The sequence below is a fragment of the Drosophila mojavensis genome, unplaced genomic scaffold (genome assembly GCF_018153725.1).
Source record: "Drosophila mojavensis isolate 15081-1352.22 unplaced genomic scaffold, ASM1815372v1 contig_277, whole genome shotgun sequence".
NCBI classification, from domain to species: Eukaryota; Metazoa; Arthropoda; class Insecta; order Diptera; family Drosophilidae; genus Drosophila; species Drosophila mojavensis.
In genome coordinates, this window is record NW_025318822.1 from 2,893,326 (window position 1) to 2,959,635 (window position 66,310).

At 40.9% G+C, this 66,310-nt stretch overlaps 3 protein-coding genes and 2 long non-coding RNA genes across 6 annotated transcripts; 3 read left to right on the forward strand and 2 right to left on the reverse strand.

Annotated features, from left to right (window-relative positions):
• Positions 1–13,697: 13,697 nt before the first annotated feature.
• Positions 13,698–16,796, forward strand: LOC116804908. The gene is made up of 3 exons (XR_004364939.2): positions 13,698–13,740; positions 15,985–16,512; positions 16,664–16,796. It is a non-coding gene; the product is annotated as an uncharacterized LOC116804908 (long non-coding RNA).
• A 6,212-nt stretch (positions 16,797–23,008) lies between these two features.
• LOC122757060 lies at positions 23,009–25,776 on the forward strand. Of its 2 annotated transcripts, none has more exons than XR_006356960.1 (2): positions 23,009–23,054; positions 24,152–25,776. It is a non-coding gene; the product is annotated as an uncharacterized LOC122757060 (long non-coding RNA). The 2 variants fall into 2 exon arrangements; XR_006356959.1 differs by lacking the exon at positions 23,009–23,054 and adding an exon at positions 23,852–24,077.
• A 7,122-nt stretch (positions 25,777–32,898) lies between these two features.
• LOC6574183 lies at positions 32,899–34,065 on the reverse strand. The gene is made up of 2 exons (XM_002000205.4): positions 33,955–34,065; positions 32,899–33,893 (listed from the first exon to the last, which is right to left on the reverse strand). The coding sequence occupies exons 1-2, from the start codon at positions 33,963–33,965 to the stop codon at positions 33,122–33,124; spliced, it is 783 nt and encodes a 260-aa protein (XP_002000241.2). The 5' UTR covers positions 33,966–34,065; the 3' UTR covers positions 32,899–33,121.
• A 13,559-nt stretch (positions 34,066–47,624) lies between these two features.
• Positions 47,625–49,369, reverse strand: LOC6574184 (UDP-glucosyltransferase 2). The gene is made up of 2 exons (XM_002000206.4): positions 49,072–49,369; positions 47,625–49,000 (listed from the first exon to the last, which is right to left on the reverse strand). Exons 1-2 carry the CDS (start codon positions 49,316–49,318, stop codon positions 47,688–47,690), a joined length of 1,560 nt encoding a protein of 519 aa, XP_002000242.2. The 5' UTR covers positions 49,319–49,369; the 3' UTR covers positions 47,625–47,687.
• Positions 49,370–57,263: 7,894 nt separating this feature from the next.
• Positions 57,264–59,902, forward strand: LOC6574185 (probable aconitate hydratase, mitochondrial). The gene has a single exon (XM_002000207.4). The coding sequence runs from the start codon at positions 57,423–57,425 to the stop codon at positions 59,784–59,786; it is 2,364 nt and encodes a 787-aa protein (XP_002000243.1). The 5' UTR covers positions 57,264–57,422; the 3' UTR covers positions 59,787–59,902.
• Positions 59,903–66,310: the final 6,408 nt, after the last annotated feature.

The following is a 66,310-nucleotide window of genomic DNA, read 5'->3' on the forward strand; positions in this document are numbered from 1 at the left end:
ATGATATTCTTGTTTTTGTTGTAGCTGAAATTGCATTGAAATTCATAACACATCTGATGCATGAAGCGCCTGCGAGCAGACTATGCAAATTTCACGCATTTTATTGCAGCCACAGGGTGCCACGGGCAAGCACAGGACGCACAGCTACCAAGCAATCCAAGCACATAATGCAATGGATTTATTAATTAAGACTCTACGTTCAGGCGAGTAACTACATTTTTGGCTAGTATAAAGCATGACATATTTTATATTCTCATTTGCTGTCATTTCAGTTTATGCAATCATCACTTAAATATCATACAAAATTAAAAATTTATACAAATCAAAGTTAGAAGTTGCATTCAATTTACATTGAAATGAATTGAAATAATTTCAGCAAAGCTATTCAAACAATTGTGATTCGAGTGAGCCTTAGACACCCACTCCTGGCACTCTTCCTCTTTTACACTTCGTGGATTGATATAAAAGACAACTTAAGTTATTTCATATTATATGCATATCAGCATTTCATATTATTGCACTATACATGTGAATTATATTGGCAACAGCTTAAAGCCCACCTTTAAGCGTGCTACTCTGCGTATGCGTAATATATCTGCTAGCCACTTTAACTGCTCACAGGCAAAGATCAAAGTTTTGCTTCTTGGCTTTCGTCTTGCATCGCTCCATCTGTGTCAGTTTGCTTTTTATTTGCAACAGACTCCTGCAAGTTGCTTCCGAGGTCTGCCCTTACTCCTGCTGCTGCTGCTCCTACGGCTAATCCTGCTGCTCCTGCTGCTGCTTCTGCTGCTCCTGCTCCTGCTGCTGCTGCTGCTTCAGCTGTTGTCTGTTGCCTACGCTGCTTAGCTACGCTGGCTGGCTGCATACAATTTTGATGCATTACTTTCAACTTAACGCGTTGATTGTGAAATTCATAATGTGCTGCACACATACAGACACGGACACAAACACATATACAGGCGCATGCCGCACGCTGCCATTGCAAAATGTTGCTTATGAATTATTATGAGCCACGCACGCATTTTGCAACATTAAATGGCACTAAATTTGTTGTTGTCTGTTGCTTCTATTTGCAAATTGCCACCGCCAAAAGTTTCAAAGCCCCAGAAAGGCGGGAGGGCGCCCATTGTGAGCTGAGCAGCCAAATATTTTGGCCCACTGGCCATATGTTCCGCTTGCCGTTCATGAGTGATTTGCTGGCTGGTTTTGGTTATGGCTGCCGGTTTCATGGCTCCCTCTATCTCCCACTCTCTCCCTCTCTCTTTTCCACTGACAGCCACGTCGCTCCAATTTCGCATTGCCAAACTTATTACCAAGTGCATAATTCATTGTTTCGCCCACATTATTTTCCCTGTCATAAGTTGAATAGCAGCTCCCGCGGCTGCCAGCTCCCCCCACCCGCTGCTGATGCGGCTTCTGCTGCCTCCTGCTTCAGTGCTGCTGCAAATGCAGTTCAAACTGGCTGCAAGGCATATGAAATTAGCTCTGCTTGCCGACTTTTGACGCAACTTTGCGATTTGTCGCAACAACTTGTCAACAGGAAGGCAGCTCAACTGCACCAATGCAGCATATTTAATTGAATTTGTCGCTGTAAGCGCCGAGCAAAATAAAATAACTGAGCTGAATGTGAGTCAAATGGCAAACACCAAAGCAAAAACTGTATTAGAGCGTAAAGCAGCCAGCCGTTTATCGATTATTGCGGAGGACACTTACATAAAATATGTATGTATAAATTATCAGCCAATGGCTGAGCTGAGGGAAGACAAGCTCTGACTACAAACTAATTATGCGTTTGGCATATGCTGCTAGTTATAGCCAACTCTGTCTCCCATTCTCTCTCCCTCACTCAATTTCTTTCTCTCTATTCTCTTCCTCTCTCCCATACTCTCCCTCAGCGAATTCAAACTCGATTTGCACTCAAAATGAAATGTGTTTGCTTTTCACTTGCTGGCAAAAACTATTTACAAAACGACAGCCATGGCATCTTCGGAGCCAGAGGCATTGTTAGTTATTTACATTTAGTAGGTAGCCGCCATTTGGACAGGTAGTGAATGGCAGAGCTTCATGCTGCGCTTGCCCGGCAGCGACTATGCAATCCACTCAATTATCTACAATGTGCAGCATTTTTTGCACTTTTCAGTGCTTCGGGTTAGTTTCGTAGCAGTACGTACAGTGCTTATCATAATTATAGCCCACTTTTAATCCACTTAAACGAATCGGCTGAAAATTTTTCCCAAATGGAATATTTCCTCAAAATCTTCAAAAATGAGTAGTTCAATATTTCAATTATGAATGGCAAAAAACTTTTTCACTTAAAATTCACGATTTAATAACGATTTCTTAAAAAGAAGTAAAAAACAAGGAAAAACAGCACCATTTTCTGTATCAAAATTATAGCCCATATTCATATTTTTGTAAAAAAAATCCGAATTCGTTGCGGATTAATGGAAAAACTAATGTTAATACTTAGTCCGGCCTCCATTTGTCTTAGTTAACTCAAAAATTCTCTTCCTCATTGAAACCACTAAATTTAATAAAAGGTCCTTTTCGAAACTTTGTTATTTAGTCATTGTCGTTTAGAATTTGCGTTTTAAGATATCCAACTGTCTCCAACTGGCGATTTTTGGCATACACACGTCTTGCAAGATTACCCCAGACATTTTTATCGGGTTGAGATCCCCAAAACATGCTGGCCAGTCAAGGACATCAACATGACATTCCTCCAAACACTCTTTTGTACGTCTGCTCACATGGATTCTGGCATTATCCTGTTGGAAAACCATTGGTTTCTCACGTAATTCCCTTGAATATGGAATGAGAATACTATCCAGAGCCTGAATATACTCTGCACTGTTCATTCGGTTCGTTACAAACTTCAATTCCCAGGTACCAAATGAAAAAAATGGACCCCAAATCATGACGGAGCCACCTCCAAAGTTTGTCCTTGAAAAAAACATAGGATTCTTCCTCAAATCATGCTAATAAGTATCAAACCCATCAGGACCATCCAGGTTAAACTTCTTCCCATCAGAAAATACGACCTGTTATGGTAAAAATTTATAAATATACTGTAAGCCAAAAGACGATGATTCAAACGCGCGTATGTCAGATCGGTCGCAGTATGTCCATCGGCAAAACCAAGTCGAGCAACCTTGTGGCGACTTAGCAACATGGATGCTTTGGTCAGTTTAGACCTATTTATGATTCCTGAGCTCTTAAGTACTCGCCAAACAGTCATCGCTGACATAGATTCGGCCACATGTGCGGCCAAAGCTATACAAGCGGTTGGGTTGTTGGCTTTCTTAATAAGTTTGCGTTTATCGTGCGCAATTAGTAACGGTTTTCACCCAGTACGTCTTCTTGATCCTTATTCTTCGGGGTTATCCAAAAAAATTTTAATTACACTTTGACTTTTTTTCAAAATTCGTAAAATACTCGAAATAGACTCATCTGACTCGAAAAGTGAGAAAATACGGCCCTTTTCATAATAAGATAATTGTTTTCCAAGCGGCATCTCTTAAAAACTATCTAAATTTACTTAATTACAATGTCTGTAAAGCCAAAAGTCTGTTCCGCACTTAATAAATTCAAATTTGCGACAGTGGGCTATAATTATGATACACAAAAATGCAAGCAAAAATGCTAGCACAGAGCAAAAGTTAACGGTTCTTTCTTAGTTTTCCATAAATTGAACTAAAATTTTGTTAAAATCTACTGAACATGCTCCAGTCTATAATGTGCTGTAAAATTTATTTTTAAAAAACCTTAAAAATTTTGTTACAACGGGCTCAAAGTTTAAGTTGCAGGGTGGGCTATAATTATGATAAGCACTGTAGTAATAACAGAGCCAACTTCAGCTGCTCCGGCATCAATCAGACACAGAGAGAGAGAGAGAGAGAGAGAGAGAGAGAGAGATACAGATACAAATAACTTGCAGCTGATTGTTTCGAGTGAATTTCGAAGCCCTTCCACTTGCACCTGTCTGTCTGTGAATTTCAATTGCAAAATAAACGAAAAATAAGTTTGGCCCAAAATGAAACTTTTGCCTCGACGATCGCTCTCATTGTTCAATCTTCAATTAAATCGATTAATTTGAAAGCAACAAAGTTCCTTATAAATAGCCATCGCTTCGGTTTGTTCATTAGCTGCATCAATCCACCAGCAGGAAAATTGCAAACAACGTTCGTTGTTTTAAACATTGCATTTCCTTCGGCTGCGCGATTTGTCGTTTGTCTACTCAATTGACACTAAGTGAAAGAGTGAGAGAGAGAAAGACAGAAAGAGACGGAGAGTTTAATGAAGGCTAAGTATATACAAGTCAAGGAAAACAAAAAAGCTTCCTTAGACCTCAAACCGTGCCATGGAAATGCAGAGAGCCCTTAAAGCGATTTAAATTAAGTACTTTTGTCATGGAGACAATATATATTTAATGTGGGCCGATGCATAGAGAAAACTTTTACAAATATTTAGCAGAAGTACAGCCACGCCTCTGCTTATTTTTATTTATGTATTTTTAAATAAAAATTTATTTAATATTTTGGTTCAGTGAAGAATTTGAAATATGTTGCTAAGACTTCATTTCTTTGATTGCCTTTTATGCGTGTATATTGCTTGTTTTAATTTGTAGATTTTATTCGATTTTATAAACCATGGCAATTACTCCACTTGTTTAGCTATTGCAGTTATTTGCCTTTCGCACCTTAAGGAATGCAAAACTGTTGTGAGTGCCAATAAGACATGCCATAAATACTTGATATATTGACATTTTTTGTGCACAATCACACACACACACACACATGCGTTGTTATTGCATATTTCACTATTGTTATTGAGGCATGCAAATAAATTAAGTCCAGTTCATAATGCAATTCATTGCAACGAAGCATTTGCTGTTGCCGTCTGTGCACGTCTGTGCAGCTGAGTTGCAACTGAGATTTTGACAATGTGCACAGTAGAAAGAGAAAGACAGAGAGAGAGAGAGAGAGAGAGAGAGAGAGGGCGAGAGAGACAGACCTTAATTAAATGCCTGTATACGCCTTTACCGATAGAATTAAGCGCATTAAAAGTCCACACCACCTGGGCGCCTGTAAATGCTCGCAGCTCTTTTTGAGGCTCTTGATCGCAATGATTCAATGTGGCACTTAAGGATAGCGTTACGAAAATGCAAACAAAATAGGCGAACTCCCAAGTTAATGCACGACTCTTCCAAGATTTATGACGATTGTTATGGCTAATATAAATCAACCAGAAAAGCTATTTGACTTGGCAACAGGAGAGATCAGCTCTGCAGAGATGCGATTGATAAAGACGCCAAAGCTAAAAAGCTGCAAGTGGGGAGGAACTTTGTTTACCCCCCTCGTTTTGCAGTTGGATGTGAGCAAACAATTTAATTAAAATCTCGAATTCGATTGCCCTGAAAAAAGTGGGCGTATAATTAAAATGATTATAAGATAAAAGCAAAGCCAGCCCAAAGCACACGCCCACACACAAACACAGCCACACATACGGCCACGCACACATTTCAATTTAGTTGAATGTCAAATACATTTTAGCAACAAATTTGACCCTTAGCTAGGAAAAAAGAGGAAAATCTAAACGAAAGAAAAATGAAAAGATGAAAATTGTTAGCGTATGAGAAACCTATTGCAAGAGGGAACAAAAAATCAAGCAAGAAGCATCAGAAAATCAAATATATCGCAAAATATAGTTCCACAACAAGCAAGGAAGAAGAAGAACTAGCTCATGTTGTTGTTGTTGACTTTCTGTTTCATTTTTTGAGTTAATTAATATTTGATAAGTTCTGAATGACTGACAAAGCAATTAGCATGCCGAACAAAATGTGGATGGACTGACAGTAGAAGCAAATTGTGAATTCCAAATGCAGATATTCAGATATTGACAATGCTTGGCTGTTGCTCTAATGGCAATTAACAAATTCAGTAAATATTTATATAAATTTTTACAATAGATTTCAACATTTCACTTTGAATTGTTAGAAAAATGCTGGGAAATCAAGAAAGATCCGAAAACCAAAGAGTTTAGCAGTTAAAAGGCCTTCGGCGCAAGTGCAAAAATATAAAGTGGAAGCTATTAAATCACCTCGGTCGAAATAACAACATCCAGAAAATACTAAAGAGTCTGAGCAAATACGCATATTTATTTATGTGCGAGTGTGTGCGTGTGTGTGGATATGCAAACGTGTATATGTATGCATGTGTGTGTACTTATGCTTATACTCACGTATTTGTTTATGCTTTTGGGCGCCTTGCGCTGGACAAACAAGCTGGCTGGGTAAGGGACGTGGCGGGCATGTAGTAAGCTGCATAAAAGTCAACAAGAAATCTGCAAAGCATATATGGAAAGCATAACCGAACGCACATTACGAATAAAAGGAGCGTAACAAAAAATCAGTTGCTACACATGTGGCCAGACGCAAAGGGCATGCGAGAGCGAAGGGCAGGGCGTTGGTCGGTGGGAGGCCGAGCTGCGGGGCAGTGGAAGTAAAAGTAAAAACGAAAATCTTCCCACACACCAAAAACTTGGTTGACCCAAAAACTAGAAGAACAAATAGCAGGAGCAGCAGGAGAAAAGGCAGCGGTCAGCTTGCCAAAAGGAGAGAAGGACTTTGAACTGCTGGAGGCGGAGAAGGTGGCGGGAGTTGGGGACGTTCATATTTTATGCGCAGAGAGCGGCACATGTTTAAATTAACATAAAGCGAAATTGAGCCGCTGCCGGGGCGTGCCTTACGTTGACATCAGGCAGCATAAAATTCACACTCACACACACACACACACAGACGCACAGATGGACTCAAAAATTCAGCACAAAAGTTGAATTTGATATGAGGCGATGGCGAAGGGCGAAGGGAGGGCAGTTGGTCGATTGGACGATTGGGCGATTTGGCCAAGCCAAAAAGGATTTTTACGCGGCCTTTTTACATATTTTTTGGGTCAGGCACATAACTGTGCATCGCATAATAATGATGCGAGCCCAGTTGGAAAGTGGGCGTAACCCACAAGGCAGACAGCCGTCGCGACCGCAGCACAGGCGGTCGAATAAAATAAAATACATCTTCGAAAAGGGGGGTGAGGAAAATGAGAGAAAATCCAAATCAAGGCGTAAGTTCAAATCAAGCTGAATTACACCGAAGCAAAGGCGAGTCAAAGGAAATCCGGATGCTAGCGCATAGAACGCATAAATTCTAGAGTTGACCCCGAGTTGACTTTATAAGCAGTCATCATTGGTGTTCTACGTGATATTTTTGCCACAGGTTCTCTAATCTCAAAAGTTTCTCGCAGTCAGAAATCAATATTCATTCAAACAGATATACGTTAAATCAAAGCTGAATGCTTAAAATATAGACATATATATATTCTGCAGATCGGGCAAGTTCTTGTCCACTCTGCGAGCAAGAGAATATTAAATACATCTGCAAATTATTCTTTGATGCCTCGAGCGCTTTCATCAATGCGGCTTTAATGGTTTATTGATTTGAAAATATTTCATACTGTAACTACCCGTGCTTAATCCGAGCATTAAGTATATGTCTTTGGGAATTTATCTTTTGATTAGGCGCGCTTGAGCGGAGCCCAAATTGTGTGGCCGGCAATTTCCTCCTGCTGCTGGGCCAAAAAGGACAGCGCATCAAATTTATGTGTCGCCCTTTTCGGCTTCAATAATGAGCACGAAATTTCTGTCGATAATTCGGTTTTTCAGCATTTTCTGCTGTGTCCCCCTTTTTTTTACTTCTCTCTCTCCTCTGTGGTTGCGCATCGCCGAGCAGCTGAGCAGATGAGCCTCACTCATCTGTAATTCACTTTAACTGTCTATTTGTGTATATAAATATATATATATGCGATTTATCAGCAGACGCTCCAAGAGAAAGAAATGAAATGCCAGCTCATTGGATTACCGACCGATGTGACTTTGATTTGCTCTAAGCACTGAGCGGAACGAAAAAAAGAGAGGAAGCCGAAGAGAAATGCCATAAATGTTAATTGCAATGGCACGCAGTCCGCCAACCCAGCTTAGGCTGGCCGCCCACGGGCCGACAGCTGCACAGAATGAGTTTGACAATTATGTGTGCTCTCTCACACACACACGCACTCGTATACACGCACATGACAATAACTGCCCCGAAGCCAGGGCTAAACAATTTTTGGGCATCAAATTCATTAAAGCCCGCTTCAAAGTGCCAACGTGCAGAATGTTGTTTGGCATGGAGCAGAAGCAGCTCCTCAATGGAAGCTCCACTCACCGACTCCTCTGACTCCCGGCTGCTAACTGCTGACTGCTGTGCCTGCATGCAAAACGATGTTTTAATATGAAATTAGTTAAGTCCTTTGGTTTTTCGGCAACGGTGCGTGTCGAGTCTCGATTCTCGACTTTCGACTTTCGACTTTCGACGCTCCACTCACTCCACTGTGTCGGCTTTGCAGAACTAAAACAAATACAAATTGCTTGCCATGTACTTATTTGGTCAACAAATGACAGGACATTTACACACACACACAGACACACATACACACACACCCATTTGTATACACATCCATGTGGCGCAGAGACGGAGCCACAGGACAGTCGCAGGAACAAACTGAGAAAACATATAGCCGACATTAACACAACATTGCGACTGTTGACTTACGCAACAAGAAACAGTTACGACTGCCAGCAAAATACCGTTATTCACACCACACCCGCACTCATCCACTCATCTGGCCAACGACAGAGCAGTTCAATATGAGCCGCACAGTCGGTGAGTCTCCACTCCTCAGCTCCTCAGCTCTTCAGCTGCTTAGCGTTTCTTTCCTCTTTTTCTCTGTTTAGCACAATTGAGAGAAAGTGCAAATAGGGCGTGTTTCATTGACTTTTTACTGAGCTCTGCTTTACGATAACTAAAATGCATCGATATTCGAAGAGGCAATAGTTACTAACTAACTAACTAATTGAACTGCTAGTCGAGAGCTTGAAAATGGAAATAAACGATAGGCATGACCAGCCTCATGGAGTACACACTGTTTTTATCCGAGCCTATCCATGTGAATTTCATTTTAATTCGTTCTTATCCTCTTTTATGTTCTTTTTTTATTTTTTTATTTTTTGATTTTTTTTTTTTTTTTTATAAGAAAATAATAAATTTAGTTTTAATCTATTTTGCAATTAAATATTTATTTTTACTTTAGTATATTTCACACATTTATTAAAAAAATATATACATATATATTTTCTTTATATTTATCTTAATATTATTATTATCAATTTTTTATTATATAATTTTATTTTATCTATTGATTTTTTTTAGTTTTATATTGTTTTAATTTTAATTATATTAATTTTAATATAATTATAATTAATATTTTGTAATTCACTGTTTTTATCCGATCCAATCCATTTAAAAAATAAATAAATGAATAAATAATAATTTTTATCCATTTTGCAATTAAATATAATTTTCTACTTAAGTATAAATCACAAATTTGTAAAAAAAAAATATATATATATATACTTAAAATATATATATATATATATTTTATTATTTTTAATGTTTTATTATTATTAATTTCATTTTATTTGATTTATGGATTTTTGTAAGTTTTACGTTGTGTTTTTATACCCTGAACCCATTTTCAATGGGAAATCAGGGTATAATGGTTTTGTTAAATGTATGTAACAAGCGGAAGGAGACGTGGCAGACCCCATTAAGTATATATACTCTTGATCAGGACGACGAGCTGAGTCGTCGTTAGCTCTGTCCGTCTGTCCGTAAGCTTGAACGCGTCGATCTCAAAAGATATAAGAGGTCCGTGTATAGCACGCGCATATCGAGTTTTGTATTAAATGTCGATAACTTGCCCCGTTATTTTGTTATCGATTAAAACATTATCGACAACCAGTAATAAATTTATATTTCCTACATCTTTAAAGCTAGAGTCTCCAAATTTCGGGTTTTGTCAAAATTTACCCCCCATCCCTAATTCATCCCTCACCCTCACATTTGTAAAAGGCCTATTTCAAATACTAGAAACTTATGCTTTGGCAAATACATGCATATCTACATATGTTTTATTCATAATCTGAATGTTTCATGAAGATAGTCCATCCAAAAAAAAAGGTTTTAGGCAATTAAGTTCCCATAGTAAGCCAACACTGCAGCTAACGCGTGTTTATGCGTGCGTACGTATATCTGTGTGTGTGCGTGTATGTGTGCATATGCGAATAATTATTGAAATATCAGTTGCTCGAAGGGTTCAGGGGATCTCGTAGTCGGGCAATCTCGACTAGAGCTTTCTTACTTGTTTTAAATATTATTAGTTTATTTAAATTCTGTCAATAATCTATATATATAAAAGAGAGTTGTGTAAAAGTGTCTTAGCACTTATAACTCGAGATCTGCTGGACCAATTTTCATGGTTTTTGATTTGTTGGATTTGTCTCCGGAACGAGTAGGTCAGTAGATCTTTAACCCTCTAACGCTCATAAGTGTCTTGAGACACTTATTTTATTTTTAAATTTAAAAAAAAAAAGGGAGCTTTTTTGTCTTTCAAATATTGCTTGATCGTTAATAAAACATTCAAATTTACTGAGAAAAAAGCTTTAAAAGCTCTCCAGTGCTTTAAACGGTACTTTTTATTTTCATAAACACAAAACATATGTTTTTTCGCGCGTGTAAATTGATCTGCTGCATGTGCTGTTGTGCAACAATTATTTTACAAAATCTGTGAAAGCAATCCATTTAAAATAATTTTTTATTGGAAGGTATGTTTATTTACAATTAAAACTAGTTTACAAAAATTAAAAAAAATAAAAAATGTGCGTTGTAGCTTAAAAACAGTGATAAGTGTCTTGAGACACTTTTTGGGGCTGCAAGCAACTTTTTTTACCAGCAGCTATTTCACAACTGCTTGCAATTTTGTGTGTACACTTATTCATTATATGGATTGTTTTACTAGAAACTGACATATTAACCATATAAAGATGGCAAACCGGGTACGATTCAAATTATCCGATTTAACTGATGAACAGTTGTTGGAATTGTTTGAGAATGTCCCTTCCGATGCAGAGTTATCCGAGTCAAGTGACGACGAGGAAGATGACTTAAATGTGGCAGAAACTCTAATAGCTGCTGTGGAGGATATTAGCACAATATCATTTGCTTGTAATGATGAAGAGAATGTGCCTGATAATGGTCAGTCTGAGCCTATTAGGAAATCCCCGAAAAGACAACGATCGCCACTACCAACTATTAAAGGTATAACATGCGTGGCTTTGCCATCTTCTGGTGGCTTTACTGGTGCTGGTAAGACAACAACATTGCGATATATTATTTTATATTATGTGATTAGTTAATTAATGTCTTTTAGGTATTGAATCAATAGCAAAGGAGCCGAGCAAAATTTTGTGGCGACAGCAATTTATGCAATTGCATGTAAACAATGTTGCTTTTCAAGGCGACTCTTCATTGCCGGCTGAAATAATGAATCTCAAAACTCCTTCAGAGATATTTCGCTATTTTTTTGATGCCAAAATCATGGATATGATAGTGGAAGAAACCATGCGCGCAGCTTTAGTGGAGAACATATCAACAAGATTCCAAATGAACATTGAAGATGTTCATCATTATATAGGAATTTTGATATATATGTCAATATATCGCTACCCGAGTATGAGAAGCTACTGGGGAAGAAATGCCTTTTTACCCATTGCATCCAGTATGAACCGCACAAAATTTGAGACAATTAAACAGCACCTGTCATTACGTGATGAAAGCCAGCGGATCAAAAGGGACAACCAGGCTACGATCCATTATTTCGCACTAGAAGACTTGTCGATTATCTTAATACAAGATTTGACTCAGTGCCAAAGCAACCACGCCTCTGTGTTGACGAACAAATGTGTAGCACAAAGATGAAACATCACTTACGACAATATATGCCCAATAAGCCATATAAATGGGGTATTAAGCTGTTCGTTTTGTGTGATTCATATGGCTATGCATACCGATTCGAAATTTATAGTGGAGCAGGCGATAACATTGTCTTACCTGGTCACCCAGATCTTGGTGCTTCGGCCAACATAGTAGTACGTTTGACCAAAACAGTACAAAGCTTTAAGCACCACATCGTCTACTTTGATAATTTTTATACCTCTTTGCCTCTAATGGTATATTTGCGAGCAAAGGGTATTTATAGCCTTGGCACAGTACGTGCGAATCGAATCCCCAATTGCAAGCTACCTGACGATACAATCATTAACAAAAAGCCGAGAGGGTTTTCGACTGAGTTCGTAGGCACGTCATACGGGGTAGAAGTCAGTAATGTACTTTGGAAGGATAACAAGGCCGTTCGCTTATTGTCAACTTACGTAGGTGTTAAACCGTTTGCTACGGAAAGTTTAAGTGAAAGAACACTTAAGATTGACCGTTATGACAGGAAGAAAAAGCAACATATTGAAATTGACTGTCCGCAAATAATTCGGGAATATAACTCACATATGGGCGGCGTTGATCTTATGGATGGACTTATGGGCCGTTATCACATCAAAGCTAAAACCAAAGATGCTGCTACTCGAATTTTTTTATCATTGTATTGATATGGCAGCAACAAATGCTTATATTCTTTATAGGCGAATTCAAAAACAAAACGCAATCAGTGACAAATTGATGGAACTTCCCGATTTTCGCGAGTTAATCGCTGAAGGATTGGTGGCTTTTAGAAATAAAGCCCACGCAGGTCGTCCAGTCAGTACCGTATCTGTACAAGACCAGATGCAGTCACCATCTTTGCGAACAGATCGGTCACCTTTTTCACAATCCCCACGGGCCCGACCATCACAGCTTGAGCTTAAACTTGGAAAAAAAACTTTACACCCAATAGCGGAATTACGTTTTGACCAAGTCAACCACTTCCCAAATTGGTTGGATCGGGACAATAAGAGACGGTGCAAGCTCTGTAAATCATCACAAACGCAATGCATTTGTGAAAAATGTTATTTACATCTATGCTGCACATCAACAAAAAATTGTTTTAAAACATATCATATGAATAATAAAAATTAACATTTCTATTAAATACGTTTTTTTTTACTCTTAGATGCCCAAGAGTGTCTTGAGATACTTATTACCTTTTTTGCACCTGACGGCTAAACAAAAACTTCTATATTTTTTCTGAGTTCATTTTTGAGTTTAGAAGCCTAAATTTACTTAAAAAAAAATTGTTCCAATTATTTTCCTCCAATAGTTAAGAAAACAGCATTAGAGGGTTAAAATACTGAAAAAATTTGACGAATACTTGAAAAACGCGTTTTTTTCCCTAAAGATTCAAATTTCCATTTATACTCAGTAACCTTGACAACAGTGACAGTTTCGGTCCTGTATAGAAGTAAATAAACAAATGTAGTCAGTCAGTCTCGAGCAGACCTGACTATTCAACAAAAAAAAAAAAAAAAAAAAAAAAAAAAAAAAAATATTAAAAAAAAAAAAAAAATCAACAGAAAAAAAAATTTTTTTTTTTCCAAATCAAAAAGAAAAATATTTCAAATCAAAAATCTGCACAAATTCAAAAAAATCAAAAGATTAAAACCTGACTGTTCAAAAAATAAATAAAAAATTCAAAATTCGAAATTTAAAAAAAAAAGTTTATTATTAAAAAGTGTATTTTTGGCTTTTTATATTTTTTGACTTTTAAACTTTATAAATAATAATTGTGCGCGTGCGTACAAAAGCTAAATATCTCGAAAGTTCAGGTATTTGTTTGTCTCAAACGTAAATTTGTGTAAATTATTTATATTTATATTTCTCGATTGTTTTATATGGTTTTGTGCGAGGGCAATATTACTATTAATAAAAATGCCGCGTCCTAGAAGATCTAATCTTTCCCGGCGGACCCATAATGCAATTAGGCAACGGAATATCGCGAGTCAATTATCTGACGAAGAGCGAGAAATCGCCCGAGAAAGGCTCCGCGTTAGTACCCAGCAAAGAAGGGCCTTAATTCGTGCTTCTCAGAGAGGCAGCCCGTGAAATGGCAATAAGAAATGGTTCAAGGATTGATTTGAATCGAGAAGCGTTTCGATATGATTGCACCATTGACTATAGCTTGAATCGTTTAGTTTGCATTGGTCCAATGGACGTTGTTTGGCAGCATTGTGGCGCATTGAAGTTTGCTGGTGAAACGCCCGGTTTGTGCTGCCTTAGTGGTAAAGTGACATTGCCATTAGTGGTCTCGCCACCAGAGCCATTGCGTTCCCTACTTTTCTAGCGAGCACTCAAAAATACAATGCCTGTTTCCAATTCGGGGCAGAGACAAATCCAACAAATCAAAAACCATGAAAATTGGTGCAGCAGATCTCGAATTATAAGTTTTGTAACAAACTCTACTTTGTTTTATATATATAGAGACTGTTAGGCGGTACGAAGTTCGCCGGGACAACTAGTACTTAAATAAACCCCGCCCGATCAAGTATTTAGATAAAATAAGTATGCATAGTAGACAGAACTTAATTTAATTGCTGATATCTGACGGCAAGAACAGTTTTAACACTTAGCCTTAAATTTCTTACACGCCTAGCCTGTCTCCCATTAAATTCTCATGAATAATGAGTGTCGCACAGGATTGCAGGTCAAAATATTCAAAGAGGTCAACGACAGGAGTTGAATGGTTATTTTTCCATCAAACATTTGAATATATTATAAGCACATATACTATACTACATATCTATGTACATATTTCTTTTTCTGTAAAACCTAAAGGACTAAATTGCAATATTGCAAACATGCATTAGAAAAACATAATATAATTATTTTACATTGCCAATGTTTAACCATAGAGTTTCAGGCTAACACAAACAATGACACCGACATACACACCCACACACACACAGCCACAAGCACATGCACGCATAGAGCAAATGTCAAATGGCAGCGTGACTGAAGTTTTTCAACTGTCAATTAAAAGCGAAACTAATTAAACTTTGCAAAAGAGCAAAGACGTGTAATTAATCGGCACATGAGAGACCGAGAGAGAGACAGACAGGGCGATAGAAAGAGAGTGAGAGAGAGAGAAAGAGAGGAAGAGTAAAAGTAGTAGAAGAAAATGTTTATAATACGTAACGCTCGCGTATAAAGTTTAATTACAAATTTTATATAAACAGAAAGTGTTTTCATTCTAGGACGATGATGATGACAATTCTTTCAAAGATTTTTTTTGGTAAAAAAAAAGAAGAAATTTAAGGAATTTAAAGCGAAAGCATTCAATCAAAGAGTATCGCTTGTAACATGAATACATGAATGCCAAATGTGCCCGTCTATGCTTCTACTTTTGGAAGGGGACAAGCGCATTGTCATCGCAACAGTGTTACTAAATGACAAAAGCTCTAAAAACAATATGGCGTCACTTCCGGCTCGCATTAGCGCCATGGCATAAGCCATTGTTACGGCCTGGCCCAAGCCAATGCTTCAATGCAATCTCATGCTGCTTTGCTCTTTTAGGTGGGTTAGGGGAAAGGGGAGGGGCAGGCTTAACGTATCATTGTCATTGTCAGCGTGAATCATTGTCATTGTTGTTGCTTTTGTTTAGCGTTTGCCACTGGTCAGCTGGTAGGTATCATCATCATTAACAGGCGGCGGGCGCACAATAATTTGATCGATGTACTTACACCTTGCAGTCCGGCATCCATTTTAAATTTGGGCTGCCTGTTAGCCGTTGGTTGCTCCTGGCTGTTGGCTGGTTGCTGCTATCTGGGGTACCCACAAATTAGATTAATGACCTGGGTGTTACCCGAGAATCGAACCGGGCCCACACAAAAGCCCGAGCCCTCATTATGCGCCGCACGAGTTCGATTTGATGCTCATTTAGTTGTTTGTCTGCCACGGATTCTTTCGTCCCCATTCCATTTTACTTTTGCCTTACTTCTTTCTCTAGGTTTTTTCTAATTTTTTTTTTTTTTTTTTTTTTTTTTTTGCTTTCTTTTGGTCACTTTTCTCTCCAGGCTCACCGCAATAATTGGAAAAGTTTTCATTTGAACGCCCATCAACGACACCAACAAGAACAATGGGGCGTGTGACTACTACAACAACAACGTCGTCGTCGTCGTTCGTCGTCGTCGTCGGCGAAAAGTCATCAAAAGGCTACTAAAGGTTGACGCAGCTCGTCCTGGCCATTCTGTCCGAGGACAAGTTTTTGCGGCCATTGCACGCTCATGGATTTGGCACGCAGCGGACCACGTAAATGAAACGAAACGAAAACACTTTGCAGCTCCCACAGAGACAGCCAGCGAGCAAGTGCGAGGAGCAGGAGTGGGCGGCCCGGGCGAGTCTGAGCAGCTGGCTCAATTGCATTTGCCATGCACTACCTCCAAGATGGGTATTATGCGTATTATGACAGCAGCAGCAGCCGCCCAGTGAGCTCGCTCCGTCATCAGATGCTTGCAAACTGAAGGAGCTTAAGATCGAACACGATGCGAAGTGCAGCCAGGCACTCGCTCCATTTAAACGAAGACTTATGGCCAGCTGCTGAGGTAAATAACATATCATGGCTTAAGTCTGGCCCCATCAAGTAATATGGCTTCCTTCTTGATATTTATCTTGAGCGTCAGAATACTTGATTAAAGTTTCACAATTCTTGACTTTTGTGTGGATCTTTAACTTTCTATACTTTTAACATTATAGCTCAAGGAACGAGTTACTAGATTGAGCTATACTACATATTAATGGGAAAATGCTAAAGCGTTAGATGCCAGTGATTTACTTTGAATTTTGACTCTACGTCGAATTGAACTTTTCAATAAATTAATTAATAAAATGTTAAAGGAAAAATAAATATTTTTAATATAATAATAGAAAAATATAAATATATAAAAATACAATCATTTGAATCTTATAATGCATTTTACAATTCCAACTCATTTTCTGAAAATCCTGAAACTATTTCTGGCAATTTACAACAATGTAAAACTCATAAAATTCAGAGTATAGCTAGGTCTGTACTGCTGGGTCCGTACTGCTGAGGCCGGCCGTTTGGCTGCCATGATTTAAGTTTTCATTATCGGGCCGGAGTCGGGACAGCAGAATCGTCGTTTACCCCCGCTGCTCTGGCCCGTCGCTGCTCGTTGCCGTCCGCATGTGTGCCGTTAAATGTGAAAAGTTCCATTTCAATTGGATTACATCGTTTATCCAAGCAAACAGGCAGAGGCACGAATACACGTACACACGCGCACACGCACACGCACACTCATACTCACCCAGTCCCTCTACCCAGCGCACACATATAGACACAGGTAATGAAACAGCCGTGGAAACGCTGCGATCACTGACGACGCCGTCAACCGCGATGTAAATGCATTTTCGACGCGCTTCAAATGCGACGCCAACGACCAAGCGACGCTTGACCAAGAAAACCAATGAAAATGTTTTTCGGAGCTCCACATCGGACAGGTGGCAGGCGGCTCTGCCATTTGTAGCCCAGTGGGGGCGGTGCATGTAGTGGGCAGCCCGCTATGTTGGGCACATTTGTTAGAGCCAATGCTAATGAAAAGTTGCCCCGTTGCCAGCTGCTGCCGGGCTGTGACTGCTTGTTGTCAAAGAAAAAAGAAAAAACTAAAAGGGAGCAGAACAAAAGTTAGGCCTCTCAAATTGTGTCTCTGGCGGCACATGCAGTGTGCCATGTGCTGACCCGCACCGCAGCTGGTCCATAGCTAATTTGTGCAGCAGTCGTGCCCCAATGGCTGCATGCCATTCAGTAGCTGCTGATTAGCAAGCTGACTAGCTGGGCCTGGGGTGTGAGTGCCCATAGCAACGAGCTTTTGTGCGTGTGAGCGCTGAGCGCAAATCGTAACGAGGTGCTCGCATTTGACAAGCCCAAATTCTATGGGGTTTTCACCTGAAACAACATACCGGAAATTTAACTGAAAATGGTATAGATGGAATATGATAGACCATTCCGCATTTGAGTAAGATTTAATAGAAGCATCGATTGCTTGCATCCACCAACGAATATAACAATGGGCTAGAGCTAAGCTAGAGAGATTCTCTGAGCTTTTCATATCCATATTGTGCAACATTAAATAAATTCTGGAAAGTGGTTTTGTAAATGAAGTGAGAAAATCACTTGTACGATTGCTCAAGTAAACTCTACCTGGCATTGTGCACTATTATTGTGCATTATATCACTTCCAAGTAATACGCTTTTATTTCCTCTGGCTCGACTGGGCTGCTTAGCATGTGGCCATCTTTTGAGCTGTTGAGCTGTTGTTTACCTTTAAGCACCTACAATGGCCGAACCGGAGCTGGAGAACAAATGTCGAATGCTGCCCTTTGGCTCGCCGGCACAGGCAGCCTTACACCATATTCATGGTGAACATTTTGTGGCTCTAACGCAGCTCAACTCCTGAACTCCAGGGAGCTGAAGCGCATTTGCTTATGCACTGCCACTGCCTCTGCAACTGCAACTGCAACTGCAGGAGGAGGAGCAGCAGCAGCAGCAACGGCATCGACAACGGCAATAGCAACTACTGCAGCAGCACTATGCAATTTAGTTGAATTACCAAGTGAAACAATGGCGTCTGTTAATTGGTTTCCTTTGTCCTCAGAACGGCAACGGATCCTTAGCTGCTGATGTTACTGTTACTGTTACTATTGTAGTTACAGCAGCAGCTGGCAATTGCTGGTCAGGGGCCTCGAGCAATGGCTGTGGCTGCTGCTGCTGCTGCTGCTGCTGTTTGCCAATTGCTGGAAGAATTTGAAATTGTCTTTGCCTGGGCAAAATTTATTAAACAAACAAAGCCAAAGCCAAGACTTAAGCTCAGCCAAGATTGTGTGACCCCGAGCCTTCGAGCCAGTGAAATGCAGCTCCTGCTCCAGCTCCAGCTCCAGTTAAGGCAACATCAATTTGCATACGGCACTAACTAAGCGAAGGACAGGCGACAGGGCAGCTGACAGCTAAACGCTTGCCCACTGCTAATGAACGACGCACCACACCAGTCAGGAACAGAGCAGACCACACCAAGCCCAGCAGCAGCAGCAGCAGCACAGCAAGTTGCTTATCTTTATGACGTCGCATAACTAAATGGCCAATCAGTGCATCTCCAGCTGGTAAATAAATTGCTTGCCTTTTCACCGTGCCCCACTTGTTCCATGCAGGTGAAACCACAGCAAATATATTTTAGCTGCACGTTTGGTTGTCGCTGTGCAACGCTGATCCATCAAACTTATCAATCAATGCCGAAAGTGACTTTATTGTTTTGTTCCTTTCGGGGTAATCAAATGAGATTGTCATGTGCTATACATTTGCTTATTTGAAGCCAATTTAATATTTTTGGCTGAAATTTGAAAATCAGAATTTGTTGTTGTTTGTTACTTGTTTATGTTGCATAACTGAATGGCCAATCAATGCAATGCCAGCTTCGTACCACTCAACGTCTTCCTGTACATTTGCAATTAACTTCAAACTCTTTTGTTTCCTTTCTTTCTTTTTTCATTTAATTCAATTCAATTTGCAATCCTATTCTGATTGCTGTTAAAGTTGTGACAATTTCTTCTTTGTTTTTCTCTATATATATATTTTTTTTAAACTACATTTGTCATACATTATTCTTCCTCTCTTCTCTCTTATAATGGTACACCTCTCATCATTCATCTCTGTTTTAAGTTGTTTTTATACCCTGAACCCATTGAAAATGGGAAATCAGGGTATAATGGTTTTGTGAAAAAGTATGTAACGGGCAGAAGGAGGCGTGGCAGACCCCACAAAGTATATATATTCTTGATCAGCGCGACGAGCTGAGTCGATATAGCCCTATCCGTCTGTCCGTCCGTATGAGTGCGTCGATCTCAGAAGTTATAAGAGCTAGAGAGCTGAAATTTGGCATGCATACTCGTGAGTACCATACGCAGTACGAGTTTGCTTTATTTTTCCGATAAATCGTCCGATAACTTTTTTATCGAGAATAATCGAAAAATTGATTTTGTTTTTTCAGCCTAATTTCAACATTTTTAGACCTGGAGTCTTCAAATTTGGGTTGTATATAAAGTTAATGGATATAAAGATTTTGTAATTTACAGATTTTAGATACCACGCCCCCTTACCCCCCAATTTGTAAAAAAACGCATTTCAAGTACTAGAGACTTGTGCTTTGGAATGTACACACGTATTCAGCATATAAGTTTTATTAAGATCGTATGCCTACAAAAGAAATTATTCAACAAATAAATTCTTATAATATGCCCACACTGCAGCGCAGCCCAAGCGCAGTCGCTGCGTTCTGCGCAGTTAGCAGAGCGCAGGCTTATGCGTGCGTGTGGATGCATGTGTATGTATGTGTGCATAAAAGAAGTGCAGAATGATTAGAATATCAGCTTAGAGGGTTCAGGGTATCTCCTAGTCGAGCAGTCTCGACTAGAGCCTTCTTACTTGTTTATTTATTTTTTTTTTTATTTATCTTCGCTTTAATTCTTCATATATTTTATTCCTTGCTCTTCGTCACTTGAAGCGGGCTTTGCATTTTTGTTAGCTTATTTCTCCGTGATAGTTCAGTTCCACACAAATAAACTTTATTTTGTTGACTTTACTTACTGCGATGCCCGCTCCCACTTTTCCGCTTTCCCACTTTCCTTCTCGATTCATAGTCGGCTTACGGCGCCCACTCGCCAAATGTCATTTTCTTAGACCTTGGCTTAGGCATGGGCAGATCCAGGCGAGTTCATCTGGGACATATCAATAATGCAATTGATTTTAAACTGTTGTTAAGCGCAGAGGACGACAAGTGGCAACAGACTCGAATAAGTTGCAATTGTGAAAAGTTTTTGGGCTGTTGAAAATATTTGCATATTTCCGCATTACTCGTGGCCTACTCTGCAGCCGGCTTTGCCGCTTTGCCGGCCAAAAAGGAAAAACGGAAACTTTTGGGTTCTGTGCGAAAGCCATTTGTTCCTCGCTGACTGCCAGCCACGGCTATAAGTCAATAACCGAGTGTTGAGTTGCAAAGCGGCACAAGTTTTGCATCGCATTCACTTGGTTTCTTCTCTTCTCTTCTCCACTCTTTCACTTTTTTTTTGTCTGCTTTTTATGTTATTTTTTTCGCATCGTTTATTTTCGTATGGCGGTTGACGAGAGAGGAGAAGGTAGTTTTTGAAAAATGAACTCCGCCGTCAAGGCTGCGCGCGATGGCATAATTTGTCTGGCGAAACTTTATTGCAGCGCATAAATCGGGTTTGCGGCTTAAGTGATGGATATTGGTCTTGGAATTGGAATTGGAGGCCCCGGTCCGATCCGATCCCTGAATAGCAGCGATGACAGGCCGCCAACCCGCCAACAGCCTCCTCCGATTCACGCAGAGCAATGCAGGCAGAGCAGTAAATCAATTATGATTAAAACTCATTACTGTTGCAATGCACGCGCCCAATACTCGTACTAAATACAAACTTATTGCCAGCCCGGCCACAAACATGTGCGGAAATTGCTTTAGTCTTGGCCCCCGTTTCCTCCCCATCGTCAGCTCCCTAACTATGCCGCTGTGTCTCTCTCTCTGTGTGTGTGTGTATTTATTGGGTGTGCGTGCGGTTACGCCCACGTAATGACAATGATTTGCTTTGCCATCGATTGTAAACGCTTACAGTTCAGTTTGTAATGATGCTCCCTGCTGCCTGTTTGCAATTCCAGTGCGTATCCACACACTAAGACATAACGACACAGACACACACGCACATGCACACATACAATCACAATACTTGAAACGCTTAGCAACGGGATGACGGACAGGGGGAGTAGATGAGAGGATTTATAATTGAGAGAATAATTAGATGAGTGTTGCGTCTTCTCTCTCTCTCTAGGTATAAATGTTTATGTATGTATGTGTGTATTTTAAGCTTTATTTGTATGCGCTTGCAGAACGTAATTGGGTTGTACTTAATGAAGAACTAAAGTCTTTAGAGTGCCATATAAATTGTCTGAATGCTGCAGAGCAGCTGCTGCAGCTGTGCTTAAAATTATTTTGCAAGTCTATGAAAAGTTTGTGAAGGCTTAAAGAGCACTTGAAGAGAATTGCCTTAATATAATGGGAATTTGTTACTATCATATCATATCATATTTATTGGCATCGACTTTCCATATAATATGCCATGCTCATGTCTTGGTTAATCGATTTCAACAAGAATTTTTTCATCCAAATGTCACTTTGAATTCTTGAGTTGCTGTCGATTTATTGAACTCGTGGTATTTTAAATGGGGCCCACTTTCAAAGCTCATTTTATTAATTAGGCAACTTTTTCTGCATGACAAACTGTAATAGAGCTATTAAATTAGAAGAAACTCCAATGAAAAAGTTTATTGAGCAGCCTCGTATTTTTTTTGCTCATCTTTTTTTGCTCTCCTTTTTTCTTTCTTTTGCGCTATTTGGCTTGCGTTTTATTTCTTTTTCAATATTTGTTTTGTGTGGCAAAAGACAAACTTCGGGCACAAAAAAAAAAAAAAAACGCGATTCCGACTCTGACTGAGACGGAGACGGAGACGGAGACGGAGACTGAGACCCTGGGCATAAGCCAGATCCCGACCTGGTGGCTGTCGACAAGCGACTGGGTAAATGAATGTGTGCCACATACGCAGTTATATAGCAGTAGATACACATGGGTGTGTGTGTGTGTGTGTATGCCTTGCGCTGTATATAAATGCCTACTTATAACGACATTTAATTTCAAGGCACGCGAGTTACCAACCCAACAACACACAAAAAAAAATTAAAAAATTACTTTGTACACACATAAGCACACACAAAAACACTCAAACACACACAAACACATATTCAATAATTCTTTGTACACACATAAGCACACACAAAAACACTCAAACACACACACAATTATAAAATACCTACACATAAGCATTGTACTCTTTGTAAGAAGATACGAAACAAAGAAACCAAAAAACTTAGAAATAAAGACTCACTTCTGTTTTGGCATTTGAATGAAGAGGACGTTTTATTAATATCTTGACACCTACATATATACACCATCTAGCTCCCGATTGGCGCAGCCGGTTAAGGAATGGATCTACTTATAATCATGCTAAGTATCATTATTTTTGTGAACTTCACTAAAGTGGAGTAACTGTGTATAAGATGCATTGCTAAATGGAACGGAATCAATCGCTGATAATCGTTACCACAGCAAAAAAAAAAAAAAAAAAAAAAAATATATATATATATATATATATATATATATATATATATATATATATATATATTGAGTCTATGTATAAACATGTACACATGTACCTAATTTTAAATAACAAATGTGTTGCGATTGGGCAGAATCAATCGTTGATAATTGCTGTTATCGCAACATTATTCATTAAAAATATATACATATATAAATATATATGCATATGAACATCTTGTGGTGTGATATATGGAATCAAACGCTGATCATCGTACTTCATACACAACAAACATTGTTGTGGTGGGGTGGAATCAATCACTGATAATCACTACTGCCACAGCATGATTAAACAACATAGTAATGTATTTGTGAATTTGTACATGCAGACATACGTAACTAGAAAATCGTCTATTATTTCACAATAATGAAATTTTAAGACACGCTATGAAAAATAAATAAAAGCAGCAACGCCACAATTTGCGTTTGCCGCCGACCTAACGGAATCTTGAATTTCGGTCGTCACTCTCAACATTAAAGAGGCTCTGATGTCCGGCGCCACTAGACACGCGACAGAATTACAACGCTCAAAACTCAGAAATTTCGGCCGACAATAAAAACAACATACAATATATGGCGCTAATCTGTCTTTCGACCGCCACCGTCGCTTATTTCGGCGAAACGAAATATGCCTGGCGTCACATTCATTCGCACAACTACGCTACAAAATATGTAGTTTGTAGTGAAAGACACTATTCAATGAGCAACTCGCAAAACTACAAGATCAGTTGCGACACAGAGCTCAAACAGAAAAGACATACATACAGCTTACAAATAATCTCATAGTGCAGTGATAAATAGTCGTAATCGCTCATGTGAACAGAAAAGTCTATAAAATCAAACGTTGATAATTATATGACTTAACTGATCGGCTTTGGTAAAACACATACGCAAATTTTCATAGTATATATCATTTTCATTCTTACGTTGTTTTTCCCTACGGTGAATTAGATCCGATGAATTCTGGCGCAACAACTTTTATACCAACGCAGCATTCGTAAAACTGGTGTCAATACCACAAGCAATAGCATTTTATTAAGGAATGTCAAAGCGATATACACTTCGGCCAAGAACATCTACCAGGCAAATCATAAAAATAAGCGAAAACACAGTTTATCCTCCCAACGAAAACTCAATGGACTCCGGCAACGCCTCGGTATCACTTCCGTCTACTATATCGACTTCAAACGGTACACCTTCAACAATTAGCATGGATAACACTCCAACAACTGTAACCCCAACCGACATCCTCGCTTTCATCAAGGAAGTACCTACCTTTGACGGAACCCCTAATCAACTGCAAGACTTCATCGTTAATGTGGAAGAAGTGATCACATCTATGCAAGGAATCGACCAGACACCGTACAGCTCCCTTCTACTAAGAGCTATCAGGAATAAAGTCATAGGAAGAGCTAATGACGCGTTAAAACTGTGCGACACTGGACTCATCTGGAATGACATTAAGGCTAATCTGATTCAACATTATGGTAACAAAAAGGTGAAGCTATGCTTATTCACGATTTGCAAAACATTTCTGATAACTTATCTTTAGGTCAACTTTTTTATGGTATTTTGAAAATAAGATCTCAATTAACAGACAAATTACGAAACGCAAATCAATACTCGACCGACAAAGCTAAACTCTATGACGAAATTTGCTTGAATACATTTTTAATCCACTTGCGAGAACCTCTTAAAACTTCAGTAAAATCAAAAAATCCGCAAGATATTAACGAAGCCTACGAATATTGCCGTATAGAAAAGACCTTCTATTCTCAAAAACCAAATAACACTCAGAAAATTAGAGCACAAATAACACCATATTCACGCCCCCAAAATATAAAAAATCATCCTAACAATAACCCACAGTATAACAATAGAAGCAATTCATATAGAAATTCTGCAGCCATCACTCAGCCTAACTATCACAATAATAATAGAAATTCAACTCTAAATCCTTTCAACTCAACAATCACCCCCAACAATCAATTACATAATATTAATGAACAACAATCATCAACTGAACTTTGCAATATCAACGACGCAGAAAATTTTTCAAACTGCCTCCAAGACTCAACAGGGTACTTAACAAAAAGAACACATGGCTCAACACTACCATTCATATGGATTAATTCCATCACAAACCAACCCATCAAATTTTTAATAGATACAGGTTCCACAAATTCATTTATAAGCCCAACTTTGGTTTCCAATGTCGATCGCAAAACTCTCAATAATCCTGTAACTATCCAGACTGTCTTAAATCAACATGTCATTAGAGAAAAACCATTATTCAATCGCTTACAGAGTTTAAAGAAGAAATGATTTTGGAGTTTCTTCTTTTCGACTTTCATCCACATTTTAAAGGCCTGTTTGGAATGGATATTCTAAGAAAATTAAAAGCCAATATTAATCTAGCCTGTTTTTGTCTTGAAACTCCAAAATCATGTTTAAAAATTTGTATACAAGACAATCCAGTAACCGAAGTACATGTTATACCCGCTCTATCAAAAGTCTTAATAAATCTTCCAGTCCAGTTGAAGCAAGGTGATTTTTACAGTCAAGAAACAATTTATGGTAATTCGCGCACCTCCGACGAACTGAGGCCCATGCTGTTGTGTCTGCAATATTGAATATTGTTCATCCACATACCCACACCCCACACACACACACAATCACAGCCACATGCGAGCACAGACATATACACACATGCGTATCCACGTGCCGTGGCACATTTGCACCTACACATTGTTAGTCTGGTTATTTAGTGTCAGGCTGTGAGGCCGCATTGTTTGCTCTGCGCCCGCCGACACAGACAGTCAATTAGTTTGCAGCACATGCAGCAAAGTCAGTGCCACGATGCGAAAAGTCCTGTCTTTTCGCCATAATCCTGGCTGGCATTCAGACGGCGGCGTCAGCGCACCAGCCGCCGCTTATAAATCACGCACGCACCACATAATTATCCAGTCAACAAACGCTAAATAGCCGTCGAATGGATGGCATTGGACACTCGCATTGGCCAGTGGCCAAGTGCTTAGTGGTCCAGGACGTGTGTGAAGTGTGACCACGCCCACTTGTGCAGGTGTTAACTCGGCCAAGACTTGTAAAGCCTGTCGACAGTTTCATCTCCACCTGCGCCAAAAAGAGGCAAAGTTAAGGGACTCGAATAACTGGTTTTCTATCATTATGAACATATTTTTATATAAATGCACATTTATTTAAATTGTGGCTGGGCATACCCTGTCGAAGCACCTCTAGTTGGATTTATTAGAGCGTAAAATCACATAAACGCAAATGAAGTAAGTTTCATGCTTGCCAAATGCTTAAAAGCCTGCAAAAAGCAGCCGAACAAGGACTGTGCAAAGTGCAGCAGCAACAACAAAAACAACAATAACAGAAATAAAACAACTGAAAACAAAACAATGCAACTGTAAACTCAACAGAAAAAACTATATTTGTATAAAAAAAAACCGACTGAATGATACTCTGTTTGCTTTTTGTTTTTGTTTTTGTTTCATAAATATATACATATATACAGTGAAATTCTGATAACTCGAAATGGCAAGTAGATCTTTTTTGTTTCGATTTACACAGAAACTCAAAATATCGAGAGTTATTAAGAACGAATTTCTTTCAAGGGAATATAATCATTTTTCGATTTAACGAAATACAAACTATCAGGACTTGATTGTATAAGCTATAATATTAAAAATATATAATAGTATTATAAGTAACTTAAAAAAAAAAAAAACTAAATAAACAAATAAAAAATAAATAAAATAAAAAAATTTATAAATAAAAAAAAAAAAATTATTGATATATAAAAACTTTAATAAATACATTAATTAATACAATAAATTCAATTATATTATTATTATTTTAGATAAATGATAAGCTATGTTCATTGAAAATGAACTTTGTCTATTGAAAGAAAGTACTTTAATTATTGTTGCAATAAAACTCTTAAAGAATTTTACCAAACATTTCTTCCATATAAATAACAAAAACTTCATATTCTGTAATATTTATAAATCACGTAATCAATTCATTTAAATTAAATTTATATGATAACAAGATTTTAAATAAATTTTAATTCAATAATAATTCGGCATACCCCGTTCATTCTGCTTTTTACAGAGTATTTAAATTCAACAAAAAATACAAAATACACTGAGCGCAAGGTGAAGGCGGCAGAGTTTTTGCCATTGCCAAAGCAAATATGCAAATTGTTGATTACAAACTTTTGTTGCAGTTGCTGCTGCTGCTGCTCCTGCTACTGCTGCTGCTCCTGCTACTGCTGCTGCTCCTGCTACTGCTGCTGCTGTTCTTCATATAAATATTTAAGTATCTGCGCATTGTAGCTGTAGCTAGTTTTTGTAACAAAATGGCAGTTGCGAGCCAAAGCGATTCGCCCAAATGGGTGGCTGTCTAAATTAGACTTTGAGTATTTTGCATATTTAATTGAAATTGCATTTCTTAAATAACTCACTGTCATTTGCACACACACACACACACACACATAGAGAAGGAGATAGATGAGAGCCCGCCTTGCCGTTGGCATTTGCTTTTTATTTGTGCGTTTAACTACAGTTCTCTAGTTTGTATGCGTGTTTATTTATTTAGTTTTATAAGAGTTTATTCAAGTGCATGTCTTACCCAAAGCATTGTATATTTATTTAGACCGACAACAGCAACAAAAACGACAACAAAAAAAGGCCCCAAACTCATTTGCAATTTGTTTAATCAACACTCAACGCAGAGGCACACACACACACACGCACACATGCACAACACATCACACATACGCACTGAAATTACACATACGTCCTGTGCGCTTGGGGCTACTGCGCCTCTGAGTGGCGCAAACTTTGCGCTCTCTCACTCGTACAGTCAAAGTCAAATAAACATGCTAATTAAAAGGCAGGCGGCCTCAACAAAAAACCAAAACGAAAACAAAAAACGGCAAAGCCCAAAAATTTGACCCAATTTATAGACACAGCACAATGGGCGTGGCGCAAATCAGCAAGTATACAAATTCCTTTGTGATTCTTGCGAAATTCATTCATCAGCTCAACATTTGACAGTCCTTAGGCAAACAATGCAACTGATTTATTGATCGTGGGCATTGAGTTATCGAACGTGTGGTTGATGGACAGCAGAATAGAGGGCACAGGGTTCCAGGTGGGAGGATTAAAGGAGACAATTTTCGATTGCTCATACACCTCTTTGTCTGTTGACCGAAAAGATTGCATATGCGAGTGCTGTGATTATAATTCTGATTTATCCTTAGATATATACATATATCATTAGACATTATCTAAGGCCATATTCATTTGAGATGGAATATCTAGCTTTATTACAGTAAAATCCAGCTAGATACTTAAGGACATACAAAAATATGCAGACCTTTTCATTTAAATGGACCCTTATATAAATTAAATATACCCCTTATATAAATAATCCCTTTCAATACTAAATAATATTTTATAAACATTTACAAACTTTTAAATTCTGCAAAATAACAATTATATAAATTATCTTTTTCAACAGTAAATAATGATTTTTAAAAATTTGCAATCTTTTAAATTTTGCTAAAAAAAAAAAAAAAAAAAAAACAATTAGTTTTCTAAAGGTCTTAAACGAAATGCACTAAATGCACTCTAGCAATACTTTTTGCCACGATTCGCAAACGAATGCATGGCGTTCGTTTTCGTTTTCAGTTTCAATTTCAGTTTCAGTGATGGCAATCTAAATGTGGCTAATGAATGTCATTAGTTCGACGGGAAATGCAACGTTACACCTGGGACTCGCAAGTCGATTGAAATCGGATTAATAAATGGGCGAGGCGCTGAAAAATTCAATTAGGCAACGGTGGCCGTCGCGTCGGGGCTGCCAGCTTAACTACCTGCAATTTTTCTGGCTTGAATGCAATTACTTATTTTGGCCCATCTGGGCCCGGCTAGCTGCTAGCTGCTGACAAAACGAACGAACACTCGGCCCATTGCAGTTGCGGCTACAGGCTACAGCTGCAGCTCATTTTTAAGGCACACATGTCGTGGTCTCAGCAATTGGCATTGCCGTAAGAGAGCTATTGATTTATGTCTGCAGCAGCTCAATTGACATGTGTGCAGGGCTTCAGTACCAGCTACGGCCAAAGTGGCCCAATACAGTCCTTCAACGAGCTTGGCCAAGTGCAAAACGAGTGCACTGTGGTCCGCTTTAAGAGAAGTGCATCGTTTGTAAGTTCTTGAAATGAGTTCGCAATTTGTAAATTCAATACCAGAGACAGTCTGAAGAAGAGGAAATCTTTAGCACTGAAGTGCAAGAGAAGCATCAATGAAAGCCTCACTCAAATGTGAGTCAAAAATAATTTATTATTAAATAAGAATTTGTAGTAAGCTGAAGCATGAGCAAGGACTTGAGGACCATCTCAATCGGAACATGAACTTCAATTACAGGCTGAAGGGAATCAGAGCAAGAGAGTTGAGGAATATTTATTTGTGAGAAGTAAGTTTCTCATTGATAGAGCTAGATATAGAGTGCAGTGCAGCTAGATCAATGTAGCAGAAACATATTGAAAGAAAATGAAGCGCAGCTTGAGCTATAATCTGTGCCTAGCTCGAATAACTTTTCACATTAGGTAACGTATATATATATATATATATATATATATATGTATATATATCAGCTCGAATTTCAAGGCAAGTTTAAGCACAGAGGATCGCTTATTACTCGAGTCACAGACCGCAAGTAAAAAACTTTTCAAATCATACGCAATTGCTGCTATCAATTCGAAATCAGTTGGCTAATGAATCTGCTGCTTGCGGGCCTCGAAGGTGGGTGGCCTTATGGGACTGCCGCAATCAACGGAGTTCAGTATTAAGAAATTATCAGGCCAAAAAGTTGCACGCCAGGCAGCCAGGTAATTAGAGGCCATGCAAAACTAGGGCTGGGGGCAAAAATATGAAATGAAATTGCTCACACAGGCAGACTGTGTGCAAATATACATATATAGGGCTGGCCACGCCTGCAGCCATTTTTCCACTTGACTGGGGCTGTGCGTGCAACAATTGTGGCTGCAACTTGGCCATGCTGCCAGCCGCCACACGCAATGCAGCCGCAGGCAAAGCCACAGGCACAGCCACAGCCACAGCGAGAACCAGCGCCAGAGCCAGAGCCAGAGCAACGGCAAAGGCAAAGGCAAAGGCAAAGGCAAAGGCAGCAGCAAGGGAATGAGTTCAAGGCTTTAGTGTGGCATTTTTTGTTTTTGCTGTTCGCCTTTAATTATGAAACACTCAACGCCAGTCAAGTGTGCGGCAATTGTTGTGCCAATGCTGTGGATGTTGCTGCCGTTGCTACTGTTGCCACTGCCACAGCCAATCAGGGGCGAGTGGCAAAAGTTTTTGGCCAAAGTCAAGACATTGCTTTATTGCCCAGGCATTTGAGTTAATGCGCCACGTGGCCGACCTGAAAGGTAAGCCATGGAGCCAGAGCACAAATTCTATGCCAGACAGGCCCATTATGCAGCAAATGCGTGTTAATAGCCAAGTTAAAACTTTTCTAGCTAATTATCGACAGTTGCCAGAAGACGAGTTTTGGTTTTGGCTTAGCTCTCGCTTTGTATGTCTGCAGTGCTCGGGTTGCCATTCGTGTTGCCCACTCGAAAAGTTAAGCGCCGATTTTCGAGTTCAGTAAAATTAAAGGTAAGCCTGCACTCACACACACACATACACAGACCCTATATATATGTGTGTGTATGCTTAAAGTTTAAGGTAATTAAGCCAAGGGGCTGAAACGTACGCTGCAAATATGTTTACGTATATTTTACTCTGCATTACGTGGCGTATGCCTTATTTTATTTATATGTGTTCTTAGCTGGTAAGAGATAAATTTAATAAGTATTTAATAGTACTTAGCTAGTAAGAGGCTATCTGTCTTGGCTATGGGAGCAAGAATAGAATTTTTACTAATTAAACTAGAGTTTTAAGTCATCTAAAAATTGATTATTATTAATATCATATTCCATTCTCACAAATGCCTAATTAACTAATGATAAAAAAAAATCAGAAACAGTATAATGATTGTTATTTATGTGGGCTTTATAGGATAATATCTTTTAATTGATTTTAAATGTGCCCACAGCGAAATCTATTAACCATTCCAGCGCATTAGAGCTAATCGATTTATACTTCTTTTTTTTTTTCGTTTTAATTTAATTCCAGTCAGCCACACTCTGATTACCTTCTTTGAGGTGGTGGGGTGGCTCAGCTATGTCTCTGCGAATGCCTCTCATGTTAGTTCTTCGAGCGGGGCAGCTTCGTATCGTCGGCTGCCTCTATGAGACCACTAAATTTTTATGCAAAACGCCAAAGTGCTGAGCAAATAGCCGGGCAGCCATTTTAATTGAAAAATATTTTACCCGCACTAAGAAGTTTGCTGCGTGTTTGACAGCCTGACGCGAATTTCGCAGCTACACTGTGAGAAATTCGGTGTGCAGCTAGGGCGCAGCGAACTCTAATTAATTAGAGGCACGGCAGGCGTCTTTTGTCGCTGTGTAAACTTCAATTAATATGCGGATGAAATCCGCTTAGACAAAAAGCGGACGCAACTGGGAAAATCGGAGCCAGAGCAGGAAGGAAGGCTGCCAATCAAGCGTGAAGTAGAAGGCAGACGAGCCACTCCCTAAACACTTCTCTCCCACAGGCCATGCCCCTTGGTGATTTGCGACATTTTCTTATTTTCGCTGATGCTGACGTTGCTGCTGCTGCTGCTGTTGCTATTGATGCTGATGCTGATGTAAAGCCGACACTCGATTGAATGAGCTAACATTCAAGTACACTAATTAAGATCAAACGTTTCGCAGCCAAATGAGATTTTATCGACTAACGGCATTGTTGTGCCTCATAGAAATACACACGTATACATACATATACAAATATATATGTATTTATATACAAATTCATATTTCAATCGCATAATGAAGTGTCAGCAAAACTGACACCGCTCACTCACTCTCTCTCTCTCTCTCTCTCTCTCTCTCTCCCTCACTTATAAAAGATTAACGTCAAAACTTAAGAGGCGACTGTTCAATCAAAACCCTCGACTCTCAACTGTGTACATGGAGTACCTCCCCGCCCAGTCAGCCTCGCCTCCTCCCCACTCCCATGCCCCATGCCAATTCCATTTGCAGGCTTCATTGTTGCCAGTTTTCGGATGGGGCCATCAAAAGGTAAGCAGTGTCTTAAAGTGGCCGCTGGTTGCCCTGACAGCTCTGTAATTAATGAAATGTAGACACTTCTTCGCTTCGTCCTGCGCAGCTCCACATAAACTAATTAAAGGTTCTTAATAAACTTAATGGCTTTCGCTACATAGCCGACCGCCTCCTCGACACCTCGCCTTCTCTTCCAGCACTCCAATGCTCAATGAACCGTAGATTATGCACTACAATTGCCATACAACATTCTGGTGTCTCACACAATCAAACGCATTTTTGGGATTGTTTCATTAAATTAGATGATTTTTTCATTTGAAAGTTGCCTTTGATGACGCGCTCGATAGCACATAACGCGTTTTCATTTCAGTAACTTGACGCTTGTTCACCTGTACCGTAATTAGATTGTTCTACTCTCAGGTTTTAGTTTTATGTAGTATTAATTAACGGGACTTCCATGGAATCAAGAATCAAAGATATATATATATAGATTCAATATTTAAAAAATACATGTATTTGCAATTTAATTACAACCAGTATCTCAGTCAAATCATTCGAAAGGACGGAGCACCATCGATTTGCCCGAGAAGAGACGAGATCATACAATTTGATAAGGCTTCTAAACTAACTATTCAACCGGTGAATTTTGTGGGACCCATGGATGGGTTTTGGTATTTGTTCTTGACCTTGAGGCTCATGTCTTCACGACTCTAATCCTCGCACCAACAACCTTTCTGATCCGGCCTAACAGGCTCGGGAGCCTCCTCGCATTCATCGTGTGTATCGGGCACATTACAGGGATCCTCCTCTACCACTGGGCACTTGGGCTCGGGCTTGTCGTGGAGGACCGGCTCGGGCTCCGTGTGCTGTGGCTTAACAGTGATGAGCGCCAGGCCTGCGGCCAGCAGCAGAGACATCGCTATGGCCACATAGCCGGTGGTATATATCTCCGGCTTGGTGAGGAACATGTTCAGATACCAGATCAAGTGGCGTGTGCCAGCCATCACGTGGTAGCTAAAGGGCACCATTAGGATGAACTTGAGAGCCGTGAACGTCACCCCGCCGAGGTTGAGCGCCTCAACTTTCTCGGCCATGGCATTGATGTCCAGCTTGCACAATAGGGCCGTCAGGCCAATTATCCAAACTGCGAGGCCCAGGGTGGCTCCGCTCGCCCGCAGAAATATGGACATCACCGAGGTTAATTGCTTTCTGTAGATGGTCAAATGTGGCGAGAGCGCCCGGCCCAGCTTCATGTTCTTCTCGTCGTAGTTCAACTTATTCTGAACAGCCGGCACGATTCGCATACCCAGCTTACCCGTCGGCGCAGACGGCGGCTTCTTGCTGTCGCCTCCTTTCGCCTTCGAGTAGTGCGCGATTTGCAATATTGACAGCCTGCCCATGCCGAAGCTCTGCGAGTATCCCAATAAACAAGTATTAGCTATGTGGGCGCATCGACTTATTGGTGTGAACGACTTAAAATATCTGAAAGACTCATCTGATCAACTGGCCCTCGACTTGCATCCGTATTCGTATGGCTACTTACTTGGAGTACATTCTGAAAAACTTAAGAAATATGTGTGTAAAATCTTAATTTATGTTATTTTCAAGAAAACTACATGTGTTATGTAACGAAGTATTTAACTATAACTCAAATTTCCATTCGCCAGCACGCTGCGATCCCCAAAATTGTATAGGCTCGGCAAACAACTGTCTATTAATAGTGTTTCTTGGCTTGTAGGTAAAGGAAAAATGTGAAGAGAGAGACAAACTAGTCGGGAATAGGTGACTTTATAATGTCCTGCGCCATGTAGACATATTCTTTGCATATATGCAAATACACATACCATGGAACTATGAGATTCACTAATCATCATTATGAGATTCATTAATACGAAAGCAAATCAAAGGAAATATATCAACTTATATATTATACATTATACATATATATGTATATATATATATATATATATATATATTTACACATATATTTCTATGCATATTTTATTTAATAAGAATTTTTTACATTTTATTTTTAGTTTCTGCGTTAAGCATTGATCATATTGGAATGATAGAACATATTAATGAAGCATATATCTATATATCTATATGTAATTTAACACGTCGATTTTGCAGTCCGCAAGAACAATAAGTCTCTCACATAGGTAAAGTTCTTTCTTTCAAATTTCTTTCCTACTGATCTAGTGCCACTTAAATATAATCCAAGTTCATTCCATCATGTAATGCTATTTTTATATAAACTGATTTAGATTTGTTTGCCCCACTCACAGCTTCAATTTCAGTAATGACTTTCCTGCTGATGCTGGCAGAGCTGGCATGGTCTTTCCATGCAGTGAGACTAGATAATTAAACCAGTTTTTCGGGAGTTGCGAAATTCTCTTAATTGCTATAAGTTACCAATTTCTGGGGAATATCCAAGCCAAACTTTTGCCACATGCCAAGCGCATTATCAAATATTTATGGCGCAAATTTTGTTAAGCGTTTCAAATATGCATGAGGGACAAAAAAAAAAAAAAAAAAAAAATAAAATAAAAATAAATATCAAAAAACAAAAAACCAAAATGAAGCCAACTCTAACAAACTGAAAAATTTGGTGAAAACACAATGTTGACTTTTCGCAACGCACAGATGTCAGCTTAAGTTTAGTTTTGCCACATATTTGTGTGCACTAAAAGCCTGCAGCCATATGCTAAAATATGTGTGCGTTTGGCTCACGTGTCGCGTTTTTATTTTCTCGGCGGCATACCCTGTAATTCTGTAATATTTGCAGGGTATACCAGAATATGTGTAACAAAGCGATGGTGAATCCCTTACCGATTATATATTTCGGACATGCTTGAGTAAATACTTGGGATATATTTGCAATTTCTCTTGATCAATTTCTCTTTGATCCATTTCAGAGCAATAAATCCTAACCTGGTTCTATATTTGTAATCACAAATTCATTGCAGCTGAAATTAGTTCGTCTGTCTACAGGGTATGACCTTGCTGGCCCTTTCATTTCGAGAATTCCGGTTTATTTATTTGATGTTGTGGTTATTCTTTTCCAGTTGAAACGTTTATGACACATTCATTCAAGCGCCAGAAGGCTATATCAGGGAAAATAACAACTTAAAGAATGTGCAGGGATGCCAGCACTACTTGCCGCACACACACACGTGCACAAAGTAAAGTATATGTGTGTGTATGTGCACGTATTTGTGTATGACGATGTGTTGCTGCTAACTGACAAAAAGGTTGAGCTCAAATTTAAACATACATAAATATATGAAAAGTTAATTTGAAAAAATCTCTTTTGACAGCGCTCGGAGGGCGGGGCAAGGGTTGTGCCAAAAGGCGCGGATGTGTGTGTTGCTGTTGCTGTTTCAGTTACTCCACTTGCTGGTGGTTCGGGTGTGGTTGTTGCTGTTGTTGTTGCCAAGTCGCAGTCAGTCACTTGCACGATGCTGTCGAGCTGCAGCTACAGCACAGCCGTCCACAGTAAACGATGAAAAATGTGAAAAAATTGCTCACACACACACACACACACCCCGAGATGCTCTGGGACTGGGTGTGTAAGCAGCGAATAGGGGGCTACTGCTACCTGCTGTTTATATAGCCAGGCTACGTGTATAAATAACGGTAACATTTTAAATCAGTCGAGTGACTGCAGGAAACGCCAAAACTGGTGCCAACGCAGCGAGGCTCCTGACAACCCCTATTCCCAGTTACCGCCAACCATATACCATCTACCATCTACCATCTACCATCTAGCAGCCACTAGCTACCCGTCACACGTTACCATTTTCCATTTCCCGGCGTTCAGTTGCCCAGCTCCCCAATTCCCATGCACTCCCAGTGTCTGCCTGCCTTGTTATTCGCCCTGACATTGATGTCCCTGTGCGTGTATCTGTGTGTGTGTGCTTGTGCCGTGGCCACAAAATATTCATTCCTCATACATTTCTGTGTAAAACGTTGCCTTGTCTCTTGCTTCGCATATACCAAAAGATGCGAGTTTTTTCTTTTTGGTTTATTTTTTTATATTTGTTGGCTTTCTTCATGTTTTGTACAGCATTTTTGAAATTTTAACCCATTTTGAGGCCCAACCACCGATTGTGGCAATTAAATCTTGCCTTACCATCGACTGCTTGATCAAATTTTAATTACAATCAACTGCCCGATGCAATCAGCTGCAGTCGAGCAAGTTGGCGACTCCAAGGAAAGATGAAACATATAGGAAAATATTCGATGGAGTGGATGGACTCCAACTGATTCCTTCATATTAAGTCTGGTCTAGTCGAATTTTTCTTAGAAACAGAAAATTTTTTTTAATAAATAAATACATGCATATCTTTTATTATATAAGCATTAAATATTATTCATTGTTTATACTTAAATTATATAAAATTATAAACCAAATAGTAAGCCATTGCAGCTGCACATGCTTTGCATCAATGAGGACTTTGTCGCCAGATTTCGAGCTTGAATTTAAAGCACCAGCTAGTTGATTGGCTTAAATTGTGCTGCAAGGTGGAAAATTAGTTTCAGTTTTTGCTTCTTCCAAGCGCTGCCAACTGAGACTGGACCTGGAGCCTTTGCATATACTTCATATGCCATAAAATGTTCAACTCATGTCGTTGTCCTTGTTGTTTGTGTTGTTGTTATTGTTGTTGTTGTTGTTGTGCTAGCCACATTTGAAATGCGATTGCTCCATAATGGAATTACCTGACTGCGACGAATACAGCAGAGCAGAGCAAAGCAGAGCAAAGCAGAGCAGAGCAGAGCAGAGCAGAGCAGAGCAGGAGGACAGCAGTGGCCAGTCCGGCAAAGGACAGAGCAGGAGTCGACTCCAGCCACACTTGGCCTTTGCATATGTCATAAATTTATGCGACGATTGGGTGAGCTTATTTGATTTGATAGCCAGCATTACGGCGGTCTCATTATTAGATTTCCACTTATGATTTCTTTTCGCCTCAGAGCAGCTAATTTAAATATGCATCACTAAAAGCACATCACGATGTCTCTCCCACTCGCCAGCAGCATTTTGTGTGGCTGAAATTTGATTTGTAGCTGCGTCTTTGCATTCAGTTGCCCAAATAAATACGCACTGTGCCACAGACCATCGAAATCACATAGCAAATCGGAGAGACAGAGACAGAGTAAAAGACATCGCTTTCATTTAAATTTAATAAAATTCATTTCGGTTGAGTTTCTCTCGTTTTCCTTTTTTTTTTTTTTTATTTTATTTAAATACCATTTGACTGAAGCCTGTCAACCTCATCCACAGAGAGCCATGCAGTGCGTTTGCTTTTTCTAAAATGTGTAGTACATATGTATGTGTGTATATATTTTATTTTTTGTAATTTGTCAGCATAATTGAAACCACTTTTGACTTTTTTGGCTGCACACTTTACGCTCAATTAAGAACCGAAACGGCAGACACATCAAAGACGAACAATCAGTCAATCAATCAATATAAAAGCAGTTTGCAAATCTTTCGCACTTAAAGGAAAGTAAATAAATAAAGAATGGTCGTATATACATATATATTTAGTATATATAATTTTAATATATTTACATACACCAAAAATGACTTTCAATCTAATATTTTAATATTAATATTTATAGAGATCTAATTTGAAATGTAAGCGGAAAGTTCATGTTCATATTGAATGTACAACAATGAATGTACAAGAATGCTTTGTGATATAAATGTGTGATAGGGAGACTGAGGAAGACAGATAGAGAGAGAGAGAGAGAGAGAGAGAGAGAGAGAGAGAGAGAGAGAGAGAGAGAGAGACAGAGAGAGAGACATCTTATATCAGCATACAACAGTGTGAGCCTTATATGCACACACCACAGTTTCATAAAGTGTGCGAGCTTTCTTATATGACCGCCCAATTGCCCCGCCCCATCAATTACATTGCGAGTCATAGTCAAGCGATTGCTTCTTCCATTCATGGAACTCAATATGCGTGTCTGTGTTTAATTAAGATTGAGTTGATGAGTGTGTGTAAGAAGGCAAAAGGCACTGTGAGTGCGACTGGCTCTGAGTGTATGTGTGTGGGTGTGTGCGAGTTTATTGAAATCTGCGCGCTGTCACTCACACACATGTATGGACAAAGATAGAGAGAGATTGAGAGAGAGAGAGAGAGAGAGAGAGAGAGAGAGAGAGAGAGAGAGAGGGAGAGAGAGAGAGAGAGAGAGTGGAAAAGAGACTAGTATAAATAAATGTATGAGCGCATGCATTTAATTTAATTTTCATTTCAATTGATTCGATAACTTTACGTTTCATTTCACGTCTCGATGCGATTTCAATTACAATTCTCGCACAAACACGTCCAAGGACAAACACTCACCTAGCTGCCATTGAGGTTGACGACAGTGGGCCAAGTTGATTCACGCGGATTTTTTTGCGCATTTATTTTGCGCAACGCGAAAACACGGAAAAGCAGACGGATGCGAGCCGACTCAGGTGATGAACGAACTGATTAAATGGTTGCCAGCCCGTTGGCGGAAGATGTTGGCCACCAAATGAGGCCACTAGCATGGGTAATAAGTTTTAAGTGCTGAGTGTATATGCGATAGTACTCAAATAAAAGCCAAGTTAGTCTCTAATTGATTTTTGGCTTGAATAAATACGATGTGAGTAAAGTTAATGCCTGAATGTCTATATCCATATTTATCATATTGTCCTTGTTCAAATATCCTTACATCATTCACATGTTCATTAATTTAATATTGCCCTTGCTGAAAGCGCTTGCCTTTTATCTAGGCTAGTTTCCCTCAGCATCACCTCCAGACTCACCTGCTTAGTTCGCTCACGCCAGCGCCAGGCCTAAGAGTTTAGCCACAACTTTTTGTGGCAAATGCGCAGCCCTAAAAATGTCAGTCGCAACGAATTCGATGTCCTCTGACATGCGCTTTGCCTGACAGCAAATGCATTTCGCATTGCATACTTTTGGGCTCTCACTCTGGCTGGGCAGCAGAGCTACGCACTTTTGTGCTAAAGCTGCTTACTGCGTGATTCGACAAGACTTTGTTAGCACCTAGGCTGTAGCTGTATTTCTATTTTTCTTATCCCCATTTGGCTTCTTCCGTTCACAGGGCGCCGTTGCCTACTCCGACCCCTGCCAACTTTTTTTTCTTGTAACAAATGCAACGGAAACCCGATTTCCTTTGTTGGATATGAGTAGGAAAATGCTTGTTAGCGCCTAACGACTATTTGCCACAGACTCATGTGGCTCTAGCTGCCTGTGCGTGTGCACGTGTGTGTGTGTGTGTGTGTGTGTGTTTGCAAAATGCCATTTGCATGACAATATGTGCACAACCTTGAACTTGTGCACCGCAGCTGGCCTAGCGGCCGAGGGTTAGGTGCGGCGTATAATTCCAGCCCGTTGTCACGTTAAGCTAACATGGCTAATTTCGGCTGCAGCTGCAGCTGGCACAAATGAGAGCAGGGCCAACCGTTTACACATTACACATTCTGCAGCTGCTGTCAAATGACAATTACATGGAAAAGTGGACAAAACTTTTAATTGCGCATACGACAGGTTGCGCACATCAAAACAACTTGCAACAAATTAAAAGCGAAAACCGTTGAAAAGGGCAGCCCAACCACAAGCATGCCGCCTTGGCAATTACTGTGCCCCAACAACACATTGCCAGCTGCTCAAGAAAATTAAACAAAAGCCCTTGTGCAATTGACAAGCTCTGTAATACGCTGTTCATTATAAAGGGAAGGGGAAGGGGAAGGTGAAGGCGAAGGTGATGCCCGTGGCCAGCGTCTCGTCTATGCTGTCAGTTGTAAAATTGAATTTAAGCTCCGTTCTGTTTGGCTTCTGAAAGATTTATAACGTGGCTCACATGGCATTGGCCCCATATCGATAAGCACAATGCCTGTTGGCCTTCCATTTCGGTGCTGCGGGTGTCACTGACAGTCATCGATACATACAAACTCTCACTCTCACGCACACACACACACATACCTAACGAGCTACATAGAGCATTGTGTCTATACACACACAAACACAGGCTGGCGACAAACTTTTTAATCAAATTTTTTTAACGCAATTTCTTTTTCATGGTTTTTGCTAGCTAGCTTACTGCATACTGAGACACGCTGCCGTTGCATATGCATGCTCAATTGTGTTTGTATTGGCAAAGGACATGCTTTGTGATTTATACACACATCACCCACACACACACACACACACACACACCTGCAAGCGTAGAGTGGGAGCGCCTGTAAGCAAACAAGAGCATTTTTGATTTATGAGCGCTTTGGGTGCCGCCACCGCCGACAACAACAAAAACAACAACAACAGCGACAACAACTTTGAGGCAAATAAAAATAAAAGAAATACCAACGAATCGAATCGACAGCAAAATATATTGAGCTCCCAAGTTTTAAGCAAGTTCAAACGTGAAAATTATAAGCAAAAGAACAAAATAAGTATTGATGACAGATCACAGCAAGTTAAAGCACCACAAAGTAATCTGGCGATTAAATAAAATAAAAATCAATATGAAAATGAATATTACATTACATAAAAGTTAAGGACTCATACTGGATACTTTGAAGTACTTTAATGTGAAATCGGAAAGATATATGAGTAAGAGATGAGGGTTTATGTCATCACTCGTAAGTATCCGTTACTCTTTTCAGTCACGGTTCGAGAGGGACGATTTTGTGACTGACCTTCAAAGAGATCGATCGTGCATTACCCTTTCCATTTTTCGCTATTTCAGCTTTTCCGTTCTCGTTACTCCAAAACTTTTTGTTGAGCTCAATGAAGAAAACGTAATTTTGTATGTATTGGTATGTATGTGAGGATTGTGATCACTGAACTGATCAATAGCCTACGTGTGTGAGTGTTTGCATGTGTATGTGAAAGTGAAGAATGCAAAGACTTTTACAGTTATCCATTGCTTACGGAGCATCACTGTGGGAGCGTTAATCTCTTTCAAGAACGTCACGCAAATAGCTGAAGCTGATCAAACAAATATTTCTAAAAATGTGTATGCTTTTTTCGTTTATCTCGGAAGCAGATGGTTATTAAATAAGAGCAAAGGCAGAAGAAGGCGTGACAAACTATACAAAAATAAATCTATAAAAAAATAATAACAATATTCATGTACACATATTCTAGATCTGGATGGCGGCCTGAGTCAATCTGTCCCTGATCGTCTGTCGTCTGTATTCAGTAAACGATTAATTTGATTTCAAGTGATTAAAGTCTATTCCGATTCGAAGTAATGCATTAATGCTTTTTCGAACTTCAATTATTAATTTGCGTGTCTTAGGCATATTCATGTATATTTTACTCATACATTTATATATTACTCACTTTCCTTATATAGCGAATAGCCTATAGATAATTTTACTTTAATTCTCATTTCAGTGCTAGAAAAAAAAGAAGGAAAAAAAAATATGTTATCTGTTGGCAACTTCAACTTCATATCTAATAAATATGGTATGTGCATGTGCGTAATATGAAATATTCGCTCATGAAAAGTATTTAAATTGACAAAGAAATATTTCACCTTCGATGCGATATGAAAAGAATTTGGAGTTTTAGTCTCAGCTGGCTGTCCAGTGGTGCTGGTGCTGGCTTTCCTCGACCTTTTCGTGGTCAATTTTATTACTTGTACTTATAAATACCGAGCGCATGAATTTTAATTAAACAAGCCCGCAATTGATGGCCCAGCTTACGGGTGCAACAGGGAACGGGGATTGGTGAATGGGGAATGCGGAGTGCGGATTGGGAGGTGGAGAATGGAGAATGGAAAACGAAGAATGGAGAATGGAGGATGGGTCTGGCTTTGGCTCTGGCATGCCATTGGACATATGAAATTTTGATTGATGGCTCCCCAGCCAGCCAGCGAGTGCACTATGGCTTTATCTGACTATCGATTGTCGCTGTCATAAAAACGCTAAAAAAGAGGGACTCCAGAGCCGGGCTTATGCAAATCAAGACATGCCGCACACATCTCTTTGTTTCCCCTGCCCTACCCCAGCCGCCTGAGCTTGTCAAAACTTGTTGTGCGCGGGTCTATATATTGTTTGCTGTTGTTTTTGCTATATTTTCATTCGCTGCTGAGGAAAGTCGTTGTAGGAAACAACAACACAACACAACACACACAAAAAATTGCCACAACATTTTGCCTTCCGTTGTTTGGCAGCCCAGCACTTGCGGCAGTTGCCACACTTGCCACTCTTGCACACTTGCAACAGCCGAGTTGATTTTTGCATATTTCTGATAGCGCCAGCATTAGTCTCCAGTGAGCTGGCACATAAAAGCGCAGTTATAGACTGATTGTTGGCGCACACACACACACACATACTCTATCTCCGTCTCTCTCTCTCTCTCTCTCACACACACTCTGGCGCACAAATTTGCCCAATTTCTGCATGTGTGCAACCGAAAGTGTTAGCATTTCAAACTTTTGCTCAATAAGATTTATATGACTGACAGTTTGGGGGATTCTAAACAACAAGCAACAAGGTTTGATTTCTGATTCTCTTTTATTATTTTTTATTCGCATTCGGTCTTTTGTTTGGCGCGGGCTCTATCGCTCTCCTGTTTTTCTCTATTTTGTGGGCTTATTCAAAGCCCGCAATCGCAGTTGGTTGCAAATGTGGTAAATGTTCAGTGCGAGTCTATTTCGCAGAAACTTTTTGGGATTCGATTTTGAGATAGTTTGACTTAAAAAATAAAGACTAAAATGAAGTAAAAAGTAAGAGCGATGCAGTCTCTGACTTCACTTTGTGTTTATACTCTGAATCCACTGCGGTTAGACATGCGTTGGTATCCCATATCCTTATCCAAAACGAACGGACAGCAAGACGGACATTGAACAATGCCGATATACATACGTTGTTTTGCTTTGGAAACAAAGTAAAAAAATGCATTTGCTCAAGCTCTCCTCCCACTATATCATAATCAATTTCATCACTGTTTTGCCCCATTTTGTTTGTACGAGGGTTTCAGGTATTTATTGCTGATAATAATTGTTTGGATGATCGCATTTGCTATGCAAATGGCGCTTCTCTCTACAAGCACTTAAAAATTCGCCAGCAATGGAGCCTATGGGACGATGCCCGTATTGTGTTTCGAGGTGGCTATTGAAATTACTCGAGCGGTAGCTCTGTGTGGCAAGTGCGGAACGGAGCGTATATTGTTGTACCTGTGTATTGGCATAGATGCAGCTGCGCCTGTAGGTATAGTTCCAAAATAATTGCCTGCGCTTTAAGTGCGCCATTAGTACTAAATTACAGACAACCAGCCAGCCAGCAAGCGAGCAGCTGCAGAGGCAGAGCTGGCAGCGCGGTCTAATTACGCGCTTGGAGCTCACCTGCCACCCACTAGCTACTTCACACTTGCCGCCCAGTGGGCGTGCCCGGCGGCAGCTGGGGGAAAGCAAAGTGCGCTAATGGCAATTAGAAGTTTACCAAGTGCAGTCAAAAACTGTAACGGCTGGCTGCCTGGCATAGCTATGCTGCAGTATTGAACATTTTCCTAATTGCCGTATAATTATTGCAGTTAAAAAATTTAGCACAATTGTTGGCTGAGAGCTGGCGGCAGACAGTGGCAACGGCAGCTGTAGCTGAAATGCAATCCATGACCGTGCGAGACGTCATTGTGGACTATTTGCAGAAGTGAGACACTGCCACACACAGACAGCTGGACAGACAGCGCTGTGGAATAGATGTGGAGCACGTTGCGTATACGCAACGTATGAGCAATGCCACAAATATTTGCATTGAAGAAGCATTAGGCCAAATGGCTGCAGCCAGAGCAATGGCCTACGCTCAGCTCCATGAAAGCATTATGCACTCTCACCGACTCCAGCTAATGTCAATATTATGCCAAAATCTTATAATTAAGATAAGCAGTTCGGTTGAGTGGTTTTAATGAAAATCAAACATTTGCCAAGCGCAACACAAACCAAACTCCGACAGCAACACAAACTCAATTGCCCGGCCAGTCCATTGATATTCCATTTTGTCCATGTGCTCAGCCAGGGGTCCCACCTTAGAGGCCCCCCCTTTGAGGCCCAATGTCTGGGACAGAAGCACAATGAGCTATTATAATATTTAATTAATGCCAGGCCCAATGATGCTGATCCTGATCAGAGCTCCATGGGCAATGTATTGAGCAGTCGCCTGAAAGCAGCTGCCATTCAGTCGCTTACAATGAGGCGGATATTGTAGCGATATCGATTCAGGTATCGACATTTCCCAGATTCTGTTCGATTGACTGAGCAGGTGTGTGCGCATATACATAGAGGAGGGCCGTAAAGGCCATAGTTTAATATAGCTCAAATGTCAGTTTATATTCATAAGGGCCTTTCTATGGCAATTCGATGCGTATTATCCACCTAGACTGTCCAGATCCGATTTTCGCAAATAATATCAAATATTAATTGCCGTTAAGCATTTAGTCGAGTTTTCTCAGTAATGTCAACAGTTTAATGTCAGCAATTGAGGTCGTTTTCGCAACATTATGCGTAAAATGAACGTGCCGCAGGAGTCGCTTAACTTATGGCTGCGCTGCAACAATTGAGTAACTGCATCCAGCAGTCGTGGCCCTCCGCCCCGGCGAAACTGTGTCACGGCGGAAAGTACGCGACGCGGTTGACTCTCGGCTTCTTATAATTAAGCCTTAATTGAACGTTGCCAGCGTCCTTGCCGTCCTCGCAGCTCCTCGCAGCTCCTCGCGGCTCCTTGCAGCTCACGTAAGCAAGTTAATGATGCAATCGTTTACAAGCCTTTGACACGACATACTGCGGCCATGTGCGAATGCTAAGCGCAAAACTCAATTTGCAATTGGCTCAAGTTTTGGGCTGATTTTTCCAGACTTGCCAGGCGGCTCATAACCCGGCACAAGTTCATTAAAACATTTGCCGGATAGGCCGGATTGCCATACAGCATCTATGCAAGCCAACGCCCACAAATTGTATCACAAACGAAATACGTATATTTTATAACAACAGTCGAAAAGTTGGGCCTGCAATTTAGTGTGCATATTAACCCGATGCTCCATGCCCGCTGCCTTCCTCCTGCTGCCCCTTGCCCATTGGGCGCCTCCTGCTGCCGGCTGACCGTTGGAAAAGTTACCTTTTCGCCAACTATTTAGCATAACGACATGCGCTCATTACGGGTGCCAGCTCGCATAGAAGGTGGCTCCACGGCCCACGGCCCATAACCCATGGCCCATGGCCATGACAGGCGGCAACTTTATTTGTGCCGTGTATTTTTCCCGTACGCTGCTGGAAGCCTGCCCAGAAACGGGACCCGAGTGGCGACCGGGCTAGCAGTCGCCAGGCACGTAAAATATGCGCAGCAGTACACGCTCGGTATATGCCAGAGATCACTTGACTATAAACGAGATTAAAAATTCAATTACGTTGGAGTTGGAAGCTGAACCTGAAGCTGCATCGAGCAGCAAAAAAAAAGAGGGAATCAAAAAAAAAAAAAAAAAAAAGAGAGACAGAAAAACACCAAAAGTTGACCGAGCAAAAAGACAAACCTGGCCAGGCAAGCGCCACTCAAGTCAAAGCGCGCGATGCAAGCATAGGGCAGAGGCTGCTCGGACACAGGAGGAGCTCAGGTTATGGTGCGGAGGATCCGGCAGCAGCACTAGAAGTGGTCAGTGCCGGCGACGTTGTCGCAGCCAACGGAAGTTGACAACAATTTATGTGCCTGAAACGGATACAATTTACAAGCCAGGCGCGGCGTACGTGTAGCTAGAATCTCAAATCAGAGGAGGAGTACGACAGGGTGACCCACGTGCATATATATGTATGTGTACGTGTATGTGTGTGTGTGTATGTGTGTGTGTGTGTGTGCTGGCTATGCAGGTGTGGCCAGTGTAAAACTTCAAACGGAATTCGGTGTGAGTACTTAGTGCAAAGTGGCCGCTGCGAGCTTTTTAGGGCACCCAGTTGTTAGGGCCAACACGCAGATACACACACACATACACACACACACGCATAGCCAGAAATTGGGATAGGTATGGGAAGCTAAAAAAAAATACGAGCGCAACATTTGAATTTCATTTCAAGTTGAAGTTGATAAAATGCCAGAGATTTAGGGCGTGTCCATGCAGCAGCCACGGACATCTGTAGCACTGACAACCCGAGCTCAAATAATGTTACACAACAAACAACAACGGAGAAAAAAAATGAAAGAGACTTTGCTTTGCCTTCCATTAAAATTAAGTATTAATCGACGTTGCTATATAATATATGTATGTACATATATATATATAGTATATTTATGCCCATTCATGAAAAGTAAATTACTTTTCCGCGAACCTGAATATATGTATATATTTTTTTAAATGTATATTTGAAATTATTTATTTATTATTATTTGTTTATTTCTTCATTTCTTTATTTATTTATTCATTCATTTATTGACTTTTTTATTTATTTATTAATTAATTAATTTATTTATTTATTTATTTATATATTTCTTATTTATTAGAGAGTTACATATTTATTTATTTTTTCATTCATTTATTTATTTATTTATTCATTCATTCATTTATCGACTTTTTTATTTATTAATTAATTAATTAATTAATTAATAAATAAAAAAATAAATAAATTTATTTATTTATTTATATATTACTTATTTATTAGAGAGCTAATATAAAACTAATTCAAAAATTAATAACTTATAACTAATCTGAATACACTACAGTCATTTCCTTTGTGGAAATTCGAGCTTACCATCCCCAGCTTTATCGTAGAGAGCTACAGCTGAGGTTTCCCGCTTAGAATGATTTGTAATTTAAATGCTGTCACGCTTCGCTTCTGATAAAAGTACAAATCCAATTGAAAAAAAAAATTATCAATATATAACAATGTATAGCAAGCTGCATTTGGACAACGAACGAGCATCGACCGTTCTCAACTACAAATATCTAGCGGATTAAATAATGTGTCTACTAGCTTACATTTCATATTTGAAGTATTTGTCACTCTCGTTGCGGCAGTCTGAGCCTAGGCAACGACTATATATGGTCTGACCTTGTGAACGAGTACATATATTGTCTATAATATTTTATCAATGCCAAAGTCAATTCAATTAATGTTACGTAAAAGGCATACGGAGCACACCGAATGAGCTTTTATATCATTTCAGTACTCTCTTGCTCTTTTCATTTTGATAAGTGTATAACCGAAAATTAGAGACAACTAAGCTGCATATCAAAAATTGTTTACTAATTTCAACTAATTTATTAACTATCAGATTTCATCACAATCTCAATGCTTTTTCTGCTTGTTCGTATTCTTTGGTTTATTGCCAAAGAGCGCGCGCAGCAGCCGGCGAGACAACTTGATGAGCAGGTACAATCCGATTAGGGGCAAGCCCAAAATAACCGAGATGGTGTCCAAGCTGTGCAGCTGGATGAAGCTCATGTCCCTCGAGGGGGCTCGCAGGTGGGAGAGGTCCTCGTGCCTGGTCAAGTACTCCGTCCACCAAATGGCCCGGTCTAAGGCCGGTTCCGGCTGATCCAGGTAGCGCTTGGAGAGCAGTGAGGCAGCTCTCGCATAGCTGGGCGTAGTTAAAAGTGCGTTGATCGCTTGCTCCAGCTCTGGAGCCTTCAGATTCATCAGATCCAAGCCCAGACCGAAGCCCATGCTCGTGGCGCGCTTCACGTTCATAAACTGATCATAAAACACGGGCAGCCCCAGCACCGGCTTGCCGAAGTAGATGCTCTCCATGGTGCTCAGCAGGCCGCCGTGTGTGATGAAGAGTTTCACATTGGGATGCGCCAGGATGTCCGGCTGGGGGAACCACTTGCTGATGAACACATTGTCCGGCTTACCGGGCAGCAGATTGTCCTCGAACTTCCAGAGCACGCGCTGCTTAAGGCTGCCAAACACTTTGAGCAGGGTATCCCGAGTGGACTCGGGCAAATCTTTGCTCCTCACATTCGAGCCCAATGAAAAGTAGATGACGCCATGAGTGGAGCTCTCGATAAACTGTTTGATGTCGCCGGGCAGCGCTTTCGGCTTGTGCGAGATGTGAAGGCCGCCCACTTCAATCATGTTGGGCAGGTACGGTCTCGGGTAGCTCACCGAGAAATGTTGGCCCAGCAGTATTAGAGAAAAGCTGTCCAGAACCTCGGGCAGAGTTCGTGTTGCATTGGGGAAGTATTTCGAGTACTGTTTCTCCATCTTGGGATAGTGGTAGAACATGTACACCAATTTTTCCAGCCAAATTTCCAAATTATTCTCCAGACGCTCGACGAAGTTCATGGGATTGGACCGTGGCGAGCTGATGAGCGGATTGTAGGCCATCGGCGATATGTTGCCCATGAGCTCGTCGATATTGTAATCGGTGCCATAGGTCGAAAAGCCCATAAGGGTCGCATTGAAGTGCTGAGCGAAGCCGTACAGCGATTCCGTGTGCAGCACCTCGGCAATGACCAAGTCGAACGTTTCGCCGGACCTCAGCAACTCCTGCACTGACTCGTTCTCCAACAGGCATTCGGCTATCATTTCCAGCAGCCAGCTGAAACTTTTCTGCTTTTGCAAGAACGACTCATCGGCTTGCATTATCTGCATAGCCTCTGTAAGTGAGAGAGTATTAATACATAAGTGGGAAAAGTTGGCACATTTGAATAATTAATTCTGCTCTTACCTGCGTAATGTTTGTGTATTTTGGGTGCCGATAGAAATCTCATATTCGGCACTGGCTTGTTTTCGAAGGTATTGATCACGGTGACCTCATGGCCCCGGGCTGCTAGCGCCTTCAAATACGCCTCGGCGAATATGTACTGGGAGCGGCCAGGGAATGCAAGTGTGGCCAAGATCTTGGCGCCCTCGGTTCTTAGAGGACGCCCGATAAGTGTTATCAGCGCCAAGAAAAGCAGCGTTAGGCACTTCATATTGCGCTCTTAGTTACTAGTTATTAGATTTCTGACAATCGACTGAGCTTGAGCTTTCGATGGGGCTCGCTTTTAAAGCTATTTTTCGGCTCCCTCTCTCTCTCTCCTTGTGAGCTTATCAGCAGCAGAGCGCTTTCTCTGCTTTGCAAATAAAAAACGCCTCATCAGCATGATGAGCTTTGGCACATGAGAAACTTGAAGATCAGGTTTTCTGTTGTGAGCGTGTTGTCAGCTGTTTTTCTAGATAGATAAGACAACTTGCTTAATTTGTTTGGTTTCTAATTATATTACATTTTAACCATATGATTACGCTCTGAAAGTTTCATAAAGATAGTTTTACTACAAGAGAAATATTCAACTAAATCATTTTCATTTGCGATAAGCACAAAATATTTCTTCTTCTGTACAGAACCTACCTAAACATTAAACATGTATTATTGTTCGTGCTGCCCCCAATGAAGTCCGATGCCTTATCTTATCGGCTAGCACACTAATAGAAACTTATGGGAATGCCTGACAGATATCTGCCGATCAAAATAGGTCGCTCTAACAAGAAGACTCTTGAGATTAATTCGCTTTTTACCAATTAGTAAATGTTTCGAGTTTAGCATAGATTCCATTTGTAGACACGCTTTAAGTGCACCTTGGTCTTTAAAATGCGGACGAGTAGCTGAGACAGAGTGCTCGGCAAATTCCCAAAAGTGAGTGCGTGAGAAGTGCAGGCCAAACAAGCGAGGGCGGGCAACTAGAAACAAAGCGAACAACAGGAAACGGAACGAAACGAAGACAGGCAGATGGACATATGGAGAGTCGGAACGAGACAGAGAGAGTGAGTGAGAGACAGAGAGAGTCGGCTTGGTCAAGCAACACAACAGAGGGCGGTGTCCATTGGGCGTGAAACAGCGCAAGCATAAAAGCTATGGCGCCCCGGCGATGCCTAAGAAAAGAAATTATTTGCTTAAGCGAGGGTAAAGGACCTTGTCCGGGTTTCCTTTTGCCGCCAACGCAACCAGGAAAAAAAAAAAAAAATTAAAAATATATATATATGTATATGTGTGTATATATTTCTATTTACCATATACTATATTAATCTTTTATGGTTGCAAAATTTTTAAGTGTATGTCCGGCGGGAAAAATTGTTACTGTTAATTTATAAATAAGGTCGAGCTGCCTTGGGTCGCTGCTGGGACCAGCCGGAACCAAACCTTGCCGCTCCGCCTCCGACCGCCCCTCTTCATGGATCTGTTGCTTGGCGGCTATATTTGTCCATTTGTTTGCTCTTCAAATATTTTTTTTTTTTTTTTTTTTTTTTTTTTTTGTGTTGCCTTCTTGCGCAAATTTTCACTCCTTTTGAACAAATTTTTGTTTGCGCCTTGTTGTTGGCCATGTTTTCCTGTTGTTGCGCCGCTCAAATTGTGTCCCCTTCTGGTGTCGCTTTCGCCTTTTATGGCCGGCCTCTCCCTCTTCGCAACTTGATTTAATTAAGTTGCCTGATTATTTTCGCCACTGAAAAGTATCAGCGCACACATAAATAAACACAGAAAAAGTGGACTCCCTTTGTGCTTGCTCGGTTATCAATTTATGTATCCCGCTCAGAAAAGATGGTGAAAATATGTCAATCCGTGAGTCGGTGTAGTCCTGTGCCTGAGTCTATCTGTGCCCGCTCACTCTGTGCTCGTACTCGTGGAGAGTTCTTGCATTAATAAGCCTGCAGTTCCACTCATATTGCTGGTCTTAGACACAGCTGAGTCTATCAAATCATATTATTTGTCTACACCTGAGTTTATCACTCGATCAGAATCAACGGCTGATTCTAAGATGTTCGCTTGATTTAACAGATGCATATATGCTCTTTTCAAGAGCACCACTCCGGGCCACACTCCTCTAATTAATCTGGTTCGCCTGGTTGTTTTCTGCTTTCAGTTTTGCATGTGGCATGCAGCCAAAGGTGTGTGACTATGCTTTAAGTGCAAATGCGATTTGCTTCCAACGAGCAGTTGCTGAAAGTGTCCAGCCAACAACAATGAGCCTGAGTGCACATCCTGGCTGTGGATGCTGGGAGTGGAGCAATTTTCGCATAAGTAAAAATCATTTTTCATTTGTTTTTATTTCCGTTTTAGTATGATGCATTTTGATTTCTGCAGAGCTGCCACACGATTGCCATCTATCCCACGCTGCCCAGCGAGCGTGTGCGTATGTGGGTCGGTGGAGTGTGGGCGGGGTGGGCGTGTGCTCAGTTGGCGCTTGACAACATGTTAAGTGACAGCTGGATGTTGCATGGTCTTCAGCTGCAGCTGCCAGTCCAGGTGAAGAGCTGCATGAGTCAGGGCGAGGCAAGGTGAGGCAAGGTGAGGCGGTTGCAGCCAGCTGCAGATGCAATGTTGAACATTTCTGCTAGCTGGAAAATAGTAAAAGCAACAACAACAAATAACTACAACGATAACAGCAACAACAACAACTACTACTACAACGAACGAATAGGAATGCCAGACAACGCTGACAATTGACTTTTATTGCTGTTGACAGGGCGGGCGTAAAAGGAATTCGGACGACGAGCTCAGATCCAGATCCAGATTCAAATTCAGATGCTCAGATTCCCAGAAGCGACTTTGTCAATTCCCAGCTATTACGTTTTACTTAACATCTCAGCAAATTACGCACCATTGTCTAAAGTCAGAGCAGAGAGCTTGCTCCGCTTAGTTGGAATTTTTGACATTTCAATTTTATATTTGATTTTTTTTTTTTTTTTTTTTTTTATCATTTTTTGGCCTGCATTTATTCACATTTTTTGAATGTGCAGTGTGCTGCATTGCTCCGTCCACTTGCACCAATGGCCTTTGCACGAGCACAATTTCCGGTTTGCGCCAACAAATATGGCATTGACAGCTCAAGTCGATTTCTGAGCATTCGATAAGAAAGCAATCGTCTATTTATTGGAAAGTAAACCATGCTTGAAATTTACATAATTATTGGAATTTATAGAATTTTTTATTGAGACTCTATAACATTTAGAGTTGAATAAATATTATGTAGAAGCAACTATACTAGAATCCAGTTAAAGGAGAGGGTTATGCAGGGCTGTTCATATTCAATGGACCCTTCTGGCAACGCTATATCTTTTGACAGAGGCAGCCATTTGAGACATATCAAGAGGGACAGCCCTGTATATATTCTAGATCTCCGTCCTTTAGAAAGCCTGGATAAAATATCAGCACTTGCAGCTGTTAAAGAGTAGTTGAGTAGTTTTACAATATGCATTGGAGCTAGCACGGGAAATGAAAGTTCACGTCGCTGTCTCAGTGTGAAATAGCTATACAAGACACTTACGCGAGAGCCGTAATGGAATGCGGAAAGAAGGTAAACGCGAGACCTGAGTAGCCGTGGCAATAACAAACATTTACTTGGCTTTATCAGGAGCCGAGTAGCAGTAGCTATAACAGGCAGTTACTTGGGCTTGAGCAAGTATTTGATAAGGCTCCATTTCCCAGCTACAGCAACAGCAACAGCAACAGCTACAGCTATAGCTTGTTCATTGTTTCATGTCCATTTTGTTGCGCTTGAGTGCGTTCGCTGCTTCTGGACTGGTATTGGCCTCAACCGAGGGAGTTCAACGGCACAGCTCGAGCAATTTTTACGCTCGTTCGTTTTGTGTGGCATTTGCACTGCGCCAAGTTCACGTTATAATCCATCCGGGGAATAATTATTGTGTACATATTATGATAGTGGCATAAAAACCAAGAGTTTATCGCCGCCCCGATGGACAGAAGATGTTGTCGGTCCATCAGCAGCCCGGCTGATGCTGCTGCTCCTGCTCGAGCCCTTCCATGCCTTGAAAGGCAAATGAAAGATGAGCGATAAATTTGCGTATTTTTAAGTGCTGCTCGCTGAAAGGTTATTTACGTTGGAAAGTAAGTAACGAAATGGAAGAGCATTCGACTTGGGTGGCTGCAGCTCAATAAACAGGAGTAAATCGCTAACAAAAGTACCGAAAGAACTCTCAACTCGCCCACTTTACGGCCTGCTTTAATGGCCATAGATCAGCATGAAATGGCTCATAATTTCCATGCAGCTGCAGTGCCACTAAATGGACCCATTTTACAACAAAGTTCATTTGGTGCATTATACGTGGCCCCAAAAACGTGCAGGTAATATGGAAAACTGCAAATTAAATCTAATTATGTGCGGCCAACAGCTTCCAGTCATAACAACAACAACAGCAACAACAACGACAAAATCAACAGCAACATCAGCAGCTATAACAGGCGATTCCCTTGTGCGGAGCAGAGGCGCAGGTCAGGCCTCCCAGTTGGCCCGGAGCTGGTTCACTCTCTGCTTTCTTTGTGCCCAGCTGACCCGCACAAATGCGTCTATTGACGGAAACAATGCGCTCAAAAGCGAAGCACTATGCACCTGCAGCCCAGCTGGGCCCAGAATCCCATCGGGGCGATATGGTCCAGGTGCGGCAGGTCCAGGTCCAGGTCCAGGTCCACGTTGGCCACCAAGTGGCCTTAATGCGACGTCATCGGAGCGCAGCGATGGCAGTGAGTGAGAATGAAAAGAGCTTCGTGAATACAAAACAAAAAGCACAAAAAAAAAAAAAAAAAAAAAACGAAAAAAGAGAAAAACGCAAAATAGGAGCAAGTCAATGTAAAATAAAAATAAATGTAAGCTACTGAATCAAGTGGGGGATTGCCTTGGTCCAAGCTATGTCCGAGTTATGGCCGCTAGTTAGACGCACTACACACACACACACACACACACACACAGACGCACATTGAATTGGCTGGGAGGGGGTTGGCGGTTCAGTTTCACTATGGTGATGCTTGGGCTCAGGCGTGGGCGTGGCCGGCGGCTGAGTTACTTACGCCTCAATGCAGCTAGAACTCATGTGCCGCAATTGCGGTAAAATATGTTTGCACAAAAGGAAATCGCCAAAGCCACGTGTGCGGGAAATTCTGAATTTGTCTGCCGGGCGCACTAAAACAAAGCTCCGCTCGTGGGTGGCTACGGCCCCGTCCACCATGCACCACCCGAGCTTGCTCTTGGACAATTTCATAAATTCCACAATGCAGAAACTGCGCGATGTTAGATAAATGCGAATATTAATAGAGATATAGTTATATGAAATAAATTGAATAAAGAAAAAAAGAATATTTTTCTTTTTTTATTTATAAGAAAAAAAAAATAAAATGCTTCATCAAAACTATTCTAAACTCTACAAAATTTCATGTTTTATCGGATCTAGACTAATTTGTTCTTGTACTAAAAGAGGTTCGAATTACTTACTTGTGGAAATTAAGTTCTTTGGGCTTCACTTTGTAGAAATTTGTAAAATTCATATCTCTATTTGGCTTTTCCATAGAAAACTCAAGCTAAGGAAAATCAGAATCTGCAATAACTGAAACAATTACCAGCTAATGCTTAAATTGGCAGAATAACTTTTCGAACTGGCAATTGTTTGTTTTAAAGGCAATTGCTGTTGCATATTGCATAAGGTCGGACAGAAATAACGGTAAGCAAGTTTACCTGAGCACTCATCGAAAACTGAATGCGATCATATGTTTGGCTGCTCCCTGTGAATTCTATCGTGTGTTGAAAGGGAATTTAATTAGCTGGGAATCGGGCGAGAAATCGGCTTTCGGAACACATATAAATGCGCATTCGTCCGGCTCGCGCTGGGCATTGCTGCAATATGGCTGCCCGAGCACCAAAAACTATGCTATGTGTCCGTCCAGCACTCTCCGTCCGGCACTTCCGTTGCCGTTCGCTGTCTCTTTTCGCTTTCGTCGTTGTCGTCGGTGTCGTCGCTGTCGACGTCTGGGCTGGACTTTTGGGAATATTATTGAAAAGTTTTACCGCAAGCTGTGCTGAGCTTGAATGCAGGCATAGCCACGCTGCACCACGGTGGTGCACTGGCAGCAAAAACAAACGTATTGTCCGCTGCCTGCTGCAAAAACGAGGATTAACAAAATTTCTTTCTTTTTTTTCATTTCATTTCTTTTTTCGTTTTTCTGCTCAGTTCAAAGTTTCAGTTTTGTTGCAACTTTGGCCACAGACACCGACACCACACGGCCACTACACTATGCCACACCCGGCTCAATACAGCTGCCCACACTTAGCTGCGGGGCAGTACATAAATTTTCTCCGCAATTTTCAGGCATTTTGATACTGCAGCTGCATTTGCTTTGTCCCCAATCAGGCAACAACGAACAATGGCTAAACTTCTACGACAATCTAATGCGCTTCACAGCAAAAATCGAAGACTATGAATAATTTATTATGAACAATACAGATTATAATAAAATATCATACTTAATCTCCAGCCGAAGTCTAATGCTAAAAAATTATGAGTTAATTTAAATTTTGCAACTCTTTTTCTTTTTCTAATCTATCATCCCATCTGCTCATCCATTAGAATCATAAATAATTTTCTATATAGTAATATGCCCGTTCAGCCTTCTGTACCGCATTTTTCCAAGTAATATTCACGCATAGGTGCTTCCAACTTTTGCCTTTTTCTTGTTTTCTTTAAGTTCAATTGCAGGCAATAAGTTTTCCATTATTTATTGCAAAAGTTGTAAAACGCAATAATTTAAGCGTATGAGAAGCGCAGAGAAGAGTTCGCCGAACTGACTGTTATCGATGACTCAGAAAAGACAGCAAATATATTTAATTTGAGAACAGTTTAACTAAAGTGCAAGCTACCTGTAATTCCAATTGAAGATGATTGATATATCTAAGCCAGACTCACATTTCGCACAAATAATAACTCAAAAATAGGTTTTATGGTTTTATGGGCAACGTGTATGGGCAGAGAACAGGGATTTAATTTACTCAAAATAGAGCATTGTCCACTTCATCAAGCCGAGACAAAAGACAATTGTGTTTTTGAGTGTGCAGAATGGAAGAACTGAATTGCTCTATGCTCCAGGTCATGCAATTGCCAACGCTCAGGTTTTGGGGCACAAAATGAAATCCATCAATTATAGAAAATCATAGTCAACGTTGTGCCAGGCTGACAGCTTAGTAGTCCATATGGAAGAGCTTTGTGGGTGAGCCTGTGTCAAGTAGTTGCCAATCAATTTTTGGCATTGTTACGGCCACTGCCTACTTATGCCCCCGCCCCCGACCTCGGGGCGACCCAGTGACCGACCGAGCGAGCCATCATCAACGGTTTTGTGGCAAACAGGCACGTCGATTTCAATTGAATGTGGTGCAGCCAACTACCGGTCTGGCCACTGCTCTGGCCATTGTCCAGTTCGTCCACTGTTGCCATTGTCTGCGTTGTCCCAGTCCCAGTCGCAGTCGTAGTCGCAGTCGCAGATACAGTGTGTCCCGCTGCCATCCACTGTGACACTCGGCACACTGTGGCAAACACAATCACAGGATGAAAGCCACAGCGCCCAGCGCCCACCTCGCCTCACTTCCAGTTGACACTTTGGACTCTGCCACTGCCAGTGCCACGCTCCACACCCCTCTGCACTCAAGCAAATGACGTGTTGTCCATGTGTTTGCCATTTGCATTGTTGTTGCTATTCCGATGGCCTATGGCAGGAATGACTCTCGTCAGCTCAGCTGAACGAGTCGTCCGAGTGCCGCATAGTTTTATATGCATCGCCTCACTCACTTTATTGCGACATCAGGTCTGTTGACATCTCTCTGTGTGTGTGTGTGTGTGTGTGCCACGCCCATTGTGCTGTGCACCTTAGTCCACATCAAATATGCGCAAAAGCTACCTGCTTAAGTGTTGCACAGCTGAGAGCCGTAGGAAATTCGAGTTTGATTTTTGTAACATGAACCCAAATAGCTTTTCCACTATCCGACTCTCCATTGTAATCTGCGTAATGCCCGGACACATTGCCAATTAATAATTGATAATAATTTGGCATTATTTGCATGGCATGACATGGCTTGACATCATGGCATTTCATGCCTGCTGTTTAGAAGCTGTCAAAAATTAAATAACTAAATATATCAGAGCCAATTTGTAAAAACACAGTTCAGCTATTTTATTATTGCGACAAAATTATCGAAAGTCTTAGTTGTATATATCTGTATATATATATATTTTGCTATAAACCATATCATCGCTAGAGGATCGATCATGTCAAAGCGTATGCTGGCCCGAACAGCCGAGAGGCTGCGCAAGCTGTGCAGAAGGGCGGTGAAGCCATTGACGAATCAATGGAACGTTTCAATGAGCTCCAAGTCCGCCATTGTGCCGATGTCCAAGTTTGAGCCGGACACGCCGCTGCCCTATAAGCTGCTCAGCGAGCGGGTGGACTGTGTTATATCTCGGCTCAAGCGTCCGCTGACTCTGTCGGAGAAGGTGCTCTACTCGCACTTGGACAGTGCCGGCGACCAGGATATCAAGCGCGGCGAGTCCTATCTGCTGCTTCGTCCGGATCGTGTAGCCATGCAGGATGCCACCGCCCAAATGGCACTGCTGCAGTTCATTTCGTCCGGCCTGAGCAAGGTGGCCGTGCCGTCGACGGTGCACTGCGACCACTTGATCGAGGCACAGGTGTGCGGCGAGCAGGACCTGAAGCGCGCCAAGGACCTGAACAAGGAGGTGTATGACTTCCTGGCCTCCACCAGCGCCAAGTACGGCCTGGGCTTCTGGAAGCCCGGCAGCGGCATCATTCACCAAATCATACTCGAGAACTACGCCTTCCCGGGCCTGCTCATGATCGGCACCGACTCCCACACGCCCAACGGCGGCGGCCTGGGCGGACTGTGCATTGGCGTGGGCGGTGCGGATGCCGTCGATGTTATGGCGGGCATGCCCTGGGAGCTGAAGTGCCCCAATGTGATCGGCGTAGAGCTGACTGGCAAAATCAATGGCTGGACCTCGGCGAAAGACGTCATCCTCAAGGTGGCCGACATCCTGACCGTCAAGGGCGGCACTGGCGCCATCATTGAGTACCACGGGCCAGGCGTCGACTCCATCTCCTGCACCGGGCAGGCGACCATCTGCAACATGGGAGCTGAGATCGGGGCAACCACTTCGCTCTTTCCCCTAAATGAGCGCATGGTCGCCTATTTGTGCGCCACGGGCCGTGGCAACATCGCTGAGGAGGCCACCAAGTACAAGGAGAAGCTCCTGACGCCAGACAAGGACTGCAAGTATGACAAGCTAATCAAGATCAATCTGGACGAGCTGGAGCCGCTGGTGAACGGGCCGTACACGCCCGACTTGGCGCATCCGATAAGCAAGCTGGGCGAGAACTCCAAGAAGAATGGGTATCCCATGGAGATCAAAGTGGGCCTGATTGGGTCCTGCACAAACTCCTCGTACGAGGACATGGGTCGCTGTGTCAGCATCGCAAAGGACGCCCTCAGTCATGGCCTCACATCCAAGGTACCCTTCAATGTCACGCCCGGATCTGAGCAAATCCGAGCGACCATTGACCGTGACGGCATGATCGAAACATTCAACAAATTCGGCGCCACGGTGCTGGCCAATGCCTGCGGGCCTTGCATCGGCCAGTGGGACCGCAAGGATGTGAAGAAGGGCGAGAAGAACACCATCGTCACCTCGTACAATCGCAACTTCACGGGACGCAATGATGCCAATCCGGCGACGCATTGCTTTGTGACCAGCCCAGAGATGGTAACAGCGCTATCCATTGCAGGTCGCCTGGACTTCAATCCGCTGAAGGACGAGCTGAAGGACTCCAAGGGAAAGGGCTTCAAGCTGAAAGCACCTCAGGGCGAGGAGCTGCCCTCGAAGGGCTTCGACCCCGGGCAAGACACCTACGCCGCCCCTCCGGCTGACGGCAGTAAGGTAAAGGTGGCCGTCGACCCCAAGTCGAAGCGCCTGCAGATCCTGGAGCCCTTCTCGAAGTGGGACGGAAAGGATTACATTGATCTGACAGTGCTCATCAAGGTCAAGGGCAAGTGCACCACGGATCACATTTCCGCTGCCGGGCCCTGGCTCAAGTATCGCGGTCACTTGGACAACATCTCCAACAACATGTTCATCGGGGCCGTCAACGCCGAGAACAACGAGATGAACAAGATCAAGAATCAGCGCACCAACGAATTCGCCGGCGTTCCAGATGTGGCCCGCGACTACAAGGCGAACAAGGTCAAGTGGGTGGCCGTGGGCGAGGATAACTACGGCGAGGGCTCCTCTCGCGAGCATGCCGCCCTCGAGCCACGCCATCTGGGCGGGGTGGCCATCATCGTCAAATCGTTTGCCCGCATCCACGAGACGAACCTGAAGAAGCAGGGCCTGCTGGCGCTCACCTTCGCCAATCCCAGCGACTACGACAAGATCCAGCCCACCAGCAAAATATCGCTGCTCAATCTGAAGGACATGGCTCCCGGCAAGCCCATCGAGTGCGAGATCAAGAACGGCGGCAGCGGCGACAAGATCCAGCTCAACCACACCTTCAACGCCGAGCAAATTGAGTGGTTCAAGGCTGGCAGTGCTCTGAACCGCATGAAAGAGAAATTGAAGTAGATAACATTGGAGTATAAGGATTTAAGTATTTGTGTGTTTTAAAACCAAAGCAATAAATTGGACCCCAATCGTGTATTTAATAATATAACAAAGTAAATAAATAATTTAAGAAGATATTTGCATTGCCTTTTGTTGTAGTTATTCTGAGCTCCGGCTGACCCTCTTTAGTTCAAAAGTTGAGTTTATTTAACAGCTAATTAAAGAGCTGCATTGCAGAGAAAAAATAATATTCAAACATATTAAGCTCATTCCGGCTGCATGCCTCCGCCCGGAATAACATCCTGGGCCAGGACTCCTGGCAAATAGACAATAAGCAATGCTTATCAGTAACGCAGCCAACCAGAACTGTAAAACTCGCATGCATAGAACGAGAGAGATAGAGCTAGAGAGAGGGAGAGAGAGAGAGAGAGAATGCGGGGATAGAACTTGTGCAGGAAATTTGCATTTGCGACACTGTACATGAGATGGGATAGAAAATTATTTGCTGCTTTTAATTAGTGCCAAAAAGTCATTCAGGAAATCCAGAGAGCCAACAAAAGGCCATGGCCAGAGAGCAGCAACACCAAACCACACCACAGCACAGCACAGTACAAGCTCAGCCAGCTTGTCCATGGCTATACTCATCGAGATATACATGTACATATGCATATGTGTGTGTATTTGTATCAACCAAAATGTTGCTGCTGCTGCTGTTGCTTTTTATTGGAATATTTGCACAAAGCCAAACGCCCAATGTCCGACATTCGACTCATGGTGGTCGTGGCCTCTGCTAAATCATTGCAATTTGCGCCATATATGCCGAAAATATTCAATTATTAACTCATGATTGGCTGCTGGGCACATAGAGACATCGGTAACCAACGGCGATGAAGGCGAGTCGAGCTGAGAGCGTTTGGAGCCAGCAAAACGGAAACGAATTAAAGGAATTTATTAAAATTAATAAATTAATAAATAAAAAAATTAATAAATTATTAATTTATTAAAATGTGAAAATAATAAATTAATTAATAAAAATAATAAATTATTAAATTACTGAAATATTAAACAATTTTATTTATTTTTTATTATAGTTTATACAGAAAGGATATATTGACAAAACTGGAGTCAAACTTTGAAAAACTATAAAATATAATTATCTAGCCTAGACGAGTACAGAAAATTCTGGAGTAATTTAATTGCTCGCTCAGCTATGCAGACAGTTATAGTCAGTAATATAATCGCAACAATGAATGACGGAAAATTTTAATTGAAAACTTACAAATAAATATTATTAATGTTAAGAATCTTTGGTATAATTTACTAACAAAATATATAAAATAATAATAATAATATCGAAACATCTGTAGTCTGAGATTCAGTTCGACATTATTTATTTAATATAATTGTAAGTTTATAGCTCAACATGTTCTTTAGTGCCAAGAATCTATCAAGTTGAATTTTCTAGCAGAAAATTCAGTCACGCGCATATCGGATATCTGAACAGTCTTGTTAAGCTGCTTGCCGGTCTGTATTGCTGTCAAACCTATCAAGCAGAGTTTTTCGCAAATTGCTTTCGGTTCACTCACAGACGAGACTCACACAAATGTCACACATGAATTTCAATTTGACTAACCCATATTTACGAATATTTCTCAGCTGAAGCCAGATGAATTTTGAGCGAAAATTTGTAAACTCTTCATTGCACTAAACAAATTTCCTCCGTTTATGGTTCTTGGAATGCACATATTTGTTTAGCATTGATTTTTAGACTACAATCAGCTGAGCTCTTTTGAAAATTGAACATGCTTTTTATTCTTGCATTGTGCTACAATTTCAATTGCTTTTCAATTGATTATCTCTTCAGAATACCAAAAAGTTGAATTGCGATTTGCTCGGAATATTCTCAAAGTACACATAGAATCTGTTTTGCTAAGCTCATTTTCTGATTAACTTATGATATACGGCGATTGTCAGTAAGACCACAATAAGCAATACAGATATCTAACTCACAAAAAGATTTTGTGATCAACAGACACTCGATCAGGATAAACTCTTTTATGCAAATATTTGTACATGACGTTGCCAAGGGCCCTGTGTGAAGCAGCTGTTATATAAGGGCCATGTCATCGAGTATCAACAATAATATCGCTAAGCTGACAAGCAACGCAAATTACACATTTGGCTCCACCGATAAGCGTAAATCACGCAAATGACAAGTGGCAATAACATCGACCCACCATAAAATGAAATCCGTACACAAGAATAAAAAAATGAAACGAAATCAGAACAGCAAAAAAATAAAAATAAATAAGAAAAGCAAAAATCCAAACTCTCAACACTTGGCCAACGCACATAAATTGCATTTTGGCCGCTGGCGAGGTAAACAGCCGCAAATGCCACAAAATGAGAGAAGAATCTCGTCGGGGGGAGAGAAAATAAGCCAAAACTCAACAATAATCGAAAAATTTTATCCACACTCCCATAAACACTTTGTGTGGTTGTGTGCGAGCGTGTGTGTGTGTGTGGGTAAATCAAAGAAACAAATAAAATGGGCAAATACAAGCAGAAAATCCATAGCAGCAGATGGGAGGCTTGGGGTGAAATGAGAGAACGTTTTGAACAGCTCGAATTAAGTTAAGCACTTTTATTTATTATTAAAAAAGTTTCAAGCTGCACGCTGTGTTGGCTGGGGTAGAGAAATCAGCAAAATCTGCGCATAATGCTAAGAAAATCCCAAATTTATCGTATCACTTCGATGGAGTGTCATATGGGAGAGATGGAGTGCCACACAGAGCCCCTCGCCCAGCATCGAAAGGGGTTAAAATGCGCATTATGAACACATCGTATCTGTGCGACTTTCTCTGTGTCTGCGACTGTATGAATGTATGTACATATGTATATATGCATGTGTGTGTATGTGTTTGTGTGCATTCATAATATAACTGTTGATTATTGCGCCAACACGCACTCAGTGTAAGTGAAGCAGCAGCAGCAGCAACGGCATCATCCAAAGAGCTTGTGAGCTCGCCGCTCGGCACACAGCGCGTATGCGCAATAATATTAGATATTGAAAGCAGCATCGATGGCTGCGCTGTCGACGCCCGCTGCCAAGAGCAATTGAAGGCAGCAGCAATACCAACATATGAATTTTTTCTCTCAAGAGCATCTCTGTCACAGCTTCAGCACCCAGCACAAACACGAATGCTTGAAGAGAGAATGACTTGCGCAAGCAATACCCTGCAGAGCTCTATCAAGTCTATATGAATACTATGCCCCAAAGGATGCTAACTATAAACGTATGATTTTCTATTTTCCAAGTGAAGTCGAGTATGAATTTAGTTTCGAAAAGCCATATCAGTCAGAGCTATCAATTTTCTTCAGCATTTCATGATTACAGGGCACAAAGAGCATATGAAGCCCAGGCTTATCTTGGGTGCTGGCCCCAAGTGGGCGCATCCTCTGCAATGCTGTGGCACTGAATACAATCGATGAGTGCTGAATTATGGCGTACTATTTATTAGCGTAATGCCCTTAAATTGCAATTGCTAGAAGTTACTCAAATTTCTGTGAGAATTTCAGAAATTACTTTCTCACAGTCAGGAAATCAGAAAAATATAAGTGCAGAGCTGCCTAGGTAAAATCAACTTAATTTAGCAAAGTAGAAATTAGTTTATCATCTGATGAGCCAATCAGAGTTTAGAAAAGATTTCCAGACAGTTTTCGAGACTACGAAGGGATTTACCTTTGACATTTTAAAGTTTGGCATGTAAACTGAAGATATATCGTTAGATAAATTCCGAAACTCGTCATGATATCTCATGCAGTCCATCTGTAGCAGCAGCAGCACTCCCTTTTATTGCCCTGCTGCAGCTTAGCATCTCATGTCTCCTGTTGCCCGCTGCCTCTGTGGCTTTTGCGACCATTCACTTATCGTCCGGCCAATTTCAAAATCAAATCTCGCAAATTCACAGCCAGCAAGATGGAAAAAATGGAAAAGAATTTTACAAAAAATCTGAAGAAAAGGAAAAAACTGCAACGAAATTGCCAGAGCCAACCGAAAATCTAATAAAAGAATAGCTCAAAATCGGAGTGTAAAAATCAAATAAAAGCTGCAACTGGCTTTTTTTTTCCTGAAAAGTTAGTTTTTCGCTTCGTTTTTCTTCTTTTTGTTTTCTTCGGTTTTTTTTTTTTTTTTTTTTTTTTTTTGTTCTTGCCTGACGCCAACTTTTGTGCGTTTTTGAATGGCAGAGCCGTTGGCGCAAAAACCCATTGGAAACACATGTCCAGCAAACACAGAGTGAGCATTGAGCCAAGGAGGGAGCAAGGCCAGGACTAAGCGATGCCAGCGGAAAGGATGGCGAGGAGCAGCACAAATGTTTGTGCGCGTTGGTTTGTTGGTTCTTGGTATTTTTGGCCATTACATTAAGTTTGCTATCTCTTAGTCTCTCTATGTGTGTGTGCGATTGTGTTTGTGTGTCAGAATTTGCCTCTTCCCCCTATCCGACATCCCTTTTTGTTTTTGCCTCTCACATGCCACATTCATACATATCAGCATTAAGTGGTGGCTCTTACCCGAGTCTTTATGTGTGTCTGTGTGTGTGTGTGTGCATCTGTATCTTTAACTGTGTTTGCGTTAGTGCTTCTTCTTCTTGCTAGCTGGCAGCATGCAGCGCCTGGGCAACGGCTGCCTCTAATGGCCAGCGATTCGTAATATTTTTAATATTTGCTCAATAAAATGTCCGACAATTTTTGTCGTTGGCACTTAAACTCATTACATTTATTTGTTTGTTCGCCTCTTTGGTTTGACCAGATAATCCGATTTGTTCTCAGAGCGAAACCAAGCGAAACATATAAGTTCGCTTTGCATACATGAGAATCCAGTCATCAAGATACTCTCTAGAAAGTTGTTTACAGTCAAATATGTATTAAATAATTCATATATTGAAATAATTACAAAATATATATATTATTGCTAAGAGCTAAGAACTTTTTATACCCTGAACTCATTTTCAATGGGAAATCAGGGTATAATGATGTATGTATGCACGCGGCGATCTCAGAAGATTTAAGAGCTAGTGACTTGAAATTTTTTATTATTATCGAATAATAACCTTATTGAGAACTGGTTATTTTATTATATCTCCTACACCTTTAGAGCTAGAGCTTCCCCCTCATGGTCATTGCCCTCTCAAGGTCATAGCCCTCTAAAGTCACTGCCCCTCTCTGCATCTCTCTCTGCTCCTCTCTGTGTATTGTATGTATGCGTGTGTAAGTTTGCATGTATGTGTACATTAAAGAAGTGCAGAATGATTCGTATATCAGCTTGGTTCAAGGTATCTTCTAGTCGAGCAGTCTCGATTAAAACCTTCTTACTTGTTTAATATTATTTATGTTTTAAGTTTAAGTTTTTTATTTAAGTAATATTCAATTAAAAATAATAATATATATACATTTTTTATTTTATTTTTTTTTTATTTATTTTTTTTTTTTTATTAATGTATTATTATACACATTTATCATATTTATAATAAAATTATTAAATTAAAAATAAGGTTCAAATTTTCTTGTTTGAGTAAAATATTTTAATAATTTTAACGATTTTTCTAAATTAAATAAATATTTTTATGGCTATTTTCAATTAGAATAAAAATGCAGTTACTTAACAAATTCTTTATATTATTTTGGAATCATTATTTTTGAAAATGTTAAAATCCATTTCTAGTGAACATTTTTCAAATGGACACATTTATTCGTTAAACGCATTGAAGCATAGCCCATGCACGGCATATAACATATTCGCAAAAAGCAGTGTGCTCTAGGTCTAATATACTCGACAGTGAGTGGTGCGCGGTGTAACAAAGTAGTTGGGTATAACAATAACGTGAATCCTCGCATTATTCTTCATATGGCATGTGGTAATCCTTTTTGTAGTTGCCGCAAATCCTGTTGCTCTGGCTGTTTGGCTCTGTGGTAAGTCATAAAGTTTAATTTAGTTTTAAGCTTTTGAACTGGAAAATTGCATGACCGAGCTGAGATCTGCGGAGAGCAGGAGCTCACTTACTTTTTAGCACACACACACACGCACACGCATGCACATACATATGCATGCTTACGTTGTAGTGTGTGTACTTGAGGCAAACGCGACAACTACAGCAACAGCAACAGCAACAACCACAACAACAGCAACAGCAACAGCAATGATGACCACAAATGTCAGTCAGGGCCGTCTCAGAATGACGTTTCATGCGCCATTTGAACGGGACGCGTTGGACAGCAGTCCATGCAATGGAAATTGACAGCGCCTTTGTGCGAGCGCACAGCAATAGCCGCAGAATGCCGGCGGAATGAAGAGGAAGATCGAGTGAGTGAGTGAGTGAGTGAGCGAGATGGTAGCATAGCTGCTGGCTGCTCTAAAATTAACACACGTTTAATATGCAAGTCGTGCATAAATTTTCGTGCTGCCATTCTGTGCTCAGTGCATGCAGTTTGCCTGTCCGAGAGCTTTATGCTTTTTAATTTACCGTCAGACGTCAGCCCAACAAGGA

Coding starts and splice junctions, on each gene's coding strand:
- LOC6574184 (XM_002000206.4), bottom strand. CDS start 49,318: ATGAAGTGCCTAACGCTGCTTTTCTTGGCGCTGATAACACTTATCGGG. Junction 49,001..49,071: donor AATACACAAACATTACGCAG/GTAAGAGCAGAA, acceptor TCTCACTTACAG/AGGCTATGCAGATAATGCAA.
- LOC6574185 (XM_002000207.4), top strand. CDS start 57,423: ATGTCAAAGCGTATGCTGGCCCGAACAGCCGAGAGGCTGCGCAAGCTG.